This window comes from Oncorhynchus tshawytscha, unplaced genomic scaffold (assembly GCF_018296145.1).
Source record: "Oncorhynchus tshawytscha isolate Ot180627B unplaced genomic scaffold, Otsh_v2.0 Un_contig_4682_pilon_pilon, whole genome shotgun sequence".
In the NCBI taxonomy this organism is placed as follows: domain Eukaryota; kingdom Metazoa; phylum Chordata; class Actinopteri; order Salmoniformes; family Salmonidae; genus Oncorhynchus; species Oncorhynchus tshawytscha.
Window position 1 is genome coordinate 180,318 of NW_024609592.1, and position 62,334 is coordinate 242,651.

General features: G+C 43.9%; 1 long non-coding RNA gene across 1 annotated transcript; it reads left to right on the plus strand.

Annotated features, from left to right (window-relative positions):
• Positions 1 to 19,416: 19,416 nt before the first annotated feature.
• LOC121845226 lies at positions 19,417 to 50,967 on the plus strand. Its single transcript, XR_006082454.1, has 3 exons — positions 19,417 to 20,071; positions 45,582 to 45,640; positions 50,852 to 50,967. It is a non-coding gene; the product is annotated as an uncharacterized LOC121845226 (long non-coding RNA).
• Positions 50,968 to 62,334: the final 11,367 nt, after the last annotated feature.

Here is a 62,334-nt window from a genome sequence, read left to right on the forward strand (position 1 = left end):
TGTCCTGGAGGGCAGGTAGTTTGCCCCCGGTGATGCGTTGTGCAGACCTCACCACCCTCTGGAGAGCCTTATGGTTGTGGGCGGAGCAGTTGGCGTACCAGGCAGTGATACCGCCCGACAGGATGCTCTCGATTGTGCATCTGTAGAAGTTTGTGAGTGCTTTTGGTGACAAGCCAAATTTCTTCAGCCTCCCGAGGTTGAAGAGGCGCTGCTGCGCCTTCTTCACGATGCTGTCTGTGTGGGTGGACCAATTCAGTTTGTCTGTGATGTGTACGCTGAGGAACTTAAAACTTACTACCCTCTCCACTGCTGTTCCATCGATGTGGATAGGGGGGTGTTCCCTCTGCTGTTTCCTGACTCCGAATGGGAGCCCCCAGGGCCAAGGTTTCCATCCCCCACTGAAGCTGGTTCATCCAGCTCCTGCCACAAGTGGTGTTCATCTGCCCAAATTTATTTCTGCAGAAATGGTTGTGCCTCATAGCCAAAAGGGCACAGCATGGAGGCGTCGCTGTGTTCTTTGCAAAATTAAGTCCCTCATCACCTGCGCCACATGCTTGGTGACCCTCTGCTTTACAGCAGAAAGAGACTGCTATGGCACCTGGCATCAGCAGCACAATATTGTGTAGGGCTTTGGCAAAGTGGGTGGGGTTATCTCCTTTCTGTTTGGCCCTGTCCGGGGCTCTCATCGGATGGGGCCACAGTGTCTCCTGACCCCTCCTGTCTCAGCCTCCAGTATTTATGCTACAGTAGTTTATGTGTCGGGGGGCTAGGGTCAGTTTGTTATATCTGGAGTACTTCTTCTGTCTTATCTGGTGTCCTGTGTAAATTTAAGTATGCTCTCTCTAATTCTCTCTCGGAGGAGGAGGAGGACCTGAGCCCTAGGACCATGTGTCAGGACTACCTGGCATGATGACTCCTTGCTGTCCCCAGTCCACCTGGCCTTGCTGCTGTTCCAGTTTCAACTGTTCTGCCTGCGGCTATGGAACCCTAAACTGTTCATATTTACTCTTGAGGTGCTGTCCTGTTGCATCCTCTACAACTACTGTGATTATTATTATTTGACCCTGCTGGTCATCTATGAACGTTTGAAAATCTCGGCCATGTTCTGTTATAATCTCCACCCGGCACAGCCAGAAGAGGACCACCCCACATAGCCTGGTTCCTCTCTAGGTTTCTTCCTAGGTTTTGGCCTTTCTAGGGAGTTTTTCCTAACCACTGTGCTTCTACACCTGCATTGCTTGCTGTTTGGGGTTTTAGGCTGGGTTTCTGTACAGCACTTTGAGATATTAGCTGATGTACGAAGGTCTATATAAATACATTTGATTTGATAGAGGACTGAGGGTCTTCCAAATATTGAAAGTGTGTAAATAGTTACCCATGTTATTTTGTAAATGTATATATTTTTTTCTTCATATGTTTTTTTTCCATATTTTTTTCAATTTTTGGGGGGGGGGGGTGTTAGAATACCATTTTGGTATTTTGTATATAGTTATTTGTTTCAAAATGTATACCTTCACCAATTTGGCCACTTGGGTACATTTGGGCTACTTGTGTGGGACACCTGGGTGACTTCATTATAAATATCATGTAGCACACTCATTTTGGAAGTTATCCTGAAACTTTGCACAAGTACTGTTGCCGTCTAATGTTTTTCACTGAAGTTGTCCCCATCATCCTATCTGACTGTTTGTTTTATCTTGTTCATTTTAAATATGTAAAAATAAAAAACATGTTTTTTCTCATTGTATTATCTAAACCAGATCTATTGTGTTATATTCTGCTACATTCAATTCACATTTACACAAACTTCAGAGTGTTTTCTTTCAAATGGTACCAAGAATTTGCATATCCTTGGTTCTGTGCCTGAGCTACAGGCTGTTAGATTTGGGTATGTCTTCAAGCGGAAATTGAAAAAAGTAGGGGGGTAGCTGTAAGAGTTTAACCTTGTTCTGAACACCTCCAAAACAAAGGTCATGTGGTTTGGTAAGAAGAATGCCCCTCTCCCCACAGGTGTGATTACTACCTCTGAGGGTTTAGAGCTTGAGGTAGTCACCTCATACAAGTACTTGGGAGTATGGCTAGATGGTACACTGTCCTTCTCTCAGCACATATCAAAGCTACAGGCTAAAGTTAAATCTAGACTTGGTTTCCTTTATTGTGATCGCTCCTCTTTCACCCCAGCTGCCAAACTAACCCTGATTCAGATGACCATCCTACCCATGCTAGACGTAATTTATAGATCGGCAGGTAAGGGTGCTCTCGAGCGGCTAGATGTTCTTTACCATTTGGCCATCAGATTTGCCACCAATGCTCCTTATAGGACACATCACTGCACTCTATACTCCTCTGTAAACTGGTCATCTCTGTATACCTGTCGCAAGACCTACTGGTTGATTCTTATTTATAAAGCCCTCTTAGCCCTCACTCCCCCTATCTGAGATATCTACTGCAGCCCTCATCCTCCACAAACAACACCTGTTCTGCCAGTCACATTCTGTTAAAGATCCCCAAAGCACACACATCCCTGGGTCGCTCCTCTTTTTAGTTCGCTGTAGCTAGCGACTGGAAGGAGCTGCAACAAACACTCAAACTGGACAGTTTTATCTCAATCTCTTCATTCAAGACTCAATCATGGACACTCTCACTGACAGTTGTGGCTGCTTTGCGTGATGTATCGTTGTCTCTACCTTCTTGCCCTTTGTGCTGTTGTCTGTGCCCAACAATGTTTGTACTCTGTTTTAAGCTGCTACCATGTTTCTACCATGTGTTTCTGCCATGCTATGTTGTCTTCTTAGGTCTCTCTTTATGTAGTGTTGTGTTGTCTCTCTTGTCATGATGTGTGTTTTGTCCTACATTTTTATTTTATTTATTTAATTTTTTTATCCCAGCACCCGGCCTCGCAGGAGGCCTTTTGCCTTTTGGTAGTAAACACACTGTTCCTAGGCTGTCATTGTAAATAAAGAATTTGCTCTTAACTAACTTTCCTAGTTAAATTAAATTAAATATAAATGTAAAAATGTGGTAAACTGTGGGTTGTTGGGTTGAGCGCACAGAGATAGACACAGAGACAGGGAGGCTCTAGTCAGAAAACACAACCTCACTAGGCAACAAAAAATAAACATAACAACAAAATAACTTAGCTTGATCCTTTTCCATTTAAATTTTCTCCTAAAATGACATACCCAAATCTAACTGCCTGTAGCTCAGGCCCTGAAGGAAGGATATGCATATTCTTGATACCATTTGAAAGGAAACACTTTCCAGCTTGTGGAAATATGACATTAATGTAGGATAATATAACACATTAGATGTGGTAAAAGATAATACAAACCAAAAAAACATGTGTTTTCTATCCTCTTTGAAATGCTAAAGAAAGGCCATACATTGAGATAGTATTCTAGGTGTAATTTAGATGTTGTCCAGAAGATGGCAGTAAAGTTTCAGACTGCGGTGGGGTCAAACTGAAGAACCCAGTTCATACATTTGAATATAAAAATAGATTTTTTCAAACAAAACTACACTACATTTTTATCTCTGGGACACTCAGGATGACAAATCAGAGCAATATTACTGAACGCAAGTACATTATTTACCTTCAGAGGTGAATTTATCAAACCATTTGCCCTAATGAAAGTGTTTTGTTGTTATGCATTATCCTCAAACAATGGCATCATTTTTGTTGTTGTTGTAATAGCTACTGTAAATTGGACACTGAAGTTAGAATGAAAGCTTTCTGCCTGTAGAAGACATGTCTATGTCTCAGAATTGGCTGTTGTTTACAAAGTCATTCTAGTCACATTATTATTGAGCAACAACTGTCCCGGGTTAGGGACACTGATCCTGTAGAGGTTTTTAATTGACAATCGGAATACTTAGACAATATAGAGAAGGTGGCTAAGATCACATTAGGGACGGTTGTTTCTTACCTAATGTTTTTGTCATAGTGGAGATTAAATCAAGGCCCTACTCTACAATACAGTAGACAAGACAAGGCTATAACCCTACAGTACAGCACAGTACAGTAGACAAGACAAGGCTCTAACCCTACAGTACAGTAGACAAGACAAGGCTCTAACCCTACAGTACAATAGACAAGACAAGGCCCTAACCCTACAGTACAATAGACAAGACAAGGCTCTAACCCTACAGTACAGTACAGTAGACAAGACAAGGCCCTAACCCTACAGTACAATAGACAAGACAAGGCTCTAACCCTACAGTACAATACAGTAGACAAGACAAGGCTCTAACCCTATAGTACAGTACAGTAGACAAGACAAGGCCCTACACCTACAGTACAGTAGACAAGACAAGACCCTAACCCTACAGTACAGTAGACAAGACAAGGCCCTAACCCTACAGTACAATACAGTAGACAAGACAAGGCTCTAAACCTACATTAAAATGCAGTAGACAAGACACGGTCCTAACCCTGCAGGACAATACAGTAGTCAAGACAAGGCTCCAACCCTACAGTACAATAGAAAAGACAAGGCCCTAAACCTACAGTATAGTAGAAAAGACAAGGCTCTAACCCTACAGTACAATAGACAAGACAAGGCTCTAACCCTACAGTACAGTAGACAAGACAAGGCCCTAACCCTACAATACAATTGACAAGACAAGGCTCTAACCCTACAGTACAGTACAGTAGACAAGACTAGGCCCTAACCCTACAGTACAGTAGACAAGACAAGTCTCTAACCCTACAGTACATTAGACAAGACAAGGCTTTAACCCTGTAGTACAGTACAGTAGACAGGACAAGGCTCTAACCCTACAGTACAGTACAGTAGACAAGACAAGGCTCTAACCATACAGTGCAGTATAGTAGACAAGACAAGGCCCTAACCCTACAGTACAGTAGACAGGACAAGGCTCTAACCCTACAGTACAGTACAGTAGACAAGACAAGACGCTAACCCTACAGTACAGTACAGTAGACAACACAAGGCTCTAAACCTACAGTACAGTACATTAGACAGGTCAAGGCTCTAACCCTACAGTACAGTAGACAAGACAAGGCCCTAACCCTACAGTACAATAGACAACACAAGGCTCTAACCCTACAGTACAATACAGTAGACAAGACAAGGCCCTAACCCTACATTACAACACAGTAGACAAGACAAGGCCCTAACCCTACAGTACAATACAGTAGACAGGACAAGGCTCTAACCCTTGTCATGGAAATTTCCTCTATTTACCAAGTCATGAGAGCAAACCACACACAAGTCAGAGTTAGTTATCAAAGTCCATCTTTAATTATATGAGCTCTATCACAACCCTGTGACCCTCAGATCAATTCAGTGTCTATCAATGAATTCTCTGAGAGTCCCTTCCACATTGCAACTGAGATCCTTTAATAGCAAAAGACACACATAGTGAGACAGCATAGGCATAATTTATCGTTCAGCTTTGTTTCCTAAACTATGTTCTCTTCTCAAACTCAGAACCATAAACCAATCCTCCATATCAACAGGGATATATCAAATCCATCCTATCTAGACAAGATCACAGAGACACACTGACTGGCACACAGACATTGTGGAGCCAAGAGATACACGCTTGACCTCTCCCCTCTCTCCGGGCAAGGCAACTCAGTCTTGACATAGAACAGATACTGCAACCCCGCCACAGTATTATACAAAAATAACATTCTGATGAGAAGTAACATACAAACATATGATGAATATAAAACATCTTACCTATGTTACCAACCAATTCTGATTATTCCCCAACACCCTACAGTACAATACAATAGACAAGACAAGGCCGTAACCCTACAGTACATTACAGTAGACAAGACAAGGCTTTAACCCTACAGTGCAGTAGACAAGACAGGACTCTAACCCTACAGTATAGTAGACAAGACAAGGTACTAACCCTACAGTATAGTAGACAAGACAAGGCCCTAACCCTACAGTACAGTAGACAAGACAAGGCCCCAACCCGACAGTATAGTAGACAAGACAAGGCCCCAACCCTAAAGTATAGTAGACAAGACAAGGCTCTAACCCTACAGTACAGTAGACAAGACAAGGCCCTAACCCGACAGTATAGTAGACAAGCAAAGGCCCCAACACTACATTACAGTAGACAAGACAATGTTCTAACCCTACAGTACAGTACAACAGACAAAACAAGTTCCTAACCCTACAGTACAGCTGACAAGACAAGGCTCTAACCCTACAGTACAATACAGTAGACAAGACAAGGCCCTAACCCTACAGTACAGTACAACAGACAAGACAAGTTCCTAACCCTACAGTACAGCTGACAAGACAAGGCTCTAACCCTACAGTACAATACAGTAGACAAGACAAGGCCCTAACCCTACAGTACAGCAGACAAGACAAGGCTCTAACCCTACAGTACAATAGACAAGACAATGTTCTAACCCTACAGTACAATAGACAAGACAAGGCCCTAACCCTATAGTACAGTATAGTACACAAGACAAGGATCTAACCCTACAGTACAATATACAAGACAAGGCTCTACCCTACAGTACAATAGACAAGACAAGGGTCTAACCCTACAGTACAATAGACAAGACAATGTTCTAACCCTACAGTACAATAGACAAGACAAGGCCCTAACCCTATAGTACAGTATAGTACACAAGACAAGGATCTAACCCTACAGTACAATATACAAGACAAGGCTCTAACCCTACAGTACAATATACAAAACAAGGCTATAACCCTACAGTACAATATACAAAACAAGGCTCTAACCCGACAGTACAATAGACAACACAAGGCTCTAACCCTACAGTACAGTACAGTAGAAAAAACAAGGCTCTAACCCTACAGTACAATAGACAAGACAAGGCTCTAACCCTACAGTACAATAGACAAGACAAGGCTCTAACCCTGCAGAACAATATAGTAGACAAGACAAGGCCCTAACCCTACAGTACAGTACAATACAGTAGACAAGACAAAGCTCTAACAACCACAGTACAATAGACAAGACAAGGCCCTAAACCTACAGTACAGTAGACAAGACATTGCTCTAAACCTTCAGTACAATAGACAAGACAAATCAAATCAAATTTTATTTGTCACATACACATGGTTAGCAGATGTTAATGCGAGTGTAGCGAAATGCTTGTGCTTCTAGTTCCGACAATGCAGTAATAACGAACAAGTAATCTAACTAACAATTCCAAAAAAAAAACTACTGTCTTATACACAGTGTAAGGGGATAAAGAATATGTACATAAGGATATATGAATGAGTGATGGTACAGAGCAGCATAGGCAAGATACAGTAGATGATATCGAGTACAGTATATACATATGAGATGAGTATGTAAACCAAGTGGCATAGTTAAAGTGGCTAGTGATATGTCTTATGGCCAACGTGACATGGTGTGATGAAAGAAACATACAGGAACTCAAATCCTTCTGTTCACCTGATTTAGAATTCCTCACAATCAAATGTAGACCGCATTATCTACCAAGAGAATTCTCTTCGATTATAATCACAGCCGTATATATCCCCCCCCAAGCAGACACATCGATGGCTCTGAACGAACTTTATTTAACTCTCTGCAAACTGGAAACGATTTATCCGGAGGCTGCATTCATTGTAGCTGGGGATTTTAACAAGGCTAATCTGAAAACAAGACTCCCTAAATTTTATCAGCATATCGATTGCGCAACCAGGGGTGGAAAGACCCTGGATCATTGTTACTCTAACTTCCGCGATGCATATAAGGCCCTGCCCCGCCCCCTTTCGGAAAAGCTGACCACGACTCCATTTTGTTGATCCCTGCCTACAGACAGAAACTAAAACAAGAAGCTCCCACGCTGAGGTCTGTCCAACGCTGGTCCGACCAAGCTGACTCCACACTCCAAGACTGCTTCCATCACGTGGACTGGGAGATGTTTCGTATTGCGTCAGACAACAACATTGACGAATACGCTGATACGGTGTGCGAGTTCATTAGAACGTGCGTTGAAGATGTCGTTCCCATAGCAACGATTAAAACATTCCCTAACCAGAAACCGTGGATTGATGGCAGCATTCGTGTGAAACTGAAGGCACGAACCACTGCTTTTAATCAGGGCAAGGTGTCTAGTAACATGACTGAATACAAACAGTGCAGCTATTCCCTCCGCAAGGCTATCAAACAAGCTAAGCGCCAGTACAGAGACAAAGTAGAATCTCAATTCAACGGCTCAGACACAAGAGGTATGTGGCAGCGTCTACAGTCAATCACGGACTACAGGAAGAAACCCAGCCCAGTCACGGACCAGGATGTCTTGCTCCCAGGCAGACTAAATAACTTTTTGCCCGCTTTGAGGACAATACAGTGCCACTGACACGGCCTGCAACGGAAACATGCGGTCTCTCCTTCACTGCAGCCGAAGTGAGTAAGACATTTAAACGTGTTAACCCTCGCAAGGCTGCAGGCCCAGACGGCATCCCCAGCCGCGCCCTCAGAGCATGCGCAGACCAGCTGGCCGGTGTGTTTACGGACATATTCAATCAATCCCTATACCAGTCTGCTGTTCCCACATGCTTCAAGAGGGCCACCATTGTTCCTGTTCCCAAGAAAGCTAAGGTAACTGAGCTAAACGACTACCGCCCCGTAGCACTCACATCCGTCATCATGAAGTGCTTTGAGAGACTAGTCAAGGACCATATCACCTCCACCCTACCTGACACCCTTGACCCACTCCAATTTGCTTACCGCCCAAATAGGTCCACAGACGATGCAATCTCAACCACACTGCACACTGTCCTAACCCATCTGGACAAGAGGAATACCTATGTGAGAATGCTGTTCATCGACTACAGCTCGGCATTCAACACCATAGTACCCTCCAAGCTCGTCATCAAGCTCGAGACCCTGGGTCTCGACCCCGCCCTGTGCAACTGGGTACTGGACTTCCTGACGGGCCGCCCCAGGTGGTGAGGGTAGGCAACAACATCTCCTCCCCGCTGATCCTCAACACTGGGGCCCCACAAGGGTGCGTTCTGAGCCCTCTCCTGTACTCCCTGTTCACCCACGACTGCGTGGCCATGCACGCCTCCAACTCAATCATCAAGTTTGCGGACGACACAACAGTGGTAGGCTTGATTACCAACAACGACGAGACGGCCTACAGGGAGGAGGTGAGGGCCCTCGGAGTGTGGTGTCAGGAAAATAACCTCACACTCAACGTCAACAAAACTAAGGAGATGATTGTGGACTTCAGGAAACAGCAGAGGGAACACCCCCCCATCCACATCGATGGAACAGTAGTGGAGAGGGTAGCAAGTTTTAAGTTCCTCGGCATACACATCACAGACAAACTGAATTGGTCAACTCACACAGACAGCATCGTGAGGAAGGCGCAGCAGCGCCTCTTCAACCTCAGGAGGCTGAAGAAATTCGGCTTGTCACCAAAAGCACTCACAAACTTCTACAGATGCACAATCGAGAGCATCCTGGCGGGCTGTATCACCGCCTGGTATGGCAACTGCACCGCCCTCAACCGTAAGGCTCTCCAGAGGGTAATGAGGTCTGCACAACGCATCACCGGGGCAAACTACCTGCCCTCCAGGACACCTACACCACCCGATGCTACAGGAAGGCCATAAAGATCATCAAGGACACCAACCACCCGAGCCACTGCCTGTTCACCCCGCTGCCATCCAGAAGGCGAGGTCAGTACAGGTGCATCAAAGCTGGGACCGAGAGACTGAAAAACAGCTTCTATCTCAAGGCCATCAGACTGTTAAACAGCCACCACTAACATTGAGTGGCTACTGCCAACACACTGTCAATGACACTGACTCTACTCCAGCCACTTTAATCATGGGAATTGATGGGAAATGATGTAAATATATCACTAGCCACTTTAAACAATGCTACCTTATATAATGTTACTTACCCTACATTGTTCATCTCATATGCATACGTTGATACTGTACTCTATATCATCGACTGCATCCTTATGTAATACATGTATCACTAGCCACTTTAACTATGCCACTTGGTTTACATACTTATCTCATATGTATATACTGTACTCGATATCATCTACTGTATCTTGCCTATGCTGCTCTGTACCATCACTCATTCATATATCCTTATGTACATATTCTTTATCCCCTTACACTGTGTATGACAGTAGTTTTTTTTTTGGAATTGTTAGTTAGATTACTTGCTCGTTATTACTGCATTGTCGGAACTAGAAGCACAAGCATTTCGCTACACTCGCATTAACATCTGCTAACCATGTGTATGTGACAAATAACATTTGATTTGATTTGATTTGATGATATAGAGTACAGTATCTACGTATGCATATGAGATGAATAATGTAGGGTAAGTAACATTATATAAGGTAGCATTGTTTAAAGTGGCTAGTGATATATTTACATCATTTCCCATCAATTCCCATTATTAAAGTGGCTGGAGTAGAGTCAGTGTCATTGACAGTGTGTTGGCAGTAGCCACTCAATGTTAGTGGTTGCTGTTTAACAGTCTGATGGCCTTGAGATAGAAGCTGTTTTTCAGTCTCTCGGTCCCAGCTTTGATGCACCTGTACTGACCTCGCCTTCTGGATGACAGCGGGGTGAACAGGCAGTGGCTCGGGTGGTTGATGTCCTTGATGATCTTTATGGCCTTCCTGTAGCATCGGGTGGTGTAGGTGTCCTGGAGGGCAGGTAGTTTGCCCCGGTGATGCGTTGTGCAGACCTCACTACCCTCTGGAGAGGGTTCTAACCCTACAGTACATTAGACAAGACAAGGCTCTAACCCTATAGTACAGTATAGTACACAAGACAAGGCTCTACCCTACAGTACAATAGACAAGACAAGGGTCTAACCCTACAGTACAGTAGACAAGACAATGTTCTAACCCTACAGTACAATATACAAAACAAGGCTCTAACCCGACAGTACAATAGACAAGACAAGGCTCTAACCCTGCAGAACAATATAGTAGACAAGACAAGGCCCTAACCCTACAGTACAATACAGTAGACAAGACAAGGCCTAAACCTACAGTACAGTAGACAAGACATTGCTCTAAACCTTCAGTACAATAGACAAGACAAGGCTCTAACCCTGCAGAACAATATAGTAGACAAGACAAGGCCCTAACCCTACAGTACAGTACAATACAGTAGACAAGACAAAGCTCTAACCCCACAGTACAATAGACAAGACAAGGCCCTAAACCTACAGTACAGTAGACAAGACATTGCTCTAAACCTTCAGTACAATAGACAAGACAAATCAAATCAAATCAAATCAAATTTTATTTGTCACATACACACGGTTAGCAGACGTTAATGCGAGTGTAGCGAAATGCTTGTGCTTCTAGTTCCGACAATGCAGTAATAACGAACAAGTAATCTAACTAACAATTCCCCAAAAAAAACGACTGTCTTATACACAGTGTAAGGGGATAAAGAATATGTACATAAGGATATATGAATGAGTGATGGTACAGAGCAGCATAGGCAAGATACAGTAGATGATATCGAGTACAGTATATACATATGAGATGAGTATGTAAACCAAGTGGCATAGTTAAAGTGGCTAGTGATACATGTATTACATAAGGATGCAGTCGATGATATAGAGTACAGTATCTACGTATGCATATGAGATGAATAATGTAGGGTAAGTAACATTATATAAGGTAGCATTGTTTAAAGTGGCTAGTGATATATTTACATCATTTCCCATCAATTCCCATTATTAAAGTGGCTGGAGTAGAGTCAGTGTCATTGACAGTGTGTTGGCAGTAGACACTCAATGTTAGTGGTGGCTGTTTAACAGTCTGATGGCCTTGAGATAGAAGCTGTTTTTCAGTCTCTCGGTCCCAGCTTTGATGCACCTGTACTGACCTCGCCTTCTGGATGACAGCGGGGTGAACAGGCAGTGGCTCGGGTGGTTGATGTCCTTGATGATCTTTATGGCCTTCCTGTAGCATCGGGTGGTGTAGGTGTCCTGGAGGGCAGGTAGTTTGCCCCCGGTGATGCGTTGTGCAGACCTCACTACCCTCTGGAGAGGGTTCTAACGCTACAGTACATTAGACAAGACAAGGCTCTAACCCTATAGTACAGTATAGTACACAAGACAAGGCTCTACCCTACAGTACAATAGACAAGACAAGGGTCTAACCCTACAGTACAGTAGACAAGACAATGTTCTAACCCTACAGTACAATATACAAAACAAGGCTCTAACCCGACAGTACAATAGACAAGACAAGGCTCTAACCCTGCAGAACAATATAGTAGACAAGACAAGGCCCTAACCCTACAGTACAATACAGTAGACAAGACAAGGCCTAAACCTACAGTACAGTAGACAAGACATTGCTCTAAACCTTCAGTACAATAGACAAGACAAGGCTCTAACCCTGCAGAACAATATAGTAGACAAGACAAGGCCCTAACCCTACAGTACAGTACAATACAGTAGACAAGACAAAGCTCTAACCCCACAGTACAATAGACAAGACAAGGCCCTAAACCTACAGTACAGTAGACAAGACATTGCTCTAAACCTTCAGTACAATAGACAAGACAAATCAAATCAAATCAAATCAAATTTTATTTGTCACATACACATGGTTAGCGGATGTTAATGCGAGTGTAGCGAAATGCTTGTGCTTCTAGTTCCGACAATGCAGTAATAACGAACAAGTAATCTAACTAACAATTCCCCCAAAAAAACTACTGTCTTATACACAGTGTAAGGGGATAAAGAATATGTACATAAGGATATATGAATGAGTGATGGTACAGAGCAGCATAGGCAAGATACAGTAGATGATATCGAGTACAGTATATACATATGAGATGAGTATGTAAACCAAGTGGCATAGTTAAAGTGGCTAGTGATACATGTATTACATAAGGATGCAGTCGATGATATAGAGTACAGTATCTACGTATGCATATGAGATGAATAATGTAGGGTAAGTAACATTATATAAGGTAGCATTGTTTAAAGTGGCTAGTGATATATTTACATCATTTCCCATCAATTCCCATTATTAAAGTGGCTGGAGTAGAGTCAGTGTCATTGACAGTGTGTTGGCAGTAGACACTCAATGTTAGTGGTGGCTGTTTAACAGTCTGATGGCCTTGAGATAGAAGCTGTTTTTCAGTCTCTCGGTCCCAGCTTTGATGCACCTGTACTGACCTCGCCTTCTGGATGACAGCGGGGTGAACAGGCAGTGGCTCGGGTGGTTGATCAAATCAAATCAAATCAAATTTATTTATATAGCCCTTCGTACATCAGCTGATATCTCAAAGTGCTGTACAGAAACCCAGCCTAAAACCCCAAACAGCAAGCAATGCAGGTGTAGAAGCACGGTGGCTAGGAAAAACTCCCTAGAAAGGCCAAAACCTAGGAAGAAACCTAGAGAGGAACCAGGCTATGTGGGGTGGCCAGTCCTCTTCTGGCTGTGCCGGGTGGAGATTATAACAGAACATGGCCAAGATGTTCAAATGTTCATAAATGACCAGCATGGTCGAATAATAATAAGGCAGAACAGTTGAAACTGGAGCAGCAGCACAGTCAGGTGGAAGTTGAAACTGGAGCAGCAGCATGGCCAGGTGGACTGGGGACAGCAAGGAGTCATCATGTCATCATTGATGTCCTTGATGATCTTTATGGCCTTCCTGTAGCATCGGGTGGTGTAGGTGTCCTGGAGGGCAGGTAGTTTGCCCCCGGTGATGCGCTGTGCAGACCTCACTACCCTCTGGAGAGGGTTCTAACCCTACAGTACATTAGCCAAGACAAGGCTCTAACCCTATAGTACAGTATAGTACACAAGACAAGGCTCTACCCTACAGTACAATAGACAAGACAAGGGTCTAACCCTACAGTACAATATACAAGACAAGGCTCTAACCCTGCAGTACAATTCAGTAGACAAGACAAGGCTCTAAACCTACAGTACAATAGACAAGACAAGGCCATAACCCTACAGTACAATAGACAAGACAAGGCTCTAACCCTACAGTATATTAGACAAGACAAGGCTCTAACCCTGCAGTACAATACAGTAGACAAGACAAGGCCCTAACCCTACAGTACAGTACAGCAGACAAGACAAGGCCCTAACCCTACAGTACAGCAGACAAGACAAGGCTCTAACCCTACAGTACAATACAGTAGACAAGACAAGGCCCTAACCCTACAGTACAGCAGACAAGACAAGGCTCTAACCCTACAGTACAGTACAGTAGACAAGACAAGGCTCTAACCATGCAGTACAATACAGTAGACAAGACAAGGCCCTAACCCTACAGTACAGTAGACAAGACAAGGCCCTAACCCCACAATACAATAGACAAGACAAGGCCCTAACCCTACAGTACAATAGACAAGACAAGGCTCTAACCCTACAGTACAGTAGACAAGACAATGCTCTAACCCTTCAGTAATATAGACAAGACAAGGTTCTAACCCTACAGTACAATAGACAAGACAAGGCTTTAACCCTACATTACAATACACAAGACAAGGCTCTAACCCTGCAGTACAATACAGTAGACAAGACAAGGCCCTAACCCTACAGTACAGTACAGCAGACAAGACAAGTTCCTAACCCTACAGTACAGCACACAAGACAAGGCTCTAACCCTACAGTACAATACAGTAGACAAGACAAGGCCCTAACCCTACAGTACAGCAGACAAGACAAGGCTATAACCCTACAGTACAATATACAAAACAAGGCTCTAACCCGACAGTACAATAGACAAGACAAGGCTCTAACCCTACAGTACAGTACAGTAGAAAAAACAAGGCTCTAACCCTACAGTACAATAGACAAGACAAGGCTCTAACCCTACAGTACAATAGACAAGACAAGGCTCTAACCCTACAGTACAATAGACAAGACAAGGCTCTAACCCTGCAGAACAATATAGTAGACAAGACAAGGCCCTAACCCTACAGTACAATACAGTAGACAAGACAAGGCCTAAACCTACAGTACAGTAGACAAGACATTGCTCTAAACCTTCAGTACAATAGACAAGACAAGGTTCTAACCCTACAGTACATTAGACAAGACAAGGGTCTAACCCTATATTACAGTATAGTACACAAGACAAGGCTCTACCCTACAGTACAATAGACAAGACAAGGCTCTACCCTACAGTACAATAGACAAGACAAGGGTCTAACCCTACATTACAATATACAAGACAAGGCTCTAACCCTGCAGTACAATTCAGTAGACAAGACAAGGCTCTGAACCTACAGTACAATAGACAAGACAAGGCTCTAACCCTACAGTATATTAGACAAGACAAGGCTCTAACCCTGCAGTACAATACAGTAGACAAGACAAGGCCCTAACCCTACAGTACAGTAGACAAGACAAGGCTCTAACCCCACAGTACAGTACAGTAGAAAAGACAAGGCCCTAACCCTACAGTACAGCAGACAAGACAAGGCTCTAACCCTACAGTACAGTACAGTAGACAAGACAAGGCTCTAACCCTGCAGTACAATACAGTAGACAAGACAAGGCCCTAACCCTACAGTACAGTAGACAAGACAAGTCTCTAACCCCACAGTACAATAGACAAGACAAGGCCCTAACCCTACAGTACAATATACAAGACAAGGCTCTAACCCTACAGTACAATAGACAAGACAAGGGTCTAACCCTACAGTACAATATACAAGACAAGGGTCTAACCCTACAGTACAATAGACAAGACAAGGCTCTAACCCTATAGTACAGTATAGTACACAAGACAAGGCTCTACCCTACAGTACAATAGACAAGACAAGGGTCTAACCCTACAGTACAATATACAAGACAAGGCTCTAACCCTGCAGTACAATTCAGTAGACAAGACAAGGCTCTAAACCTACAGTACAATAGACAAGACAAGGCCATAACCCTACAGTACAATAGACAAGACAAGGCTCTAACCCTACAGTACAATAGACAAGACAAGGCTCTAACCCTGCAGAACAATATAGTAGACAAGACAAGGCCCTAACCCTACAGTACAGTACAATACTGTAGACAGGACAAGGCTCTAACCCCACAGTACAATAGACAAGACAAGGCCCTAAACCTACAGTACAGTAGACAAGACATTGCTCTAACCCTACAGTACAATAGACAAGACAAGGCTCTAAACCTTCAGTACAATAGACAAGACAAGGTTCTAACCCTACAGTACATTAGACAAGACAAGGCTCTAACCCTATAGTACAGTATAGTACACAAGACAAGGCTCTACCCTACAGTACAATAGACAAGACAAGGGTCTAACCCTACAGTACAATATACAAGACAAGGCTCTAACCCTGCAGTACAATTCAGTAGACAAGACAAGGCTCTAACCCTACAGTACAATAGACAAGACAAGGCTCTAACCCTACAGTATATTAGACAAGACAAGGCTCTAACCCTGCAGTACAATACAGTAGACAAGACAAGGCCCTAACCCTACAGTACAGTACAGCAGACAAGACAAGGAACTAACCCTACAGTACAGCAGACAAGACAAGGCTCTAACCCTACAGTACAGTAGAGTAGACAAGACAAGGCTCTAACCCTGCAGTACAATACAGTAGACAAGACAAGGCCCTAACCCTACAGTACAGTAGACAAGACAAGGCCCTAACCCTACAGTACAATAGACAAGACAAGGCTCTAACCCTACAGTAAAATAGACAAGACAAGGTTCTAACCCTACAGTACAATAGACAAGACAAGGCTTTAACCCTATAGTACAGTATAGTACACAAGACAAGGCTCTACCCTACAGTACAATAGACACGACAAGGCTCTAACCCTACAGTACAATAGACAAGACAAGGCTCTAACCCTGCAGTACAATAGACTAGACAAGGCCCTAACCCTATAGTACAGTATAGTACACAAGACAAGGCTCTACCCTACAGTACAATAGACACGACAAGGCTCTAACCCTACAGTACAATAGACAAGACAAGGCTCTACCCTACAGTACAATAGACAAGACAAGGCTCTAACCCTACAGTACAATACACAAGACAAGGCTCTAACCCTGCAGTACAATACAGCAGACAAGACAAGTTCCTAACCCTACAGTACAGCAGACAAGACAAGGCTCTAACCCTACAGTACAATACAGTAGACAAGACAAGGCCCTAACCCTACAGTACAGCAGACAAGACAAGTCTCTAACCCTACAGTACAGTACAGTAGACAAGACAAGGCCTTAACCCTACAGTACAGCAGACAAGACAAGGCTCTAACCCTGCAGTACAATACAGTAGACAAGACAAGGCCCTAACCCTACAGTACAATAGACAAGACAAGGCCCTAACCCTATAGTACAGTATAGTACACAAGACAAGGATCTAACCCTACAGTACAATATACAAGACAAGGCTCTAACCCTACAGTACAATAGACAAGACAAGGCTATAACCCTACAGTACAATATACAAAACAAGGCTCTAACCCGACAGTTTTTTTTATTTTTTTATTTCACCTTTATTTAACCAGGTAGGCCAGTTGAGAACAAGTTCTCATTTGCAACTGCGACCTGGCCAAGATAAAGCATAGCAGTGTGAGCAGACAACACAGAGTTACACATGGAATAAACAATTAACAAGTCAATAACACAGTAGAAAACAAAGGGGGGAGTCTATATACAATGTGTGCAAAAGGCATGAGGAGGTAGGCGAATAATTACAATTTTGCAGATTAACACTGGAGTGATAAATGATCAGATGGTCATGTACAGGTAGAGATATTGGTGTGCAAAAGAGCAAGTAAATAAATAAAAACAGTATGGGGATGAGGTAGGTGAAAATGGGTGGGCTATTTACAATTAGACTATGTACAGCAGCAGCGATCGGTTAGCTGCTCAGATAGCTGATGTTTGAAGTTGGTGAGGGAGATAAAAGTACAATAGACAAGACAAGGCTCTAACCCTACAGTACAATACACAAGACAAGGCTCTAACCCTGCAGAACAATATAGTAGACAAGACAAGGCCCTAACCCTACAGTACAATACAGTAGACAAGACAAGGCTCTAACCCCACAGTACAATAGACAAGACAAGGCCCTAAACCTACAGTACAGTAGACAAGACATTGCTCTAAACCTTCAGTACAATAGACAAGACAAGGTTCTAACCCTACAGTACATTAGACAAGACAAGGCTCTAACCCTATAGTACAGTATAGTACACAAGACAAGGCTCTACCCTACAGTACAATAGACAAGACAAGGGTCTAACCCTACAGTACAATAGACAAGACAATGTTCTAACCCTACAGTACAATAGACAAGACAAGGCCCTAACCCTATAGTACAGTATAGTACACAAGACAATGATCTAACCCTACAGTACAATAGACAAGACAAGGCTATAACACTACAGTACAATATACAAAACAAGGCTCTAACCCGACAGTACAATAGACAAGACAATGCTCTAACCCTTCAGTAAAATATACAAGACAAGGTTCTAACCCTACAGTACAATAGACAAGACAAGGCTTTAACCCTATAGTACAGTATAGTACACAAGACAAGGCTCTACCCTACAGTACAATAGACACGGCAAGGCTCTAACCCTACAGTACAATACACAAGACAAGGCTCTAACCCTGCAGTACAATACAGTAGACAAGACAAGGCCCTAACCCTACAGTACAGTACAGCAGACAAGACAAGTTCCTAACCCTACAGTACAGCAGACAAGACAAGGCTCTAACCCTACAGTACAATACAGTAGACAAGACAAGGCCTTAACCCTACAGTACAGCAGACAAGACAAGGCTCTAACCCTGCAGTACAATACAGTAGACAAGACAAGGCCCTAACCCTACAGCACAGTAGACAAGACAAGGATTTAACCCTACAGTACAGTACAGTAGACAACACAAGGCTCTAACCCTACAGTACAGTAGACAGGACAAGGCCCTAACCCTACAGTACAATACAGTAGACAAGAAAAGGCCGTAGCCCTACAGTACAGTAGATAAGACAAGGCTTTAACCCTACAGTACAATAGACAAGGCTTTAACCATATAGTACAGTATACAAGACAAGGCCCTAACCCTACAGTACAGTAGACAAGACAGGGCTCTAACCCTACAGTACAATAGACAAGACAAGGCTCTAACCCCACAGTACAATAGACAAGACAAGGCTCTAACCCTACAGTACAGTAGACACGGCAACGCCCTAACCCTACAGTACAGTAGACAAGACAAGGCCCTAACCCTACAGTACAATAGACAAGACAAGGCTCTAACCCTACAGTTTCAGTAGACAAGACAAGGAACTCAATATCTAACTCTGACCAGCTTAAGTCGTCATCAGATGTCGTTGGGCAAATGCCATCTGAACAGAGCTTAACTGGAAGTGATTGGTGGTGAGCCGACTAACTCCCTCCTTCTTTCCTGAGGAGACAGCAGTCCGACAACCCTTGAGAGAGGTTGTAGTGGATACCACTGCTTACTGAGTTAACACAAGGAAAATGGTGGTGAATGGCTTTCTCAGACCTATGGAATACTGACTTTGCTCTTGGTTAGGCTCTGGCATTGAAGATAAATCATCATTATGAGACATAAGGAACCTCTGCATCGCTTGGCTCTTGGTTGGCTCTGGAATTCCTGATTTGGAATTCATTTGGATTAACTACGCGGGATCATTGCAATTTGAAACCAAAAGCCAGACTTCTTGGTGTGCTTGGGCTCCTTCCCACGACCTGTTGACTTGGTTCTTCTCTGAAACACTGTGGATATTATACATAATAGAGACAGAGAGACAGAGAGAAAGAGAAAGAGAGATAGAGAGAGAGAGAGAGAGAGAGAGAGAGAGAGAGAGAGAGAGAGAGAGGTCAGGCCTGACAGGCAGCAGTCAAAGGAAACTTCCTGTAGTTCTGTGGCAGAGTGTTTGAGCCGGCTTACCAGAATAAATAATTACTGTACGTTATTATAAGGCATGAACTCCCTTTCAAAGAGCACAAAGAGCAGGGGGAAGCAGCGACAGTGTTCTGCCGGAGACGGTGTTGACGCGGCCCTATATTGCCCCCTCCATGGGGTACGGCTCGGCCATCTCTGTGAGTATTGGGGGACAGAAAGAGGAGGTTTCTGTGTGTTCTCTCTGTATGTGTGTAGATTTTATTTTCCGCTGTGTCGTTCTCCCTAGTTTGGCTGTTGGACAGTAAAGCAGCTTTGGGAAAGTCCAACTGGCCAGGCTGGGTGTTAAAGGGGCGGAGCAACAAAGACGGATTATAGACCACACTGGGAGGACGCGTTGGAAATTAGTTTTTTATTTGTAATTTTATTTAATTAGGCAAGTCAGTTATGAACAAATTCTTATTTACAATGGCGGCCTACCAAAAGGCAAAAGGCCTCCTGCGGGAACGGGGGCTGGGATTAAAAATACATTTAATAAAAATATAGGACAAAAATTACATCATGACAAGAGAGACAACACAACACTACATAAAGAGAGACCTAAGACAACAACATAGCATGGCAGCAACACATGACAACACAGCATGGTAGCAACACAACATGACATCATGGTAGCAACACAACATGACAACATGGTAGCAAAACAACATAACTACAACATGGTAGCAACACAACAGGACAACAACATGGTAGCAACACAGCATGGTAGCAACACAACAGGACAACAATATGGTAGCAACACAACATGACAACAACACGGTAGCAACACAGCATGGTAGCAACACAACAGGACAACAATATGGTAGCAACACAACATGACAACAACACGGTAGCAACACAGCATGGTAGCAACACAACAGGACAACAACATGGTAGCAACACAACAAGACAACAACATGGTATCAACACAACAGGACAACAACATGGTAGCAACATAACATGGCAGCAGCACAGGGTACAAACATTATTGGGCACAGGGTTAGGCCCACACAGGCCCAGGACCACTCACTACAGTGTTAGGCCCACACAGGCCCAGGACCACTCACTACAGGGTTAGGCCCACACAGGCCCAGGACCACTCACTACAGGGTTAGGCCCACACAGGCCCAGGACCACTCACTACAGGGTTAGGCCCACACAGGCCCAGTACCACTCACTACCTCATTTTAAAGGGGTAATGTTGATTAATGTGTTTATATTGAGTAGACATACCTGTCAGGATTTGTCACATTTGACAAAAACTTCCTGTATGTCAACAGACTTGACATACTTGGTTGATGGACATACACTATATATACAGAGGTATGTGGACACCCCTTCATACACTATATATACAGAAGTATGTGGACACCCCTTCATACACTATATATACAGACATATGTGGACACCCCTTCATACACTATATATACAGAAGTATGTGGACACCCCTTCATACACTATATATATACAGAAGTATGTGGACACCTCTTCATACACTATATATACAAATGTATGTGGACACCCCTTCAAATGACTGGATTCAGCTATTTCAGCCACACCCCTTTCTGACAGATGTAGAAATTTGAGCGCACAGCCATGCAATCTCCATAGACAAACATTGGCAGTAGAATGGCCTTACTGAAGAGCTCAGTGACTTTCAATGTGGCAGCGTCATAGGATACCACATTTCCAACAAGTCAGTTCATAAAATATCTGCCCTGCTGGAGCTGCCTCGGTCAACTGTGAGTGTTGTTATTGTGAAGTAAGAAAGTCTAGGAGCAACAACAGCTCAGCCACGAAGTGGTAGACCACACAAGCTCACAGAACGGGACTGAATGCTAAAGTGTGTAGCGTGTAAAAATCGTCTGTCCTCGGTTGCAACACTCACTATTAAGTTCTAAGCTGTCTCTGGAAGCAACGCCAGCACAATAATTGTTTGTCGGGAGCTCATAAAATGGGTTTCCATGGCCAAGCTGCCGCACACAAGCCTAAGATCACCACGCACAATGCTAAAGCATTGGCTGGAGTGTTGTGAAGCACACCGCCATTGGGCCTCACTAATGCTCGTGGCTGAATGGAAGCAAGTCCCTGCAACAATGTTCCAACATCTAGTGGAAAGCTTTCCCACGAGAGTGAAGGCTGTTATAGCAGCAAAGGGAGGACCGACTCCATATTAATGACCATGATTTTGGAATGAGATGTTCGACAACCAGGTGTCCAGATACTTTTGGTAATATAGTGTAAGAGTAATTGAGGCAATTTATGATGAGATTAGGTTGAGTATTGATGTTCAGTGGTAGCAGCTGATATTTCAAGATGTAGGATGGTTGTTTGAGGGTATATTTCTATACTCCTTGGTTTTCTGTATCTAAAGTATAGTGGTGGATATTAAAGTATAGTGGTGGATGTTGAAGTTTAGTGGTGGATATTGAAGTGTAGTGGTGGATATTGAAGTATAGTGGTGGATATTGAAGTATAGTAGTGGATATTTAAGTGTAGTTGAAAATATTGAAGTGTAGTGGTGGATATTGAAGTGTAGTTGAAAATATTGAAGTGTAGTGGTGGATATTGAAGTATAGTGGTGGATATTGAAGTGTAGTTGAAAATATTGAAGTGTAGTGTTGGATATTCAGGTATAGTGGTGGATATTAAAGTATAGTGGTGGATATTGAAGTGTAGTGGTGGATATTGAAGTGTAGTGGTGGATATTGAAGTGTAGTTGAAAATATTGAAGTGTAGTGGTGGATATTGAAGTGTAGTTGAAAATATTGAAGTGTAGTGGTGGATATTGAAGTATAGTGGTGGATATTGAAGTGTAGTGGTGGATATTGAAGTATAGTGGTGGATATTGAAGTGTAGTTGAACATATTGAAGTGTAGTGGTGGATATTCAGGTAGAGTGGTGGATATTGAAATATAGTGGTGGATATTGAAGTGTAGTGGTGGATATGGAAGTGTAGTAGTGGATATTGAAGTGTAGTGGTGGATATTCAGGTATAGTGGTGGATATTCAGATATAGTGGTGGATATTGAAGTGTAGTAGTGGATATTGAAATATAGTGGTGGATATTGAAGTGTAGTTGAACATTTTGAAATATAGTGGTGTATATTGAAGTGTAGTGGTGGATTTTGAAGTGTAGTGGTGGATATTGAAGTGTAGTGGTGGATATTGAAGTGTAGTGGTGGATATTGAAGTGTAGTTGTGGATATTGAAGTGTAGTTGAAAATATTGAAGTGTAGTGGTGGATACTGAAGTGTAGTGGTGGATATTGAAGTGTAGTGGTGGATATTGAAGGGTAGTTGTAGATATTGAAGTGTAGTTGAAAACATTGAAGTGTAGTGTTGGATACTGAAGTTTAGTGGTGGATATTGAAGTGTAGTGGTGGATATTGAAGTGTAGTGGTGGATATTCAGGTATAGTGTTGGATATTCAGGTATAGTGGTGGATATTCAGGTATAGTGATGGATATTGAAGTGTAGTGGTGGATATTGAAGTGTAGTGGTGGATATTAAAGTGTAGTGCTGGATATTAAAGTGTAGTGCTGGATATTAAAGTGTAGTTGAAAATATTGAATTTTAGTGGTGGATATTGAAGTATAGTGTTGAAGTAAATTACCAATCTGTTCTTCCTACTATCACGGCCACCTAATCATCCCCAGTTTCCAATTGGCTCATTCGTCCCCCTTCCCCTCCCCTGTGTTCCCGTGGTCGTTGCTGTAAATGAGAATGTTTTCTCAGTCAATTTACCTGGTGAAATAGGGTTCAAAATAAAATAAAATAATCTCTATGAAGCAGGTGTTTGGACGATATAGTCACAGATGTTGTTAAACCCAAGACGTAGTCAAGGGCAGGCAAACCATGCCAAATATATCCTCCAAACACCGGCTTCGAGGGCATTATTACTTTTGTACAACGGGTTACCAACATATTCAAATAATGATTGACGTATTTTAGTTGAAAACGTTATTTTGATGAATTTATTCATACTTTCCACGAGATATTGTCCCAACACAACCTAGGGATGCTACCCAAGCCGGGTGGTTGTACATTCTATCAGTTAGGTTACCAGAGATGCGACCAGGATGGCGTGAAGAGTGAAAAGTTAGCTAGTGAACCAGGTTGGTGTAGTTCTCGGCCTAGCTTGTGAAACAGGATGGTGTGGAAAGTTAGACCTAGCTAATGAAACAAGTTGGTGTGGGAAGTTAGACCTAGCTAATGAAACAGGTTGGTTTAGGAAGTTAGACCTAGCTAATGAAACAAGTTGGTTTGGAAAATTAGGCAAGGCTAGTGAAACAGGTTGGTGTTGAGAGTGTAGAGAGTTCAGCCTAGCTAGTGAAACAGGTTGGGGTGGAGTGAGTGGAGAGTTAGGTGTAGCTAGTGAAACAGGGTGGTGTAAAGAGTTGAGCGTTAGACCTAGCTAGTGAACCAGGTAGGTGTGGAAAATTAAGCTTATCTAATAAAACAGGTTGGGTAGAGATTTAGGCCGATCTAGTGAAACAGGTTGGTGTGCAGTGTGTGGAGAGTTAGGCGTATTTAGTGAAACAGCTCGGTGTGCAGTTTGTGGAGTGTTAAACAGGTTGGTGTGGAAAGTTAAGAATAGGTAGAGAAACAGGTTGGTGTGGAGAAAGTGGAGTGTTAGTCTTAGCAAGTGAAACAGGATGGTGTGGAGAGTTAGGGCTAACTAGTGAAACAGGTTGGTGTGTAGAGCATTGAGTGTTGAACCTAACTAGTTTAAACATGGTTTGTGTGGTGAATTAAGACTAGCTAGTGAAACACATTGGTGTGGAGAGTGCGTAGTGCTATGCTATGCCTAGATAGTGAAACAGGTTGGTGTTGAGAGATTGGAGAGCTAGGCCTAGCTGCTGAAAAAGATTGGTTTGGCGAGTATGAACTGTTTGGCCTAGCTTGTAAAAAACGTTGGTGTGGAGAGCGGAAAGTTAGGCCTAGCTAGTGAAACAGGTTAGTGTGGAGAGTTAGGCCTAGCTAGTGAAACAGGTTTGTATGGAGAGAGTGGATAGTTAGACCTAGCTTGTGATAAAATGTGGTGTGGAGAGTGGAATGTAAGGCCGAGCTAGTGAACCAGGATGATGTAGAGTTTTAGGCCTATCTAATGAAACAGGTTGGTGTATAGAGATAGGCAAGGCTAGTGAAATAGGCTGTTGTGGAGAATGTGGAGTGTTCATCCTAGCTAGTGTAACATGTTGGTGTGGAGCGTAAGGCCTAGCTGGTGAAAAAGGTTGGTGTGGAGAGTGTGGAGAGTTAGGCCTAGCTAGTGAAAAAGGTTGGTTTGGAGAGTGAAGATATTTGCCTAGCTAGTGAAACAGGTTGGTGTGGAGAGTTAGGTCTAGCTCGTGAAAAATGTTGGTGTGATAGAGTTAGGCCGAGCTAGTAAAAAAGGTTTATATGGAGAGTTAGGCCTATCTAATGAAACACGTTGATGTAGAGTGTCAGGCCTGGCTAGGGAGACAGATTGGTGTGAAGAGAATGGAGAGTTAGGCCTAGCAAGTGAAACAGGTTGGTATGGAGAGTTAGTCATAGCTAGTGAAACAGGTTGGTGTTGTGAGTCTGGAGAGTTAGGCCTAGCTAGCAAAACAGATTGGTGGAGAAAGTGAAATTGTTTTCTTGATAGTGAACCAGGTTGGTGTGGAGAGTGTTTAGAGTTAGGCCTAGATTGTGAAACAGGTTGGTGTGGAAAGAGAGAAGATGATGAAACAGGGTAGTGTGGAGAGAGTGGAAATGTAGTCCTAGCTAGCCAAACAGGTTGGTGTGGAAAATTTGTAGTAACTAGTGTAAGAGTTTGGTGTGTAGAGTGTGGAGAGTTAGGCCTAGCTATTGAAACACGTTGGTGTGGAGAGTTAAGCAAATCAAATCAAATCAAATTGTATTAGTCACATGCACCGAATAGGTGAAATGCTTACTTACGAGCCCCTAACCAACAATGCAGTTAAAAAAAATACAGATAAGAGCAACAGTAAACTAACGATAGCGAGACTATATACAGGGGGGTACCGGTACAGAGTCAATGTGCCGGTTAGTTGAGATACATGTAGGTAGAGTTATTAAAGTGACTATAGATGATAACAACATAGAGTAGCAGCGGTGTAAAAGAGGAAGGGGGGGGTCAACGCAAGTAGTCTGGGTAGACATTTAATTAGATGTTCAGGAGTGTAATGGCTTGGGGGTAGAAGCTGTTTAGAAGCCTCTTGGATCTTGACTTGGCGCTCTGGTACCGCTTGCCGTGCGGTAGCAGAGAGAACACTCTATGATTAGGGTGGCTTTGACAATTTTTAGGGCCTTCCTCTGACACCGCCTGGTATAAAAGTCCTGGACGGCAGGAAGCTTGGCCCAGTGATGTACTGGGCCGTTTGCACGACCCTCTGTAATGCCTTGAAGTCGAAGGCCAAGCAGTTGCCATACCAGGCAGTGATGCAACCAGTCAGGATGCTCTCGATGGTTCATCTGTAGAACCTTTTGAGGATCTGAGGACCCATGTCAAATCTTTTCAGTCTCCTGTTGGGGAAGAGGTTTTGTTTTGCCCTCTTCACGACTGTCTTGGTGTGCTTGGACCATGTTAGTTTGTTGGTGATGTGGATGCCAAGGAACTTGAAGCTCTCAACCTACTCCACTACAGCCCCGTCGATGAGAATTGGGGCGTGCTCAGTCCTCTTTTTCCTGTAGTCCACAATCATCTCCTTTGTCTTGATCACGTTGAGGAAAGGCTGTTGTCCTGGCACCACACGGCCAGGTCTCTGACCTCGTTCCTATAGGCTGTCTCGTCATTGTCGGAGATCAGGCCTAACACTGTTGTATCATTGGCAAACTTAATGATGTTGTTGAAGTCACGCCTGGCCGTGCAGTCATGAGTGAACAGGGAGTTTGAGTTTATTTAACATTTTTACAGGGACAGTGCACATTAATCAACGTTTCAGTAAAAGTGCCGGTTTTAGCCAGCCGGCTAATTTCCAACCCCAGTCCCTGGGCAGGTTATTAAAAACAATTACAATAACAGTACAGACAATCATTGAGCAGTGAGCACACGCAGAGCAACATGAGACAAGAATGACGTAGCATGCAGACTGAGCAACAAAGCACAAAATGCAACAATTCAAGAATACAGGATGGGACTGAGCACGCACCCCGGAGGGGCTCGTGTTGAGAATCAGCGTGGCGGATGTGTTGTTACTTACCCTTACCACCTGGGGGCGGTCCGTCAGGAAGTCCAGGATCCAGTTGCAGAGGGAGGTGTTTAGTCCCAGGGTCCTTAACTTTGTGATGAGCTTTGAGGGCAATATGGTGTTGAACGCTGAGCTGTAGTCAATGAATAGCATTCTCACATAGGTGTTCCTTTTGTCCAGGTGGGAAAGGGCAGTGTAGAGTGCAGTAGAGATTGCATCATCTGTGTATCTGTTGGGGCAGAATGCAAATTGGAGTAGGTCTAGAGTTTTTTATATTTATGTATATTTTAATTTCACCTTTATTTAACCAGGTAGGCTAGTTGAGAACAAGTTCTCTTTTACAACTGCAACCTGGCCAAGATAAAGCAGTGCAACACAAACAACACAGAGTTACACATGGAATAAACAAAACATACAGTCAATAACACAGTAGAAAAAAAGTATTAATACAGTGTGTGGAAATGAGGTAAGATAAGGGAGGTAAGGCAATAAATTTAGCAGTTAATCACTTGATTAATATACTGGAGTGATAGATGTGCAGAAGATGAATGTGCAAGTAGAGATACTGGGGTGCAAAGGAGCAAAAAATAAATAAATAACAATATGGGGATGAGGTAGTTGGATGGGCAGATGGGCTATGTACAGGTGGGCTATGTACAGGTGCAGTGATCTGTGAGCTGCTCTGACAGCTGGTGCATAAAGTTAGTGAGAGAGATATGAGTCTCCAGCTTCAGTGATTTTTGCAATTCGTTCCAGTCATTGGCAGCAGAGAACTGGAAGGAAAGATGGCCAAAGGAGGAATTGGCTTTGGGGGTGACCAGTGAAATATACCTGCTGGAGTGCGTGCTACAGGTGGGTGCTGCTTTGGTGACCAGTGAGCTGAGATAAGGTGGGGCTTTAATTAACTAGCAAAGACTTATAGATGACCTGGAGCCAGTGGGTTTGGTGACTAATATGAAGTGAGGGCCAGCCAACGAGAGTATACAGTTTGCAGTGGTGGATAGTGTTTGGGGCTTTGGTGACAAAACGGATGGCACTGTGATAGACTGCATCCAATTTGCTGAGTAGAGTGTTGGAGGCTATTTTGTAAATGACATCGCCGAAGTCAAGAATCGGTAGGATAGTCAGTTTTACGAGGGTATGTTTGGTAGTGAGTGAAGGATGCTTTGTTGCGAAATAGGATGCCGATTCTAGATTTAATTTTGGATTGGAGATGTTTAATGTGAGTCTGGAAGGAGAGTTTACAGTCTAACCAGACACCTAGGAATTTGTAGTTGTCCACATAGAACCGTCCAGAGTAGTGATGTTGGACAGGCGGGCAGGTGCTGGTAGCGATTGGTTGAAGAGCATGCATTTAGTTTTACTTGCATTTAAGGGCAGTTGGAGGCCACGGAATGAGAGTTGTATGGAATTGAAGCTCGTCTGGAGGTTAGTTAACACAGTGTCCAAAGAAAGGCCAGAAGTATACAGAATGGTGTCGTCTGCGTAGAGGTGGATCAGAGACTCACCAGCAGCAAGAGCGACATCATTGATTTATACAGAGAAGAGAGCCGGCCCGAGAATTGAACCCTGTGGCACCCACATAGAGACTGCCAGAGGTCCGGACAACAGGCCCTCCGATTTGACACACTGAACTCTGTCTGAGACGTAGTTGGTGAACCAGGTGAGGTAGTCATTTGAGAAACCAAGGCTGTTGAGCCTGCCGATAAGAATGTGACTATTGACAGAGTCGAATGCCTTGGCCAGGTCGATGAGTAGAGCTGCATAGTATTGTCTCTTATCGATGGAAGTTATAATTTCTTTTAGGAATTTCTTTTAGGAGCATGGCTGAGGTGCACCCATGACCAGCTCTGAAACCAGATTGTATAGCGGAGAAGGTACGGTGGGATTCTAAATGGTCGGTGATCTGTTTGTTAATTTGGCTTTCGAAGACCTTAGAAAGGCAGGGTAGGATAGATATAGGTCTGTAGCTGTTTGGGTCTAGAGTGACTCCCTCTTCGAAGACCGCGGCGGGGTTCCAATCCTTGGGAATCTCTGACGATGCGAAAGAGAAGTTGAACAGGCTAGTAATTAGGGTTCCAACAATTTCAGCTTATAATTTTAGAAAGAGAGGGTCCAGATTGTCTAGTCCTGCTGATTTGTAGGGGTCCAGATTTTGCAGCTCTTTCAGAACATCAGCTATCTGGATTTGGGTGAAGGAAAAATGGGGAGGCTTGGGCAAGTTGCTGTGGGGGGTGTAGGGCTGTTGACCAGGGTAGGGGTGGCCAGGTGGAAAGCGTGGCCGGCCGTAAGAAAAATCTGTATTGAAATTCTCAATTATTGTGGATTTATCAGTGGTGACAGTGTTTCCTAGCCTCAGTGCAGTGGGCAGCTGGGAGGAGGTGCTCTTATTCGCCATGGACTTTACAGTGTCCCAAAACCTTTTGAGTTTGTGCTGCAGGATGCAAATTTCTGTTTGGAAAAGCTAGCCTTTGCATTCCTAGCTGCCTGTGTATATTGGTACCTAACTTCCCTGAAAAGTCATATATCACGGTGGCTATTCGATTCTAATGTAGTACACCACAGGATGTTTTTGTGCTGGTCAAGGGCAGTCAGGTCTGGAGTGAACCATATCTGTTCCTGAATGATTTTTTTTTAAACGGGGCATGCTTATTTAAGATTGTGAGGAAAGCACTTTTAAAGAATAGCCAGAATAACCTTCTACTGACAGAATGAGGTCACTATCCTTCCAGGATCCCCGGGCCAGGTGGGTTAGAAAGGCGTTCTCTGAAGTGTTTTAGGGTGATGTATGGTGACAAATGAGGGGTGGTCATTTGACAGCAGACCCATTACGGACGCAAGCAATGAGGCAGTGATCGCTGAGATCCTGGTTGAAGACAGCGGAGGTGTATTTGGAGGGCAGGTTGGTTAGGATGATATCTATGAGGGTGCCTGTGTTTACGGATTTGGGCTTGTACTTGGTAGGTTCATTGATAATTTTTATGAGATTGATGGCATCAAGCTTAGATGGTAGGATGGCCGGGGTGTTAAGGGTGTCCCAGTTTAGGTCACCGAACAGCACGAGCTCTGAAGATAGATGGGGTGGCAAATCAATTCACATTGTGTCCAGGGCACAGCTGAGGGCAAAAGGTGGTCTATAGCAAGCGGCAACGGTGAGAAACTTGTTTCTGGAAAGATGGATTTTTAAAAGTAGAAGCTCAAATTGTTTGGGCACAGACCTGGATAGTAAGACAGAACTCTGCAGGCTATCTCTACAGTAGATTGCAACTCCACCCCTTTGGCAGTTCTATCTTGTCGGAAAATGTTATAGTTAGGGATGGACATTTCAGGGTTTTTGGTGGCCTTCCTAAGACAGGATTCAAACATGACTAGGACATCTGGGTTGGCAGAGTGTGCTAAAGCAGTGAATAAAACAAACTTAGGGAGGAGGCTTCTAATGTTAACATGCATGAAACCAAGGCTATTATGGTTACAGAAGTCATCAAATGAGAGCACCTGGGGAATAGGAGTGGAGCTAGGCACTGCAGATCCTGGATTAACCTCTACGTCACAAGAGGAGCAGAGGAGGAATAGGATAAGGGTATGGCTAAAAGCTATAAGAACTGGTTGTCTAGTGCATTCGGAACAGAGGGTTAAAGGAGCAGGTTTCTGGGCGCGGTAGAATAGATTCAATGCATTATGTTCAGACAAAGGTATGGTAGGATGTGAATGCAGTTGAGGTAAACCTAGGCATTGAGTGAAGATGAGAGAGGTATTGTCTCTAGAGACATCAATTAAACCAGATGAGGTCACCGCATGTGTGGGAGGTGGGACAAGAGATTTAGCTAATGCATATTGAGCAGGGCTGGAGGCTCTACAGTGAAATTAGACAATAGTCACTAACCAAAACAGCAATGGACAAGGCATATTGACATTAAGGAGAGGCATGCGTAGTCGAGTGATCATTGGGTCCAGTGAGTAGCTGGGCGGGCTGGAGACGGCGATTCAGACAGCTAGCAGGCCTGGGATAGCAGGCTAGCAGAAGGGCCTTGGAGGGATGTCGCAACGGAAGAAGTCTGTTGTAGTCCCTTTGTGCTTTTACGTCGGCAGTCCAGTCGTGATGGATCAGTTTCTGGGATAATGGTGTTGATATGAGCCATGACCAGCCTTTCAAAGCACTTCATGGCTACAGACGTGAGTGCCAAGGATCAGTAGTTGTTTAGGCAGGTTACCTTAGTGTTCTTGGGCACAGGCACTACGTTGGTCTGCTTAAAACATGTTGGAATTATAGACTCAGACAGGGAGATGTTGAAAATGTCAGTGAAGACACTTACCGGTTGGTCAGCGCATGCTTGCAGTACACATTCTGGTAATCTGACTGGCCCTGCAGCCCTGTGAATGTTGACCTGTTTAAAGGTCTTACTCACATTGGCTGCGGAGAGCGTGATCACACAGTCTTCCAGAACAGCTGGTGCTCTGATGTGTGTTTCGGTGTTATTTGCCTCGAAGCGAGCATAGAAGCAGTTTAGGTTGTCTGGTCGGCTCGTGTCATTGGGCAGCTCTAAGCTGGGCTTCCCATTTTAGTCTCTAATGGTTTGCAGGCCCTGCTACATCTGACTTGCGTCAGAGCCGGTGAAGTACGATTCGATCTTAGTCCTATATTGACGTTTTGCCTGTTTGATGGTTCATCGGATGGCATAGCTGGATTTCTTATAAGCTTCCAGGTTAGAGTTCCACTCCTTGAAAGCGGTAGCTCACGCCTTCAGCTCAGTGTGGATATTGCCTGTAATCCATAGCTTCTGGTTGGAGTATGTACGTACTGTCACTGTGGGGACGACATCATCGATGGACTTATTGATGAAGCCAATGACTGATATGGTGTACTCCTCAATTCCAGTCTGCACTAGCAAAACAATCCTGTAGCTTAGCATTTGCTTCATCTGACCACTTTTTTAAATTGATTTAGTCACTGGTGCTTCATGCTTTAATTTTGGCTTGTAAGCAGGAATCAGGAGGATATAATTATGGTCAGATTTGACAAATGGAGGGTGGGGGAGAGCTTTGTACGTCTCTGTGTGTGGAGTAAAGGTGGTCTAGTCCCCCCCCCCCCTAGTAACACATTTAACATGCTGGTAGAAATTTGGTAAAACGGATTTAAGTTTCCCTGCAGTAAAGTCCCCGGCCACTAGGAGTGCTGCCTTTCGGTGAGCGTTATCTTGTTTGATTATGGAGGAACACAGCTCATTCAATGCTGTCTTAGTTCCAGCTTCTGACTGTGGGTGTATGTAAACAGCTACGAAGAATACTGATGAAAACTCTCTAGGTAGGTAGTGTGGTCTACAGTTTATCATGAGATACTCTCCCTCAGGCTAGCAATAGTTTGAGACTTCCTTAGATATCGTGTACCAGCTGTTATTTACAAAAACACATTGTCCACCTCCCCATTTCTTACCAGACGCCGCTATTGTATCCTGCCGGTGCAGCGTAAAACCAGCCAGCTGTATGTTGATAGTGTTGTATTTCAGCCACATCTCTGTGAAGCATCAGATATGACAGTTTTGAATGTCCCGTTGGTAGTTTCATCTTCTGCGTAGGTAATCTGTTTTATTGTCCAAAGATTGCACATTTGCTAGCAGAATGGAAGGAAGTGGGGGTTTATTCCATTGCCTACGAATTCTCAGGAGGCAGCCCGCCCTCTGGCCCCTTTTTCTCCACCTCCTCTTCACACAAATCACAGGGATCTGGGCCTGTTCCCGAGAAAGGAGTATATTGTTCGCGTCGGGCGCATCAGACTCGTTAAAGGAAAAAAAGGATTCTGCCAGTCCGTGGACAGTAATTGCAGTCCTGATGTCCAGAAGTTATTTTCGGTCATAAAAGACAGTAGTGGCATCATTATGTACAAAATAAGTAAAAAAATAAGTTACAACCAATGAAAATAAATGAACAAAAAAACAATCGGTTGGGGGCACGTAAAACGTCTGCCTTCTTCTCCGGCGCCATCTAATCCTAGGTAGTGAAACAGGTTGGTATGGAGAGAGTGGCGTAGCTTGTGAAAGAAATTGGTGTGGAGATGTAGGCATGTGGAGAGTGAATAGATGTGCCTATCTAGTGAAACAGGTTGGTGTTGAGAGCCTGGAGAGTTAGGCCTAGCTATTTAAAAACATTGGTGTGGAGAGTAAGGCCTAGCTAGTAAAACATGTAACTGTGGAGATTTAGGCCTAGCTATCAAAACAGGTTGGTGTGGAGAGTCAGGCCTAGCTATTGAATCATGTTGGTGTGGAGAGTTGATCATAGGTAGTGAAGCATGTTGGTGTGGCGAGTTAGGCATAGCTAGTAATACAGGCTGTTGTGAATAATTAGGCCTAGCAAGTGAAACAGGTTAATATGGAGAGAGTGGAGAGTTAGGCCTAGCTGGTGGAATGTGTTTATGTGGAGACTTAGGCCTAGCCTGTGACATAACTTGCTGAGGAGAGAATGGAAAGTTACGCCTAGCTAATGAAACAGGTCGGTGTGGAGAGAGTAGAGGGTTAGGCCTAGCTAGTGAAACATGTTGGAGTGGAGAGTTAGGCCTAGCTGGTGAAGTAGGTTGGTTTGGAGAGTTAGGCTTAGGTAGTGAAACATGTTGGTCTGGATAGTTTAGCCTAGATAGTGAAACAGCTTGGTGTGAAGAGTGTGAAGCGTTAGGCCTAGATAGTGAAACAGCTTGTTGTGAAGAGAGATGAGAGTTAGGCCTAGAAAGTGAAACAGGTTGGTGTGGAGAGTTAGTAAAAACATTTAGTGTGGAGAGGACTAGCTAGCGAAACAGGTTGGTGTAGAGAGAGTGCAAAGTTAGTCCTAGCTAGTGAAACAGGTTGGCGTTGAGACTTGGGTGTAGGTAGTGAAACAGGTTGGTGTGGATAGTTAGTTGTAGCTAGTGAAACAGGTTGGCGTTGAGATTTGGGTGTAGGTAGTGAAACAGGTTGGTGTGGATAGTTAGTTGTAGCTAGTGAAACAGGTTGGTTTGGAGAGCTAGGCATAGTTAGTGAAACAGTTCGTGGGCAGAGTTTGGCATGGCTAGTGAAAGGTTGGTTTGGAGAGTGTGAGGTGTTAGGCCTAGACAGTGAAACAGGTTGGTGTGGAGAGTTAGTAAAACATTTTAGTGTGGAGAGTTGGTTCTAGCTAGTGAAACAGGTTTTGTGGAGGAAGTGGAAAGTTACTCCTAGCTAGTGAACAGGTTGGCTTTGAGAGTTGGGTGTAGCTAGTGAAACAGGTTGGTGTAGAAAGTTGAGAGTTAGACCTAGCTAGTGAAACAGGTTTGTTTGGAGAGTTAGGCATGGCTAGTGAAAGGTTGGTGTTGAGAGTGTGGAACGTTTGGCCTAGTTAGTAAAACAGGTTGGTGTGGAGATGTAGGCATGACTAGTGAAATGGATTGGTGTGGATAGAGTGGAGAGTTAGGCGTAGCTAGTGGAACAGGTTGGTGTGGAGGGAGTGGAAAGTTAGTCCTAGCTAGTGAAACAGGTTGGTAAGGAGAGTGTAGAGAGTTTAGCCTAGCTAATGAAAGGTTTGTGTGGAGAGTTAGGTCTCGCCCCTCTTCGGTCTTGGTCTTGACTCTGACTTGATTTTCTCTGGTAGCATAGTCCGGGTAGCCATTTGATTAGCTGTTCAGGAGTCTTATGGCTTGGGGGTAAAAGCATTTGAGAAGTATTTTGGTCCCAGACTTGGTGGTCTGGTATCGCTTGCCTTGAGGTAGCAGAGAGAACAGTCTATGACTGGGGTGGCTGGGGTCTTTGACAATTTTTAGGGCCTTCCTCTGACACTGCCTGGTATAGAGGTCCTGGATGGCAGGCAGTTTAGTCCCAGTGATGTATTGGGCCGTAAGCACTACCCGTTGTAGTGCCTTGCGGTCGGAGGCTCAGCAGTTGCTGTACCAGGCAGTGCTGCAACCAGTCAGGATGCTCTCGGTGTTGCAGCTGTAGAACCTTTTGAGGATCTGAGGACCTGCAAAATGCAAAATCTGTTAAGTTGACTGAGGGGCCAGCATCCTGGAGTCGCCTCTTCACTGTTGACGTTGAGACTGGTGTTTTGCGGGTACTATTTAATGAAGCTGCCAGTTGAGGATTTGTGAGGCATCTGTTTCTCAAACTAGACACTCTAATGCACTTGTCCTCTTGCTCAGTTGTGCACCAGGGCTTCCCACTCCTCTTTCTATTCTGGTTAAAGCCCGTTTGAGATGTTCAGTGAAGGGAGTAGTACACAGCATTGTATGAGATCTTCAGTTGTTTGGCAATTTTCGCATAGAATAGCCTTTGTTTCTCACAGGAAGAATTGACTCACAAGTTTTAGAAGAAAGTTCTTTGTTTCTGGCCATTTTGAGCCTGTAATCGAACCTACAAATGCTGATGCTCCAGATACTCAACTAGTCTTAAGAAGGCCAGTTTTATTGCTTCTTTAATCAGAACAACAGTTTTCAGCTGACTAACATGATTGCAAATAGTTTTCTAATGATCAATTAGCCTTATAAAATTATAAACTTGGATTGGCTAACCCAGTGATGGTTGCTGATATTGTGCCTCTGTACGCCAATGTAGATATTCCATAAAAAAATCTGCCTTTTCCAGCTACAATAGTCATTTACAACATTAACAATGTCTACACTGTATTTCGGATCAATTTGATTATATTTTAATGGACAAATAATGTCTAAGTGACCCCAAACTTTTGAACAGTAGTGCACATATGAGATGAGTAGAGTAAGACAAGTTAAAATTATTAAGGTGTCATTGTTTAAAAGTGACTAGTGATCCATTTATTAAAGTGGACAGGGATTTAAGTCTCAAATTAGCAGACGCCTTTCTGAGTCCATCAGCAGTCTGATGGCCTTGAGATAAAACCTGTTTTTCAGTCTCTCGGTCCCAGTTTTGATGCAATGGTACTGACCTCGCCTTCTAGATGGTAAATGGGGTGAACAGGCAGTGGCTCGGGTGGTTATTGTTCTTGATGATCTTTTTGGCCTTCCTGTGACATCGGGTGCTGTAGGTGTCTTAGAGGGCAGGTAGTTTGCCCACGGTGATGCATTGTGCAGAAAGCACCACCCTCTGGAGAGCCTTGCGGTTGAGGGCGGTGCAGTTGCTGCTGTTTCCTGAAGTCCATGATCATCTCCTTTATTTTGTTGACGGTGAGTGAGACGTTGTTTTCCTGACACCGCACTCCGAGTGCCCTCACCTCGTCCCTGTAGGCTGTCTCATCGTTGTTGGTAATCAGGCCCACTACTGTTGTGTCATCTGCAAACTTGATTATTGAGTTTGAGGCATGCATGACCACGAAGTCGTGGGTGAACAGGGAGTACAGGAGGGGGCTGAGCACGCACCATTCATAGGCTTCAGTGTTAAGGGTCAGCAAAGTGGAGATGTTGTTTCCTACCTTAAACACCTGGGGGCGGCCGTTAGAAAGTCCAGGACCCTTTTGCACAGGGCGGGGTTGAGACCCATGGCCTCCAGCTTGATGATGAGCTTGGAGGGTACTATGGTGTTGAATGCTGAGCTGTAGTCAATGAACAGCATTCTTACATAGGTATTCCTCTTGTCCAGATGGGATAGGGCAGTGTGCAGTGTGATTGCGATTGCTTCGTCTGTGGACCAGTTGGGGCGATATGCAAACTGAAGTGGGTCTAGAGTGGCAGGTAAGGTGGAGGTAAAATGATCCTTGACTAGCCTCTCAAAGCACTTCATGATGTCAGAAGTGAGTGCTATGGGGCGGTAGTCATTTAGTTCAGTTATCTTTGCCTTCTTGGGTACAAGGACAATGGTGGCCATCTTGAAGCATGTGGGGAGCGCAGACTGGGATAGGGAGAGATTTAATATATTTGTAAACACACCAACCAGCTGGCCTGCACATGCTCTGAGGACATGGCTAGGGATGTCGTCTGGGCCAGCAGCCTTGCGAGGGTTAACACGTTTAAATGTCTTACTCATGTCGGACACGGAGAAAGAGAGGGGGGGGGCTGCAGTTCTTGGTAGCGGGCTGCTATAGTGGCACCATATTATCTTCAAAGCGGGCAAAGAAGTTGTTTAGTTTGTCTGGAAACGTGACATCGGTGTCCGTGACGTGGCTGGTTTTATTTTTGTAGTCCGTGATTGCCTGTAGACCCTGCCAGATACGTCTCGTGTCTAAGTCGTTGAATTAGGACTTCACTTTGTCCCTATACCGACATTTTGCTTGTTTGATTGTCTTGCGAAGGGAATAACTACACGGTTTATATTCAGCCATATTCCCAGACCTCTTTCCATGGTTAAATGTGGCGCTTTCAGTTTTGTGCGAATGCCACCATCCATCCACGATTTCTGGTTAGGGTAGGTTTTAATAGTCACAGTGGGCACAACATCTCCAATGCACTTCCTTATAAACTCACTGACCAAGTCAGCGTATAGATCAAAGTTGCTCTCTGAGGCTTAGTTTAGTTTAGTTGATTAATTCGACCATTTAAAAAAACAAGCACACATAAAACTTGAAAAAGCCACACATGCACATGAATGAAATCATTGAGGATAACACACAATACAGTCTGGGACTTATTTCCCATTGTGGTCCTCTTGAGACAAGATGGCTTGACAAGATTGAACACAGTATGTCAGTGAAATAATAAAACAATAACAGAGAAGAAGAACATCTATCTCATAATTCCAGTTACATCATAGGGGTTATTCATGTGGGCACAGAAGACATCAAACATATTTTTACTTTATGTTTAAAGCTGCCCAGAGAGGACGTTGTTTTTATGGGCAGAGGCAACTTATTCCATTCTGAGGCTCCAGTATACAAGAAAGTACCTTTCCCAGCATTACTCCTGAACCTGTATAAGCACACATCAGAAACACCTGATCTGGTGCTGTGATTGTGTGCATCCCTAACACGAGGAAAGTCATCACTTAGATATCTGGGCGCAGGACCATAAATACTCCTGTAAACTAAACCTAGTCTAATCTGGGACACCCTAGCCTCAACAGGCATCCAGTTTAGTTCCTGAAAGCAGCTCCTGACTATGTGTGTACGTGGACTCACCTTCAATACTACCCTGATCAGCTTATTCTGGGATATCTGGAGCTTCCCCTTCATAAGTTTAGATAAGCCCCAAACAAGGAAGTACTAGCATAGTCAAAGCCCAGAACATTTCCCAGTCCGCATGATCAAAACGATCTTGAAGCGTGGATTCCGATTGGTCAGACCAGCGTTGAATGGTTCTAGTCACGGGTATATCCTGTTTGAGTTTCTGCCTATAAGACGGTAGGAGCAAGATAGAGTCATGGTCGGATTTGCCGAAGGGAAGGAAGTTAGAGTAGCAGTCATCGAGGGTATTACAAACCAAGTACTGCAATCAATATGCTGATAGAATTTAGGTAGCCTCGTTCTCAAATTTTCTTTGTTAAAATCCCCATCTACAATAAATGCAGCCTCAGGATATATGGTTTCCAGTTTACAAAGATACCAGTAAAGTTCCTTGAGGGCCGTCGTGGTGTTTGCTTGAGGGGGTATATACACAGCTGTGACGATAACTGATGAGATGTACACAGAGAGTTAATATTAATAATATGCATGTCAATCTCTCCTGGCTCAAAGTAGAGGAGAGATTGACTTCGTCACTACTTGTGTTTGAGAGGTATTGACATGTTGAAAGCACTGAGCTGTCTGTTTGAACTACTGGGGCACAGCTCAAAAACCCATGCATACCCCACAAGACATGCCACCAGAGGTCTCTTCACAGTCCCCAAGTCCAGAACAGACTATGGAAGGAGCACAGTACTAAATAGAGCCATGACTACATGGAACTCTATTCCACATCAATCAACTCATGAAAGCAGTAAAATTAGATAAAAAAACACCTTATGGAACAGCGGGGACTGTGATGCAACCCAAACATAGGCACAGACACATGCATACACACACACACGATAGCATACGCGCTATTCATACACATGGATTTTGTACAGTATATATGTTGTAGTGGTGGAGTAGGGGCCTGAGGGCACACAGTCTGTGAATGTATTGCAATGTTTTTTAAATGTTCTAAACTGCCTTCATTTTGCTGGACCCCAGGAAGATTAGCTGCTGCCTTGGCACGAATTAATGGGGATCCATAATAAACCCCAGGAAGATTAGCTGCTGCCTTGGCACGAATTAATGGGGATCCATAATAAACCCCAGGAAGATTAGCTGCTGCTTTGGCACGAATTAATGGGGATCCATAATAAACCCCAGGAAGATTAGCTGCTGCTTTGGCACGAATTAATGGGGATCCATAATAAACCCCAGGAAGATTAGCTGCTGCTTTGGCACGAATTAATGGGGATCCATAATAAACCCCAGGAAGATTAGCTGCTGCCTTGGCACGAATTAATGGGGATCCATAATAAACCCCAGGAAGATTAGCTGCTGCTTTGGCATGAATTAATGGGGATCCATAATAAACCCCAGGAAGATTAGCTGCTGCTTTGGCATGAATTAATGGGGATCCATAATAAACCCCAGGAAGAGTAGCTGCTGCCTTGGCACAATTAATGGGGATCCATAATAAACCCCAGGAAGAGTAGCTGCTGCTTTGGCACGAATTAATGGGGATCCATAATAAACCCCAGGAAGATTAGCTGCTGCTTTGGCAGGAATTAATGGGGATCCATAATAAACCCCAGGAAGAGTAGCTGCTGCCTTGGCACGAACTAATGGGCATCCATAATAAACCCCAGGAAGATTAGCTGCTGCCTTGGCAGGAGCTAATGGAGATCCATAATAAACCCCAGGAAGAGTAGCTGCTGCTTTGGCACGAACTAATGGGCATCCATAATAAACCCCAGGAAGATTAGCTGCTGCTTTGGCACAAATTAATGGGGATCCATAATAAACCCCAGGAAGAGTAGCTGCTGCTTTGGCACGAACTAATGGGCATCCATAATAAACCCCAGGAAGATTAGCTGCTGCTTTGGCACGAATTAATGGGGATCCATAATAAACCCCAGGAAGAGTAGCTGCTGCTTTGCACGAATTAATGGGGATCCATAATAAACCCCAGGAAGAGTAGCTGCTGCTTTGACACGAATTAATGGGGATCCATAATAAACCCCAGGAAGATTAGCTGCTGGTTTGGCACGAATTAATGGGGATCCATAATAAACCCCAGGAAGAGTAGCTGCTGCCTTGGCACGAATTAATGGGGATCCATAATAAACCCCAGGAAGAGTAGCTGCTGCTTTGGCACGAATTAATGGGGATCCATAATAAACCCCAGGAAGATTAGCTGCTGCTTTGGCAGGAATTAATGGGGATCCATAATAAACCCCAGGAAGAGTAGCTGCTGCCTTGGCACGAACTAATGGGCATCCATAATAAACCCCAGGAAGATTAGCTGCTGCCTTGGCAGGAGCTAATGGAGATCCATAATAAACCCCAGGAAGAGTAGCTGCTGCTTTGGCACGAACTAATGGGCATCCATAATAAACCCCAGGAAGATTAGCTGCTTTGGCACGAATTAATGGGGATCCATAATAAACCCCAGGAAGAGTAGCTGCTGCCTTGGCACGAATTAATGGGGATCCATAATAAACCCCAGGAAGAGTAGCTGCTGCTTTGACACGAATTAATGGGGATCCATAATAAACCCCAGGAAGATTAGCTGCTGCTTTGACACGAATTAATGGGGATCCATAATAAACCCCAGGAAGATTAGCTGCTGCCTTGGCACGAATTAATGGGGATCCATAATAAACCCCAGGAAGATTAGCTGCTGCCTTGGCACGAATTAATGGGGATCCATAATAAACCCCAGGAAGAGTAGCTGCTGCTTTGGCATGAATTAATGGGGATCCATAATAAACCCCAGGAAGAGTAGCTGCTGCTTTGGCACGAATTAATGGGGATCCATAATAAACCCCAGGAAGATTAGCTGCTGCCTTGGCATGAATTAATGGGGATCCATAATAAACCCCAGGAAGAGTAGCTGCTGCCTTGGCAGGAACTAATGGGGATCCATAATAAACCCCAGGAAGAGCAGCTGCTGCCTAAGATTACACCATGGGTCATTAATCATGAAGCATACACCCCTGCCCTTCTTCTTCCCAGAGAGGTGTTTATCTCTGTCGGCGCGATATTTCTAAAACTAAAAGCATTTTATTTGGGACAAACCATTCACTAAACCCTAAAGCTTAACTAAATCTTGTAATGATTAATGTGGAAATTAAGCAAGTTAAGGTGACTCAACTGCTTGATGAGTAACCCTGGATAGTAAACTATTATGGTAAAAACATACTGATGCAACGGTAATTGGTAAGATGGTCTGTCCGTAATAAAGTGCTGCTCTACTAGTCCGACAGGCCCTAGTTTTTGTTACACCTCGACTATTGCCCAGTCATATGGTCAAGTGAATCAACATCAATTATCTCCTGGATAAAAGTAGAGATTAACTGCATCACTACTTGTCTTTGTTAGAGGTATTGACATGTTGTTGAAAGCACCAAGCTGTTTGTTCAAATGACTAGCACACAGCACAGACAAACATACGTAGCTAACTAACACTACCTACAGCTTGACTGGTATTTATTTTTGATTGAACTTTGTTTAACTAGGCATATCAGTTAAGAACAAATTCTTACTTACAGTGACAGCCTAGGAAGAGTGGACTAACTGCCTTGTTCAGGGGCAGAACAAAAGATTTTACCTTGTCAGCTCGGGATTCGATCTAGCATCCTATCATTGACTGTCCCAACACTCTAACCACTAGGCTGCCTGCCACCCCTGTGGTCAGGCAGAGCTCTGCTTTACAGATGTTGTACATATTTAGATGTTGGGGCTCTACTTTTAGGATCTTCATTCAAAATTCAAAAATGAACGCACATCTGAGCTATCTTTTTTTGCAGTTGCATGGTAACAGTTGAATAAGATGACAAAAAAGAAGAAACCCGCACACTGCTCTTGGTAGTATCACTGATCTTTAATAAGCTTTACGTTTCGGCCTCAAAGCCTTCCTCGTAGCTTTTGTGAGTTTTTTAAATTAGCAACCGTATGTAGACATAACTTAACACACATCCATTCAATGCATTTAATGGAGTTGGAGTTGAGGTAAATTTTACAAATTTTTAGCCTAAAAGCAAATTCTGTTTTATAGTTACCAACTCAATTATCACCTATTATAGTTTAGTCAAAGAAGAAGCCATGTAAGTCTAAATACTGGGGCTCCCGGTTGCGCAGTGGACTAAGGTACTGTGTCTTAGTGCTAGAGGCGTCACTACAGACCCTGGCTCACAACCGGCCGTGATTGGGAGTCCCATAGGGTGACAGACAATGGGCCCAGCATCGTCCGGGTTAGGGTATGGCCGAGGTAGGCCGTCATTGTAAATAATAATAATAATAATTTGTTCTTTAACTGACTTGCCTAGTTAAATAAATTTAAATATATATATACATACAGTTGAAGACGGAAGTTCACATACACTTAGGTTGGAGTCATTAAAACTAGTTTTTCAACCACTCCACAACACATTCTCTGGAGTGATAAATCACATTTCACCATCTGGCAGTCCGATGGACAAATCTGGGTATAGCGGATGCTAGGAGAGTGCTACCTGCCCCACTGTAAAGTTTGGTGGAGGAGGAATAATGGTCTGGGGCTGTTTTTCATGGGTAGGGCTAGGCCCCTTAGTTCCAGTGAAGGGAAATCTTAACACTGCAGCATACAATGACATAGATGGGGCGGCAGGGTAGCCTAGTGGTTAGAGCATTGGACTAGTAACCGGAAGGTTGCAAGTTCAAATCCCTGAGCTGACAAGGTACAAATCTGTCGTTCTGCCCCTGAACAGGCAGTTAACCCACTGTTCCTAGGCCGTCATTGAAAATAAGAATGACTTGCCTAGTAAAATAAAGGTAAAAAAATTCACGATTCTGTGCTTCCAACTTTGTGGCAACAGTTTAGGGAAGGCCCTTTCCTGTTTCAGCATGACAATACCCCCATGCACAAATCGAGGTCCATTCAGAAATGGTTTGTTGAGATCGGTGTGGAAGAACTTTACTGGCCTGCACGTAGTCCTGACCTCAATTCCATCAAACACCTTTGGGTTGAATTGGAAGGCTGACTGCGAGCCAGGCCTAATTTCCCAACACCAGTGCCTGACCGCACTAATGCTCTTGTGGCTGAATGGAAGCAAGTCCACACGGCAATATTCCAACATTTAAGCCTTCCCAGAAGAGTGGAAGCTGTTGTAGCAGCAAAGGGGGGACCAACTCAATATTAATGCCCATGATTTTGAAATGAGATGTTTGATGAGCAGGTGTCCACATACTTTTGGTCGTGTAGTGTATGTCAGAGTATCATAACCGCCATCGACAAAAGACAACACTGTGTAGCCGTATCCATTGACTTGGCCAAGGCTTTTGACTCTGTCAATCATCGCATTCTCATCGGCAGACTCAACAGCCTTGGTTTCTCAAATGATTGCCTCGCCTGCTTCACCAACTACTTCTCAGACAGAGTTCAGTGTGTCAAATCGGAGGGCCTGTTGACCGGACCTCTGGCAGTCTCTATGGGGGTGCCACAGGGTTCAATTCTCGGGCTGACTCTCTTCTCTGTATACATCAATGATGTCGCTCTTGCGGCTAGTGATTCTCTGATCCACCTCTACGCAGACGACACCATTCTGTATACTTCTGGCCCTTCTTTGGACACTGTGTTAACTAACCTCCAGACGAGCTTCAATTCCATACAACTCTCCTTCTGTGGCTTCCAACTGCTCTTAAATGCAAGTAAAACTAAATGCATGCTCTTCAACCAATCGCTGGGCGCACCTGCCAGGCCTGCCAAGCATCACTACTCTGGACGGTTCTGACTGAATATGTGGACAACTACAATTATCTAGGTGTCTGGTTAGAATGTAAACTCTCCTTCCAGACTGATATTAAGCATCTCCAATCCAAAATTAACTCTAGAATCGGCATCCTATTTCGCAACAAAGCAACCTTCGCTCATGCTGCCAAACATACCCTCGTTAAATTGACTCTCCTATCGATCTTTGACTTCGGCGATGTCATTTACAAAATAGCCTCCAACACTCTACTCAGCAAATTGGATGCAGTCTATCACAGTGCCATCCGTTTTGTCACCAAAGCCCCATATGCTACCCACCACTGCGACCTGTATGCTCTCGTTGGCTGGCCCTTGCTTCATATTCGTCGCCAAACTCACTGGCTCCAGGTCATCTATAGGTCTTTGCTAGGTAAAGCCCCGCCTTATCTCAGCTCACTGGTCACCAAAGCAGCACCCACCCGTAGCATGCGCTCCAGCAGGTATATTTCACTGGTCACCTCCAAAGCCAATTCCTGCTTTGGCATCCTTTCCTTCCAGTTCTCTGCTGCCAATGACTGGAACGAATTGCAAAAATCTCTGAAAATGGAGACTTATATCTCGATCATCAACTTTAATTAACTTTAATTAAGCATTTAATTAAGCATCAGCTATAGAGCATCTTACAAATCATTGCACCTGTACTTAGCCCATCTGTAAATATCCCATCCAACTACCTCATCCCCATATTGTTATTATTTTTTTTGCTCCTTTGCACCCCAGTTGCACATTCATCTTCTGCACATCTATCACTTCAGTGTTTATTTGCTATATTGTAATTACTTTGCCACTATGGTCTATTTATTGCCCTACCTCCCTAATCTTACTTTATTTTACTTAATTTGCACACACTGTATATAGATTTTTTATATTGTGTTATTGACTGTACATTTGTTTATTCCATGTGTAACTCTGTGTTGTTGTTTGTGTCGCACTGCTTTGCTTTATCTTGGCCAGGTCACAGTTGTAAATGAGAACTTGTTCTCAACTGGCCGACTGGTTAAATAAAGGTGAAATAAAAAATAAAAATAGAAGAGTCATTACCAGTTGCATTCATGATGAGGTCAGGACTAGTCTCTTACAACAGCCACCATGGCTATGGCACTATTAGGGTCTGTAATAAGGGTTAGGGGTTAGGACTAGGGGTTAAGGGTTAGGGTTAGGATTAGGGTTAGGGTTAGGGGGAGGTTAGGGTTAGGGGTTAGGGTTAGGCCTGGGTTCACATTCATTAGAGTTTCTTGTAACATGATCTTCAGTTGATGTCTTCTCTGGTGCTGCTCATTGGAGTTATGAAGCAAGTAGCTAGTGTTGATATGATTGGCCTGGCTGGGGTTAGGGTTAATCCCTTGCGTTTTTGTTGAAATATGTTGAAAGTTGAAAATATTTTGTATGTTTTGCTTGTGTGTTTTTGTGTTATTAGTTTCAGTGGCTGTGTGATTGTGTATGTTTTCAATGTGTTTCAGTGGCTGTGTGATTGTGTATGTTTTCAATGTGTTTTAGTGGCTGTGTGATTGTGTATATTTTCTGTATGTGACTTTTTACGATCATTTATGTCTCTCTGTTTTCACATAATTTCTCTACTGTCTCTGTTCTCACCTGCCTCTGCTGTCCCTCCCCGTCTCTCTCTCCCTCTCTCTCTCTCGGTTATGACTTCATTCCACAGGAGATATGGATGGCCAATGGTGGGACCATGCATCTTGGCATAGCGAGGCCTTGTCTATGGTATGAATACGAATGGAGCCCCCCCAGTACCCTCTATCATCTCACTTTTTCTTTGTTTGGATTTCAGATGTGCATGCATTTTTTAAACAAAATTGTATTGACCTCATCCCAACCCTGTAGGCAACAGTCAAAGGGGAAACATCTAAACCAATGAGCAAGCATTATTATTGGACACCAACTCTAATACTCTATCTGAGAGGCAAAATAAATCAAATTGTATTTGTCACATGCTCCAAATACAACAGGTGTAGGGTTAGGGTTAACATTACAATGAAATGCTTACTTACGAGCCCTGACCAACAATGCAGTTTTAAGAAAAATAAGAGTTAAGATTATTTTTTTTTTACTAAATCAACTAAAGTAAAAAATAATCAAACAACAATAAGGATATACAGGGGTACCGGTACGCTGTGGGGGGTAGTCCTGGAAGAGGATGTGGAACTTGGACCCCAAGGTAAAGACATTGATACGTGCAGTAGAACAACCCTAAACAAGGCCAGTCAGAATAGCTGTAGTGAGAAGGACCTGTAGTGATAAGTTATAGGTTATACCTGCCTATTGTAAAGTGCTTTCTACTTACTACATTACTCACTACAAATACTACAACACACTACAACTACTACAACCCACTACAATTACTACAACTACTACAACCCACTACAACAAAAACAACAATCCTCTACAACTACTTACTGACTACTGCCTTAATTTGTTGGACCCCAGGAAGACCCCCTGCTTTGGCAGCAGCTAATTGGGATCAATAATAAATACAAATGCAAACACTGCAACCCACTATAGCCACTTATTCATCACAATTACTACAACCAACTACAACTACTTATTCACTACAATCTCTACAACCAACTACAACTAAAACTACAGCACACTACAGCTAATTACTCACTGCAGTTACTGCAACCCACTATGATTACTACAACCAACTACTGCCCTGAATGCCTCTACTGATCCTACAGCTATTGTATACAGTAATCATGTGCCTATGAACCAGATTTATACTGTTAGCACTGAGGCGGTGTGCCCTAGTAGGAAGTCCACTGTGTGCAGCTCACTCTGCACTAACATCAATAAATCAAAAATCAAACCAAATCAAATCAAATCAAAATCAAAATTTTATTTGTCACATACACATGGTTAGCAGATGTTAATGCGAGTGTAGCGAAATGCTTGTGCTTCTAGTTCCGACAATGCAGTAATAACCAACAAGTAATCTAACTAACAATTCCAAAACTACTGTCTTATACACAGTGTAAGGGGATAAAGAATATGTACATAAGGATATATGAATGAGTGATGGTACAGAGCAGCATAGGCAAGATACAGTAGATGGTATCGAGTACAGTATATACATATGAGATGAGTATGTAAACAAAGTGGCATAGTTAAAGTGGCTAGTGATACATGTATTACATAAGGATGCAGTCGATGATATAGAGTACAGTATATACGTATGCATATGAGATGAATAATGTAGGGTAAGTAACATTATATAGGGTAGCATTGTTTAAAGTGGCTAGTGATATATTTACATAATTTCCCATCAATTCCCATTATTAAAGTGGCTGGAGTTGAGTCAGTGTCAGTGTCAGTGTGTTGGCAGCAGCCACTCAATGTTAGTGGTGGCTGTTTAACAGTCTGATGGCCTTGAGATAGAAGCTGTTTTTCAGTCTCTCGGTCCCAGCATTGATGCACCTGTACTGACCTCGCCTTCTGGATGATAGCGGGGTGAACAGGCAGTGGCTCGGGTGGTTGATGTCCTTGATGATCTTTATGGCCTTCCTGTAACATTGGGTGGTGTAGGTGTCCTGGAGGGCAGGTAGTTTGCCCCCGGTGATGCGTTGTGCAGACCTCACTACCCTCTGGAGAGCCTTACGGTTGAGGGCGGAGCAGTTGCCGTACCAGGCGGTGATACAGCCCGCCAGGATGCTCTCGATTGTGCATCTGTAGAAGTTTGTGAGTGATTTTGGTAACAAGCCGAATTTCTTCAGCCTCCTGAGGTTGAAGAGGCGCTGCTGCGCCTTCTTCACGATGCTGTCTGTGTGAGTGGACCAATTCAGTTTGTCTGTGATGTGTATGCCGAGGAACTTAAAACTTGCTACCCTCTCCACTACTGTTCCATCGATGTGGATAGGGGGGTGTTCCCTCTGCTGTTTCCTGAAGTCCACAATCATCTCCTTAGTTTTGTTGACGTTGAGTGTGAGGTTATTTTCCTGACACCACACTCCGAGGGCCCTCACCTCCTCCCTGTAGGCCGTCTCGTCGTTGTTGGTAATCAAGCCTACCACTGTTGTGTCGTCCGCAAACTTGATGATTGAGTTGGAGGCGTGCGTGGCCACGCAGTCGTGGGTGAACAGGGAGTACAGGAGAGGGCTCAGAACGCACCCTTGTGGGGCCCCAGTGTTGAGGATCAGCGGGGAGGAGATGTTGTTGCCTACCCTCACCACCTGGGGGCGGCCCGTCAGGAAGTCCAGTACCCAGTTGCACAGGGCGGGGTCGAGACCCAGGGTCTCGAGCTTGATGACGAGCTTGGAGGGTACTATGGTGTTGAATGCCGAGCTGTAGTCGATGAACAGCATTCTCACATAGGTATTCCTCTTGTCCAGATGGGTTAGGGCAGTGTGCAGTGTGGTTGAGATTGCATCGTCTGTGGACCTATTTGGGCGGTAAGCAAATTGGAGTGGGTCTAGGGTGTCAGGTAGGGTGGAGGTGATATGGTCCTTGACTAGTCTCTCAAAGCACTTCATGATGACGGATGTGAGTGCTACGGGGCGGTAGTCGTTTAGCTCAGTTACCTTAGCTTTCTTGGGAACAGGAACAATGGTGGCCCTCTTGAAGCATGTGGGAACAGCAGACTGGTATAGGGATTGATTGAATATGTCCGTAAACACACCGGCCTGGTCTGCGCATGCTCTGAGGGCGCGGCTGGGGATGCCGTCTGGGCCTGCAGCCTTGCGAGGGTTAACACGTTTAAATGTCTTACTCACCTCGGCTGCAGTGAAGGAGAGACCGCATGTTTTCATTGCAGGCCGTGTCAGTGGCACTGTATTGTCCTCAAAGCGGGCAAAAAGTTATTTAGTCTGCCTGGGAGCAAGACATCCTGGTCCGTGACTGGGCTGGTTTCTTCCTGTAGTCCGTGATTGACTGTAGACCCTGCCACATGCCTCTTGTGTCTGAGCCGTTGAATTGAGATTCTACTTTGTCTCTGTACTGACGCTTAGCTTGTTTAATAGCCTTGCGGAGGGAATAGCTGCACTGTTTGTATTCAGTCATGTCACCAGACACCTTGCCCTGATTAAAAGCAGTGGTTCACGCTTTCAGTTTCACACGAATGCTGCCATCAATCCACGGTTTCTGGTTAGGGAATGTTTTAATCGTTGCTATGGGAACGACATCTTCAACGCACGTTCTAATGAACTCGCACACCGAATCAGCGTATTCGTCAATGTTGTTGTCTGACGTTGTTGTCTGACGCAATACGAAACATGAGAATATCTACATCTGCTATGCTTCCCAGTAAGGCAATGAAAACAAGCATGCATCCCAGAAAAGTGTACAAAATAGCCCATGTTAACACATGTAGCTTAAGAAACAAGGTTAATGAAATTAATAACTTGCTAGAAACAGATGACATTCATATTCTGACTATCTCTGAAACTCACCTAGACAATACCTTAGATGATACAGTGGTAGCAATACAAGGTAATAACATTTACAGAAAATACAGAAATGCCAGTGGTGGAGGTGTTGCTGTTTATATTCAGAACCACATTCCTGTAAAGATTAGAGAGGATTTCATGTTAAATACTGTTGAAGTAATTTGGCTACATGTTCCTCTGCCTCACCTAAAGCCCATTCTGGTGGGAAGCTGCTATAGACCACCAAGTGCTAACCGTCAGTATCTGGATAATGTGTGAAATGCTTGATAATGTACAGTACCAGTAAAATGTTTGGACACACATACTCATTCAAGGGTGTTTCTTTATTTGTACTATTTTCTAAATTGTAGAATAATAGTGAAGACATCAAAACTATGAAATAACACATGCAGTAACCAAAAAAGTGTAAAACCAATCAGAATATACAGTTGAAGTCAGAAGTTTACATAACTCTCTCTCTTCCTCCTCTCTCGCTCTCTTTTCCTACTCCCCTCTCTCTCTTTCTCTCTCTCTCTTTCTCTGCATGTTTCCCAGTGCATGCTTCTCCATCTACCCACCACTGCTGTGGTCACACAAACTCTTAAATCAGATGCCAATTGATATATGAATGACCACTTCTCCTGTGTCATCACTGCATTTAAAATGCATGACAGTTGGATTTGTTACACAGTGTAATATACTGCCTATACCGACCTTGCAGCACATGAAGACAGCACAGTATACTGCCTATACTGACTTTACAGCACAGTGTACTACACTGCCTATACTGACTTTACAGCACAGTGTAATATATTGCCTATACATACCTTGCAGCACATGAAAACAGCACAGTGTAATATACTGCCTATACTGACTTTACAGCACAGTGTACTATACTGCCTATACTGACTTTACAGCACAGTGTACTATACTGCCTATACTGACTTTACAGCACAGTGTACTATACTGCCTATACTGACTTTACAGCACAGTGTACTATACTGCCTATACTGACTTTACAGCACACTGTAATATATGGCCTATTCTGACTTTACAGCACAGTGTACTATACTGCCTATACTGACTTTACAGCACACTGTAATATATTGCCTATTCTGACTTTACAGCACACTGTAATATATGGCCTATTCTGACTTTACAAGCACAGTGTAATATACTGCCTATACTGACTTTACAGCACAGTGTACTATACTGCCTATACTGACTTTACAGCACAATGTAATATAATGCCTATTCTGACTTTACAGCACATGAAGACAGCAAAGCAAGCTTTCATAGGGTTTTTCCTATACTCATCATGACAGATTCAGTGGTTATACTGATGTACCTGGATAGAGCACCATTTGACACTAAATTCCAATGTCTCTTGATCTAAGTTTGTGTAATCACGATGCATCACATGTAATATGGCCTCCACCCTTCTTTCTGTTGAGTATGTTCTTCTATATTGTATTCTTGTTCTAATGTTTTGTTTTGAAACATGAGAAGCCTATTTGTTGTAAAACACAACATGTGTGTTGTCACTTTGACCTCGTAGCACCCGATGACATGGCAACCGTCCAAAGATGGCGAGCGCCTGATTGGGCGGATTATACTAAACAAGAGGATGAAGGATGGAACGGTGCCCCGAGACACAGGAGCTCTGCTGGGACTCAAGGTAAGCCCTGATCTTGGACCTGCTCCTAACCCTAACCCGTAGACACAGGAGCTCTGCTCTAGACTCAAGGTAAGCCCTGATCCTGGACCTGCTCCTAACCGCAAACTACAGACACAAGAGCTCTGCTGGGACTCAGGATATGGGGACGATATCTGGGCTGACTCAAATCAAATTTTATTGGTCACATGAGCCGAATACAACAGGTGTAGACTTTACATGAAATGCTTACTTATGAGCCCATTTCCCAACAGTGCAGAGTTTAAAATATTTGATAAATAAACTATTTAAACATTGAGGGAATCATATTTGAGTTAGAAAATTATGTTCCTATGATAGGTAAGACATACAAAACCTTGCAGAGTTTATCCAACTGACAATCTTTTAGAAAAAAATATTAACTATTGGAACCAAGACTTAAAAATAACTGATGTTGGTTCAAGATTGAGGGAAAGTTGGAGTGTAACGAAATTACAGTTAACAAAAATGTAGTGTGTCTGGTCAGGGTGATGTAGATGGGGGGAACTAGTGGGTCTGGGCAGGGTGATGTAGTTGATCTGCAGATGGGGGAGCTAGTGGGACTGGGCAGGGTGATGTAGATTATCTGCAGATGGGTCTGGGCAGGGTGATGTAGTTCATCTGCAGATGGGGAGCTAGTGGGTCTGGGCAGGGTGATGTAGTTGATCTGCAGATGGGACTGGGCAGGGTGATGTAGTTGATCTGCAGATGGGGAAGCTAGTGGGACTGGGCAGTGTGACGTAGTTGATCTGCAGATGGGTCTGGGCAAGGTGATGTAGTTGATCTGCAGATGGGACTGGGCAGGGTGATGTAGTTGATCTGTAGATGGGGGAGCTAGTGGGACTGGGCAGTGTGACGTAGTTGATCTGCAGATGGGTCTGGGCAAGGTGATGTAGTTGATCTGCAGATGGGACTGGGCAGGGTGATGTAGTTGATCTGTAGATGGGACTGGGCAGGGTGATGTAGTTGATCTGCAGATGGGGGAGCTAGTGGGTCCGGGCAGGGTGATGTAGTTGATCTGCAGATGGGACTGGGCAGGGTGATGTAGTTGATGTGTGTATGATGTTGTAGTTTATGTATGTTTTGTATTGTTTATAACATATCAAATCAAATCTTACAAAATAAAGGAAATAGTAATTACACAGAAACAATAAGAAGGCTATATAAATGGAGTACCAGTACCAAGTCAATGTGTAGGGGTACCAGGTAATAACAAGGCTATATACAGGGGTACCAGGTAATAACATGTCTATAAACAGGGAGTACCAGGTAACAACATGACTATATACAGGGTGTACCAGGTAATAACATGTCTATAAACAGGGAGTACCAGGTAATAACATGTCTATAAACAGGGAGTACCAGGTAATAACATGGCTATATACAGGGAGTACCAGGTAATATCATGGCTATATACAGGGACTACCAGGTAATGACATGGTTATGTAAAGGGAGTACCAGGTAATAACATGTCTATAAACAGGGAGTACCAGGTAATAACATGGCTATATACAGGGAGTACCAGGTAATAACATGTCTATAAACAGGGAGTACCAGGTAATAACATGGCTATATACAGGGAGTACCAGGTAATAACAAGGCTATATACAGGGGTACCAGGTAATAACATGGCTATATACAGGGAGTACCAGGTAATAACAAGGCTATATACAGAGGTACCAGGTAATAACATGGCTATATACAGGGAGTACCAGGTATATAACATGGCTATATATAGGGAAGTAATAACATGGTTATATACAGGGAGTACCAGGTAATAACATGTCTATAAACAGGGAGTACCAGGTAATAACAAGGCTATATACAGGGGTACCAGGTAATAACATGGCTATATACAGTGAGTACCAGGTAATAACAAGGCTATATACAGGGGTACCAGGTAATAACATGGCTATATACAGGGAGTACCAGGTATATAACATGGCTATATATAGGGAATTAATGACATGTTATATACAGGGAGTACCAGGTAATAAATGGCTATATACAAGGTTTACCAGGTAATAAAATGTCTATATACAAAGTGTACCAGGTAATAAATCAAATCGAATCAAATTAAATCAAATGTATTTAAATAGCCCTTCGTACATCAGCTGCTATCTCAAAGTGCTGTACAGAAACCCAGCCTAAAACCCCAAACAGCAAGCAATGCAGGTGTAGAAGCACAGTGGCTAGGAAAAACTCCCTAGAAAGGCCAAAACTTAGAAAGAAACCTAGAGAGGAACCATGCTATGTGAGGTGGCCAGTCCTCTTCTGGCTGTGCTGGGTGGAGATTATAACAGAACATGGCCAAGATGTTCAAATGTTCATAAATGACCAGCATGGTCCAATAATAATAAGGCAGAACAGTTGAAACTGGAGCAGCAGCACGGCCAGGTGGACTGGGGACAGCAAGGAGTCATCATGTCAGGTAGTCCTGAGGCATGGTCCTAGGGCTCAGGTCCTCCGAGAGAGAGAAAGAAAGAGAGAAAGAGAGAATTAGAGAGAGCACACTTAAATTCACACAGGACACCGAATAGGACAGGAGAAGTACTCCAGATATAACAAACTGACCCCAGCCCCCCGACACATAAACTACTGCAGCATAAATACTGGAGGCTGAGAAAGGAGGGGTCAGGAGATACTGTGGCCCCATCCGAGGATACCCCCGGACAGGGCCAAACAGGAAGGATATAACCCCACCCACTTTGCCAAAGCACAGCCTCCACACCTCTAGAGGGATATCTTCAACCACCAACTTACCATCCTCAGACAAAGCTGAGTATAGCCCATAACATGGCTATATACAGGGGTACCAGGTAATAACATGGCTATATACAGGGAGTACCAGGTAATAACATGGCTATATATAGGGAAGTAATAACATGGTTATATACAGGGAGTACCAGGTAATAACAGGGCTATATGCAGGGAGTATTAGGTAATAACATGGCTATATACAGGGAGTACCAGGTAACAAATGGCTATATACAAGGTTTACCAGGTAATAAAATGTCTATATACAAAGTGTAACAGGTAATAAATCAAATCAAATCAAATTAAATCAAATGTATTTATATAGCTCTTCGTACATCAGCTGATATCTCAAAGTGCTGTACAGAAACCCAGTCTAAAACCCCAAACAGCAAGCAATGCAGGTGTAGAAGCACGGTGGCTAGGAATAACTCCCTAGAAAGGCCAAAACCTAGGAAGAAACCTAGAGAGGAACCAGGCTATGTGGGGTGGCCAGTCCTCTTCTGGCTGTGCCGGGTGGAGATTATAACAGAACATGGCCAAGATGTTCAAATGTTCATAAATGACCAGCATGGTCCAATAATAATAAGGCAGAACAGTTGAAACTGGAGCAGCAGCACGGCCAGGTGGACTGGGGACAGCAAGGAGTCATCATGTCAGGTAGTCCTGAGGCATGGTCCTAGGGCTCAGGTCCTCCGAGAGAGAGAAAGAAAGAGAGAAAGAGAGAATTAGAGAGAGCACACTTAAATTCACACAGAACACCGAATAGGTCAGGAGAAGTACTCCAGATATAACAAACTGACCCCAGCCCCCCGACACATAAACTACTGCAGCATAAATACTGGAGGCTGAGAAAGGAGGGGTCAGGAGATACTGTGGCCCCATCCGAGGACACCCCCGGACAGGGCCAAACAGGAAGGATATAACCCCACCCACTTTGCCAAAGCACAGCCTCCACACCTCTAGAGGGATATCTTCAACCACCAACTTACCATCCTCAGACAAGGCTGAGTATAGCCCATAACATGGCTATATACAGGGGTACCAGGTAATAACATGGCTATATACAGGGAGTACCAGGTAATAACATGGCTATATACAGGGAGTACCAGGTAATAACATGGCTATATACAGGGAGTAACAGGTAATAACATGTCTATAAACAGGGAGTACCAGGTAATAACATGGCTATATACAGGGAGTACAAGGTAATAACATGGCTATATACATGGAGTACCAGGTAATAACAAGGCTATATACAGGGGTACCAGGTAATAACATGGCTATATACCGTGAGTACCAGGTAATAACAAGGCTATATACAGAGGTACCAGGTAATAACATGGCTATATACAGGGAGTACCAGGTATATAACATGGCTATATATAGGGAAGTAATAACATGGTTATATACAGGGAGTACCAGGTAATAACAGGGCTATATGCATGGAGTATTAGGTAATAACATGGCTATATACAGGGAGTACCAGGTAACAAATGGCTATATACAAGGTTTACCAGGTAATAAAATGTCTATATACAAAGTGTACCAGGTAATAAATCAAATCAAATCAAATCAAATGTATTGATATAGCTCTTCGTACATCAGCTGATATCTCAAAGTGCTGTACAGAAACCCAGCCTAAAACCCCAAACAGCAAGCAATGCAGGTGTAGAAGCACGGTGGCTAGGAATAACTCCCTAGAAAGGCCAAAACCTAGGAAGAAACCTAGAGAGGAACCAGGCTATGTGGGGTGGCCAGTCCTCTTCTGGCTGTGCCGGGTGGAGATTATAACAGAACATGGCCAAGATGTTCAAATGTTCATAAATGACCAGCATGGTCCAATAATAATAAGGCAGAACAGTTGAAACCGGAGCAGCAGCACGGCCAGCTGGACTGGGGACAGCAAGGAGTCATCATGTCAGGTAGTCCTGAGGTATGGTCCTAGGGCTCAGGTCCTCCGAGAGAGAGAAAGAAAGAGAGAAGGCGAGAATTAGAGAGAGCACAGTTAAATTCACACAGGACACCGAATAGGACAGGAGAAGTACTCCAGATATAACAAACTGACCCCAGCCCCCCGACACATAAACTACTGCAGCATAAATACTGGAGGCTGAGAAAGAAGGGGTCAGGAGACACTGTGGCCCAATCTGAGGACACCCCCGGACAGGGCCAAACAGGAAGGATATAACCCCACCCACTTTGCCAAAGCACAGCCCCCACACCTCTAGAGGGATATCTTCAACCACCAACTTACCATCCTCAGACAAGGCTGAGTATAGCCCATAACATGGCTAGATACAGTTAGTACAAGGTAATAACACGGCTATATACAGGGAGGTAATAACATGGCTATATACAGGTGTACCAGGTAATAACATGGCTATATACAGGAAGTACCAGGTAATAACATGGCTAGATACAGGTAGTACCAGGTAATAACATGGCTAGATACAGGTAGTACCAGGTAATAACATGGCTATATACAGGGGTACCAGGTAATAACATGGCTATATACAGGGGTACCAGGTAATAACATGGCTATATACAGGGAGTACCAGGTAATACCATGGCTATATACAGGGAGTACCAGGTAATAACATGGCTATATACAGGGAGTATTAGGTAATAACATGGCTACATACAGGGAGTACCAGGTCACAACATGGCTATATACAAGGTGTACCAGGTAATAAAATGGCTATATACAAGGTGTACAAGGTAATAAAATGGCTATATACAGGGGTACCAGGTAACAACATGGCTATATACAAGGTCTACCAGGTAATAACATGGCTATATACAGGGAGTACCAGGTAACAACATGGCTATATACAAGGTGTCCTACAATCTAAGCTAGATGCCCTCAATCTCACACAAATCATCAAGGAACCCAACCGGTACAACCCTAAATCTGTAAAGAGCACCCAAGGGCACCCTCATAGACGTCATCCTGACCAACTGGCCCTCCAAATACACCTCCGCTGTCTTCAGCCAGGATCTCAGCGATCACTGCCTCATTGCCTGTATCCGCTACGGAGCCGCAGTCAAACGACCACCCCTCATCACTGTCAAACGCTCCCTAAAACACTTCTGTGAGCAGGCCTTTCTAATCGACCTGGCCCGGGTATCCTGGAAGGACATTGACCTCATCCCGTCAGTTGAGGATGCCTGGTCATTCTTTAAAAGTAACTTCCTCACCATTTTAGATAAGCATGCTCCGTTAAAAAAATGCAGAACTAAGAACAGATATAGCCCTTGGTTCACTCCAGACCTGACTGCCCTCGACCAGCACAAAAACATCCTGTGGCGGACTGCAATAGCATCGAATAGTCCCCGCGATATGCAACTGTTCAGGGAAGTCAGGAACCAATACACGCAGTCAGTCAGGAAAGCTAAGGCCAGCTTCTTCAGGCAGAAATTTGCATCCTGTAGCTCCAACTCCAAAAAGTTCTGGGACACTGTGAAGTCCATGGAGAACAAGAGCACCTCCTCCCAGCTGCCCACTGCACTGAGGCTAGGTAACACGGACACCACCGATAAATCCATGATTATCGAAAACTTCAACAACCATTTCTCAACGGCTGGCCATGCCTTCCGCTTGGCTACTCCAACCTCGGCCAACAGCTCCCCGCAGGTACTCGCCCAAGCCTCTCCAGGTTCTCCTTTACCCAAATCCAGATAGCAGATGTTCTGAAAGAGCTGCAAAACCTGGACCCGTACAAATCAGCTGGGCTTGACAATCTGGACCCTCTATTTCTGAAACTATCTGCCGCCATTGTCGCAACCCCTATTACCAGCCTGTTCAACCTCTCTTTCATATCGTCTGAGATCCCCAAGGATTGAAAGCTGCCGCAGTCATCCTCCTCTTCAAAGGGGGAGACACCCTGGACCCAAACTGTTACAGACCTATATCCATCCTGCCCTGCCTATCTAAGGTCTTCGAAAGCCAAGTCAACAAACAGGTCACTGACCATCTCGAATCCCACCGTACCTTCTCCGCTGTGCAATCTGGTTTCCGAGCCGGTCACGGGTGCACCTCAGCCACGCTCAAGGTACTAAACGATATCATAACCGCCATCGATAAAAGACAGTACTGTGCAGCCGTCTTCATCGACCTTGCCAAGGCTTTCGACTCTGTCAATCACCATATTCTTATCGGCAGACTCAGTAGCCTCGGTTTTTCTGATGACTGCCTTGCCTGGTTCACCAACTACTTTGCAGACAGAGATCAGTGTGTCAAATCGGAGGGCATGCTGTCCGGTCCTCTGGCAGTCTCTATGGGGGTGCCACAGGGTTCAATTCTCGGGCCGACTCTTTTCTCTGTGTATATCAATGATGTTGCTCTTGCTGCGGGCGATTCCCTGATCCACCTCTACGCAGACGACACCATTCTATATACTTCCGGCCCATCCTTGGACACTGTGCTATCTAACCTCCAAACGAGCTTCAATGCCATACAACACTCCTTCCGTGGCCTCCAACTGCTCTTAAACGCTAGAAAAAACCAAATGCATGCTTTTCAACCGTTCGTTGCCTGCACCCGCACGCCTGACTAGCATCACCACCCTGGATGGTTCCGACCTTGAATATGTGGACATCTATAAGTACCTAGGTGTCTGGCTAGACTGCAAACTCTCCTTCCAGACTCATATCAAACATCTCCAATCGAAAATCAAATCTAGAGTCGACTTTCTATTCCGCAAAACAAAGCCTCCTTTACTCACGCCGCCAAACTTACCCTAGTAAAACTGACTATCCTACCGATCCTCGACTTCGGCGATGTCATCTACAAAATTGCTTCCAACACTCTACTCAGCAAACTGGATGCAGTTTATCACAGTGCCATCCGTTTTGTCACTAAAGCACCTTATACCACCCACCACTGCGACCTGTATGCTCTAGTCCGCTGGCACTCGCTACATATTCGTCGCCAGACCCACTGGCTCCAGGTCATCTACAAGTCCATAATAGGTAAAGCTCCGCCTTATCTCAGTTCACTGGTCACAATGGCAACACCCACCCGTAGCACGCGCTCCAGCAGGTGTATCTCACTGATCATCCCTAAAGCCAACACCTCATTTGGCCACCTTTCGTTCCAGTTCTCTGCTGCCTGTGACTGGAACGAATTGCAAAAATCGCTGAAGTTGGAGACTTTTATCTCCCTCACCAACTTCAAACATCTGCTATCTGAGCAGCTAACCGATCGCTGCAGCTGTACATAGTCTATCGGTAAATAGCCCACCCATTTTTACCTACCTCATCCCCATACTGTTTTTATTTATTTACTTTTCTGCTCTTTTGCACACCAATATCTCTACCTGTACATGACCATCTGATCATTTATCACTCCAGTGTTAATCTGCAAAATTGTAATTATTCGCCTACCTCCTCATGCCTTTTGCACACAATGTATATAGACTCTCTTTTTTTCGACTGTGTTATTGACTTGTTAATTGTTTACTCCATGTGTAACTCTGTGTTGTCTGTTCACACTGTTATGCTTTATCTTGGCCAGGTCGCAGTTGCAAATGAGAACTTGTTCTCAACTAGCCTACCTGGTTAAATAAAGGTGAAAAAAAACAGGTAATAAAATGGCTACATACAGGGAGTACCAGGTAATAACAAGGCTATATACAGGGGTACCAGATAACAACATGGCTATATACAAGGTGTACCAGTATCGAGTAATATGGCTATATACAGGGAGGTAATAACATGGCTATATACAGGAAGTACCAGGTAATAACATGGCTATATACAAGGAGTACCAGTACTGAGTCGATGTGCAGGGGTACCAGGTTAATAGCATGGCTATATACAGGGAGTACCAGGTAATAACGTGGCTATATACAGGGAGTACCAGGTAATAACATGGTTATATACAGGGAGTACCAGGTAATAACGTGGTCATATACAGGGAGTACCAGGTAATAACATGGTTATATACAGGGAGTACCGGGTAATAACATGGCTATATACAGGGAATACCAGATAACAACATGGCTATATACAGGGGGTACCAGGTAATAACATGGCTATATGCGGCCTTCTGGGCTGCACTGAACTGTATCATTATGCACACCTGGTTCCAATTCTTCCAATTCCTCAGTGATTGTATTTGTATGAATGTGCCCTTTGTTTCCCAAATTGGGCTGTATCTTATTGTTCTCATGTCCGTTGGTGGTGTGATTACCTATGCGTTGTCTTTTCCTGTGCTGCGTGTTATTGTTCCCATGTCCATTGGTCGTGTGAGTACCTATGCGTTGTCTCAGCCTGTGCTGTGTGTTTTGTGCATTGTGTATTACGGGTCTCGTCCCGTGTTGTTTTACCCTCACTCTTTTGTTTTACCCTCACTCTTTTGTTTAACCCTCGCTCTTTTGTTTTGCGAGGTCTACCCTCGCTCTTTTGTTTAACCCACGCTCTTTTGTTTTGCAAGGTCTACCCTCGCTCTTTTGTTTGGGTACATCCCAGTGTTTTTTATACATGTTTGTTTTGGGTGTATTAAAAATCCAGATGATGTATTCCTGCGCCTGTCTCCAAGTCCTTTATACCAGCGTGACACTGGACTCTTTGACCATTTTTTGGGCCTCCCTCTGACACCGCCTGGTATAGATGTCCTGGATTGCAGGGAGTTTGGCCCTGTGATGTACTGGGCCATACTCACTACCCTCTGTAGCGCCTTGCGGTCGGGTGGCGAGCGGTTGCCATACCAAGCGGTGATGCAGCCAGTCAAGATGCTCTCAATGGTTCAGCTGTAGAACATCTTGAGGATCTGAGGCCCCATGCCAAATCGTTTCAGTCTCCTGAGGGGGAAGAGGTGTTGTTGTACCCTCTTCACAACTGTGTTGGTGTGTTTGTGGACCATAATAGATCCTTAGTGATGTGGACACTGAGGAACTTAAAGCTCTCGACTGATTCCATTACAGCTCTGTCGATGTGAATGAGGTGTGTGCTCGGCCCTCCATTTCCTGTAGTCCACAATCATCTCCTTTGTCTTGATCACGTTGAGGGAGAGGTTGTTGTCCTGACACCACACTGCCAGGTTTCTGACCTCCTCTTTGTGGGCTGTCTCACTGTCGTTGGCGATTTGGCCTACCACAGTCGTGGAGACGGCAAACTTAATGATGGTGTTGGAATCGTGCACGGCTCACTTCTTGGGTGAACAGGGAGTACAGGAGGGGATTGAGCACACACCCCTGAGGGGTCCCAATGTTGAGGGTCAGCGTGGCGGATGTGTTGTTGGCTACAGATTTGAGTGCTACTGGGCGGTAGTCATTTAGACAGGTAACCTTGGCATTCTTGGGCACAGGGAAAATGGTAGTTTGCTTGAAACATAAAGGTATTACAGACTGGGTCAGGGAGAGGTTGAAAATGTCAATGAAGACACTTGCCAGCTGATCCGCGCATGCTCTGAGTACACATCCTGGTAATCCGTCTGGCCCTGCGGCCTTGTTAATGTTAACCTGTTCAAAGGTCTTGCTCACATCGGCTACAGCGAGTGTGATCGTACAGCTGTCCGGAACAGTTGATGCTCTTATGCATGGTTCAGTGTTGCTTGCTTCGAAGTGAGCATATAAGACATTTAGCTCGCCTGGTAGGCTTGCGTCACTGGGAAGCTCTCAGATGGGTTGCCCTGCCACATCTGATGAGTATCAGAGCTTGTGTAGTAGGATTCAATCTTAGGATTCAATCTTGACTCGTTGCAATGGCTTCTGGTTTGTATATGTAAGTACTGTCACTGTGGGGATGATGATGTCGATGGTCTTGCTAATGCAGTCAGTGATTGATGTGGTAAACTCCTCAATGCCATCGAGGTTATGGTGGTGGAAAAAAAATATAGATGAAAACTCTCTTGGTAAGTAGTGTGGTCTACAGCTTGTCATGAGGTATTCTAACTCAGGCGAGCAGAACCTTGAGACTTCCTTATTATTAGAGATGGTGCACTAGCTGTTAATAGAGAGACACACACCTCCCTTGATCTTAGCGGACTCTGCCGTTCTGTCCTGCACAGAAAATACAGATAGATGTATATTATCCATGTGCTTGTTCAGCCATGACTGCAAGAAGCATAGTACTGTCATAGCTAAAAGTTTTGAGAATGACACAACTATTAATTTCCACAAAGTTTGCTGTTTCAGTGTCTTTAGATATTTTTGTCAGATGTTACTATGGAATACTGAAGTATAATTACAAGCATTTCATAAGTGTCAAAGGCTTTTATTAACAATTACATGAAGTTGATGCATAAAGTGGCAGTAATGGCAGCCCATTCTTGCATAATCAATGCTTGGAGTATGTCAGAATTTGTGAGTTTTTGTTTGTCCACCCGCCTCGAGGATTGACCACAAGTTCTCAATGGGATTAAGGTCTGGGGAGTTTAGATACCTTAATAGAACGTTACTCAAGTAAAAGTAAAGTCACCCAGTAAAATAATACTTGAGTTAAAGTCTAAAAGTATTTGGTTCTAAATATACTTAAGTATCAAAATGAAATGTAATATAAAAAATATACATACATATCAAAAGTAAAAGTAGAAATCATTTCAAATTCCTTCTATTAAGCAAAGTATTTTCTTGTTTTTAAAATGTATG